We start from the raw sequence: 53,242 nt of genomic DNA on the forward strand, positions 1-53,242 counted from the left end.
TTCCAGTACAGTACCATTTTTTCCTGCATGCAAAACCTGGAACTGACTGCATTGGTGTACTAGGTCCATTTGAATACATGGAAAACGCTGTGCATGCAATTTTGATGAAGAAAAAAGGCTCTGGACAGCATCAGGATATGGAGCAGCCCAAAATCGTAAACGCGGTTACAAGTGTTTGGCGTTTGAAACGCCGGTAAACTCTACTCCTGAATGTGATTTTTGTGCTTTCAAAAAAATGCCTGTAACCTAAACTGCCTGTAAACGACTGTGTACATGGACACATAGGAAAACACATAGCTGCTGTTTTCGTTTTGTTGGCTATTGACGTTTTTTCCTACAGCTAGTAAACCCCCCAGCATGTTATCCTATGTGTCCATGCACACATAGACTGGAATCAATGTTTTTTAGCAGGGATGTTTTTTGGCAGAAAAAAGCCAATGCTGCCACCAATGTCCACGAAAAACAGTTGTTTTTCGTGGATTTTCCAGCATGACCGATAAAAATAAATGAGAATATCCGCAAAAAATGGCTGATGGGCTGGCCCTACTAACAGTATGAATATCAGCTGATTTTTCGTGCGGACGACAATACAGCCGATAAACAACCTGTCTATGGCCAGCATAAGGCTCCATGCAAAACGGGGTGTTTTGCTACGTTTGTGTTTTTAGTGGTTTTTTTACCCCCAAAAATGTTTTGGGGTCAAAAACTGGTTTGCAGCGGTTTACCGTGATTTACCACCTTTTGCCATGTTTTTCAGCATTAGAGCGTTTTTACAGCTAAAAAAACACCTCTAGAACCCCACTAGTCCTGGATTTTTTTTCCAGCCAAAAAAACATCCCTGCCAAAAAACGCTGATTACAGTCTTTGTGCGCATGGACACACAGAATAACATGCTGGGGGGTTTACTAGCTGTAGAAAAAAAAGTCAAAAACAGCAGCTGTAAAAACATCCAGTATGCATGAGGACTAAAAACACTCTAATGCTGAAAACGAGGCAAAATGCCGCAAACTGGAGTTTTTGGACTTTTTTTGACCCCCACAAAAATTTTTTTGTAAAAAAAATGCTAGAAACGCAAACGTGGAAAAAAAACGCTAAACACAGAAAAACACTGCTAAACGCTAATGCACAAATGCTAAAAAAAAGCTGAAAAACTCCCATTTTTAACGTAACTTTACACAGCTAACATTACCAGCGTTATGAAAATGCTCCGTGTGCATGGAGCCTAATGCCCTGTACACACGATGAGAATCTCGGACGAACAATCGGCCATTTTTTTTCGCCTGCTAGTTTCACATCGAAAGTGAAAAGGTTATTAAAGATTCCTAGATTGTAAGCTCCAAGGAGCAGGGCCCTCCTATCCAGGGACGGACTGACCATTTGGAAACTCGGGTACTGCCCAAGGGCCCGGGGTCAGTAGGGGGCCCCATGAGATGCCACTGGTACCTTTTCCATAGGCTTTTTTGAGTTTGGGCAAGGACACAGGGGCCCCATGATCCCCTATTGCCCAGGGGCCCCATGAGTTGTCATTCCGCCCCTGCTCCTATCCCTCTTGTATTGAACTGTATTGTTGCTGTATTGTCTACCTTTATATTGTAAAGCGCTGAGCAAACTGTTGGCGCTATATAAATCCTGTATAATAATAATAATAATAAAAATACGAAAATTCTCCTATGAAAGAAAAGAATTTTGAAAGTGATGTCATGTATTGTGTTGTATTTGTATTGTATTTTCAGACGACTACTGTACTGATTAAACAAAAATCGTACGATCTGGTATCGTACGAGAAACATTTTTGCGCTTGTCCCTTCGGATATTGTCGTATGAATTGTTGTGATCAGCTCTCAAAAGCTGTGTACAGGGGTGGACTGACAACTCATGGGGCCCCCGGGCAATAGGGGATCATGGGGCCCCTGTGTCCTTGCCCAAACTCAAAAAAGCCTATGAAAAAGGTACCAGGGGCATCTCACGGACTGCCCCTACTGAGCCCGGGCCTTGGGCAGTGCCCGAGTTTCCAAATGGTCAGTCCGCCCCTGGCTGTGTACTAACAATCTGATTATCGGACGATTGGTCCTCGTATGAAAATTTTCAGACGATTTTTTTATAGTGTGTACCAGGGGCGGACTGACCATTCGAGCACAAGGGCACTGCCCAAGAGCCCGGGGTCAGTAGGGGGCCCCATGAGATGCCCCTGGTACCTTTCGTTGGCTTTTTTATAGGCTTTTTTGGGTATGGGCAAGGACACGGGGGCCCCATGATCCCCTATTGCCCGGGGGCCCCATGAGTTGTCAGTCCGCCTCTGGTGTGTACAGGGCATACGGGAGAGTTCAGAGGCTGCTGCAAAAAAATGCACAACTGCTCCAGATCTGGAGTTTAGCAGCTGCAGTGTACAATAGAAGCAAGGCAGTGCCATTGGCTGTAGAGGTGCCAGCAGACGCCTATTAGCATTGCATGGGCACTGAGCAGGTTCAGCGGTAAGTTCCTCCGTACAGTAGGTGGCGATCATCCCCAGGTCTGTGAGGGGAGTGGTGGGTAACAGTGGGGGTAGAGGGTGCTTCATCTATTCTGCGATCCTGATTGATATCGCAGTGTTGATAGGGAGCTGTGCTGACAGCGCTGTGATCGGACGATCCCCTTCCAGGTAAGATCCGGGGATGTATCATGGATGGAGGGGAGAGGGCGCTCTGCAGTGCTGCGTGATCCGTCCTCGTGTGTCATACATAGGAAGGGGCTGAGCACACATCTGCTGCTTTGTTGTGGTCGGGTTGTCTTGGATCCGATGATACAGGCCCATCTATAGGGCTCCATCCAGATGTCGTTGTTCCCCTACACCTGGAATATCCATGTATGATCGGGTCTAGGACACAGAAATCATGGAAAGGAGCAGGTCTGCCTGTCATCTCTACTCTGCAGCTTTCATGTTTTCTAAACTGTTACGGTGTAAACATCGTATTATATTCCAAGCACTTTGATAACATCCAAACAAATCATTGGAGGTGGACACCGTCACCCACACACATCACAATTTCTTTCCTCTCACCTCCTTAACCCTTTCGCTGCCAGAGCCGGTTTTTTGCTTTTTTTTTTTTTTTTTGCACACTTTTAAAAAAATAATTTTAGGTCTGAAGATTACACAAAACGTGATCTATTTTCTGAAAGCAGCCGCCCTAGAGAATAAAATTGTGGTAGTTCCAGTTTTTTTTTATAGCACAATATTATTGCAGGGGTCTAGGAAACGCAACATTTCAGTAAAAAAAAGAAACAAGTGGATTTTAGGGCAAATACACAAAATAAATGACTCACATTTTTGACAAGGTTGCTCCGAGTACATAGATGCCCAATATGCCAAACCTTAAATTTGTGTGAGCCTATGAAATGGTGACTGACTTCAGTACTCTATAGTTTCTAAAGGCGACACTTCAAAAGCCCCCTGTAGGTCATCAGTTTCGTGTTATGGAGGAGGTCTGGTGCTAGAATTATTGCTCTCCCTTCGGTGAACACGGCGATATGTGACATGTGTATCGCAATAGACAATTTTACACATAGGCACCCTGATGGGTGTGTTTACATTTGTATATGCAAGTATGTGGGGTGGGGGGGTCTTAACATTTTTTTGGGGAGGTGATATTATGTGTTTGAATGGAACTTTATTTTTTTGCACTTTTTTTACATAACTTTTTTTTCATCACATTGGGGACACAAAGTCCCTTATGTGATTAATTTTAGGTGACAGGTCCTCTTTAATGAAACATACAGGGTCTAAAAGGCTCTGGATGTCTCGCAATGCAGAGCACATTGCAATACATCTCTCCCCAGCTAGAATAGTGACAGCCATGACCCAGAAGTGATGTCATACACTGGCTTCTGTCACTTCTGGGTCACAGAAAGATATACCTGCCGGGTGCTTCCCAGGCCCATAGATGGGCAAACAGAGCCCAGATACTTGGCGGGAGCACTTGCGCCGCGGGGGACACTAGTACCAGGGGCTGTGGAAGCAGGCAGCAGAGCAGCCATCTGACTGCTTCCACCTAACAGGCAGAAGTCTGCCTGTCAGTTTTAAACACAATCCCGGTGGCTGCAGTAAATATGCTTGTTATACTCCCTATGGCTCCTAAGGGGTTAATCCTCTGCATTGTGTTAAAAGGCTGTTTGATCCCATCTTCTCTGATCCTCCCCTTCTTTTGCTGTCCCCAATTTATCTGCTGATTTTACAGAGCCCTAGGAATCATTCTGCACATTCTCCATTTGGTGTGTATTGCTAGAGAGTTTTTTTCTTTGAGCGAGTGCATGTGATCAGCACAAGGTCAATCAGCACTGTACAGGGCATGCAGCCTCATAGGACAGACAGAGCAGAATGAATCTCCTCCTACAAGATAAACCAAATGCATTCAGATGCGTAAAGCACTTAGATGTTTGTTTATTTCATTGGCCAGCATATTAATGTATTCTGGCCATTGAAATGCAAAAAAAGTATGCTTAGGTGTGTTTAGATGTGTTTACACACGTTTAGGTGCGTTTTGGTGTTTTTTCTGCCAAAATGTTCCTCCTTTGAATGCACAAGTGATGGGGAGTTTTTTGCCTCTAAACTGCTGTAGACACCTATGTGTACCTGGACATGGAGGGGCCTTTGAGCTCAGGTGTGCATGAAGTCTTATGGAAAGGAAATACACTGCAAACAGGCATTTAAAACAAATGATTTGGTGCATTACCTGGTGACAGGGTCTCTTTATTATTATCTCTCTCTTTTTTCAGGTAGTGCATTCCTTTTGAAGCTTGTCAGATGAGATAGCCAGTCTCCTTTACTCCAGTAGTCTTTGTATAATAGGTGAATTTTGGTAAACTCCAGATTGCCTTTTCGTTCAATGCCTAACGTAGAGGCTGACAGAGAAGCTAATGGTTCTGGCAGAAACGGGGAGAAGCCTACAGAGAAATCTGAGAAAGACAGTCTGCAAACCAATGTGAAGACCTACAATGTGGGAAACTTGGGACCCGCTAATGACCGTCATCCTTGGGGATGTCCAGTGACTCACACAAGAGAAAAGTTCTATACCATATGTTCAGACTATGCGTTCCTAAACCAAGCAACATCTCTGTGCAAAACATCCAGTTCTGCTAGCAGTACAAGTTCCCAAGAGAAACCCAGCTTTAACAACTCATTGAATTACATAGATCTGCCAGCTAGTGCTTCTGATAGCATATATAATGAGGATACCAGCTTGGACTCTTTATCTAGTGATGTTGGGACATATCCTCTTGCCTGGGAAATTGACACATCTGACTTTAACACAATGACTACAAAGTTAAAACCTAAAACAGGTAAACGGTTTTCCTGTTCTAATAGAAATAATTGCACATTTTCTTTATTTTGTGTAACAAAAAGAATGAAAAGGACATGAACGCACATTACAAATAAAGGGGCGGTCATGGAGGGCCTCCTTGTGCCAGTCTTGCATAGACAAATAAGGGTCTTTGCTGAACAAATGCTTTAGCAGTGCAAAAGTGAATGATCAGTGTAATCATCACTAATATGAAGTCCCTCTCCAAGATTAAGATCATTTTCCCCTCCCTCTAACTGATTGCTGTATGAAAAAAAAAATCTAAATGCCCCTTTTAATTTACCTTAAGGTTCCATGTACACAGGAACCTTTGAAAAACACTTCTGAATGCTGGAAACTGACTGCTGGAAAACGTAGGTTAAAAAATGTCTGTTTAGCCACATTTGCATACCGCAGTTATGTGCATTTGCGTTTAGAAGTGTTTTTTAAAGATAACATCAGGAAAATCTTCAAAATTCCCAGAATGCACTGAAAACCGTAAAAAAAATAACTATTTCAGACATTTTGAGAGGAATAGAGAGAGTAGAAGCAGAGAGAGCAGTATGTGTTGAGATTACCTGTCTTTTCTGGTTGTATTCACTATGGATCCCATCATGAACATAATGCGGCACATTCTACCATTTGTTCCTTCACGCAAAACCTGGAACTGACTGCACTGGTATACCGGGTCCATTTGAATACATGGAAAACGCTTTGCATGCATTTCTGATTATGAAAAAAAGGCTCTGGACAGCATTTGGATATGGAACAGTTAAGAAACACTTATAAACGCGGTTAGCCGCGCTTACAAGCGTTTGAAACGCTGATAAAATCTACTCCTGAACGTAAGTTTGGTGCGTTAAAAAAAACGACTGTAAAATCAGCTGCCTGTAAAGGACTATGTGTACATGGACACATAGGAAAAAATTAGGGAGAGTCCAGGGGCTGCTGAAAAAAACACAGAAAAGCTCCTGAACGTGAGTTTATCAGCTGCAGTGTACATGGAGCCTAAGTGGCAATCATGAGATGCTGCAGCCCCGAGCCTTCTCTTCCATTTACTTCCTGGTTGAGTCCTTCGAGTGTCTACATCATTGCCTGTGTGACTTGAACAACACTTCCCATTGGATGTCCAGCAGTGGGGGTCATTCAGAAAAGGATTGACATCAACAGAAAGAAGTTGAGGAGACTGGCTCTCGGGCGCCATTGCAGTGCTGGATTAGCGGTCCCTTGTAACTGGGACTGCCAGTGGTGAGGGACCTGGACAGGGAACTTAGGTGAGTATTGCTGGCTTCACCAGATGAAAAAAAAAAAACAAACAGGATGGGTTAGAACAGCATTTCTTGACCTCTGCAGTTTCGGCACTCTTTAAAAGTATGCAAAATCCCAAGGCACCCAAGTCTAAAATGTAGAAAACGTAAATGTTACTTATTAATAGGAAACCTGAGCCTGGGTCAATGTACACAACTTCCTGATGAAATGAACTTCAAATCAAAAGTCCCCCATCACATCAGAGGCCCTCCACCCATCATGGTTAGAGTCCTGCCTTTTGCCTCCAGCAGGGTGGCAGAGGGCAGCAGGTGTGAAGGGGCCAGACTTTCATCCTTTCCTAAATGTTGGGGTGGCCCTGCATACTACCTGCCCTGGATCAACACCATGAGTTGCCATGGGCTAGCCACCAGCACCATAGCAGCGTACTGCCCATCTGCACCCAGGCAACTCAAGACACTGATCCAAGGCAAACTGCTCGTGGCACCACTGAGTTAGAGGAGGGAAGTAGAGGTAGTAAAAAGCTAGTTTTTGTCTGTAATGGGGTTTGAGTGATATTTCTGGCTCATATCATAAGTTAGTCACAGCCTTACTTTACTGCAGAAGGATAGAGCTGTGAAGCCATCATGGCTGATACCTATGCAATTTCCAAACTTCAACAGAGGGATACAAGGTAATACGTGTGATTTATTTTTCTAGTGTACTTAATGTTTTTTTTTTTTTTTTCAATTATTTATGTGAGTACTTTTTGTAAGTCTTCACTTCGTCTGTTCCCTTTTGATCTAGGCGTAGCTAAACAAACTCCAAAGAAGAAGCCTGACAGAAAAGTGAAGCCACTGAGGGAATGCACACAACACTTCATAGTGGATGAGATTAAACAACGTAAAGTTCTAGATCTACGAAGATGGTACTGGTCCCTTAACTGTTACAATACTTTACAAATTTTACAATACAAAGTTTGGAATGCTATTTTAAGTGACCCTTAAAAAAACATCATATAATAAGGAAGCTTTAATGAATCCTTGAATCCTCAATAGCCTTCACATATCTATTTTCATCTTCAGGAACACTCCAGAACTTCCATACCCTGGGGTGATCTGAGATGCAATTCTGAATCTTTACTGAGAGAGTCATGGGATAGCCAGTTCCTTCTTGCCTCCCATAGCTCCCTTTTTGATCTTCGGTGTGATGGGCATCCTCAGTGTCCAGTAGGGAGTTGTGGGAGGTGAGAGTGGGCTCACCAAGTCTCAGTTTTCTTAGCAACAGTGGAGATTTGCATATTGGAATGCCCTGAGGTTTGTGGTTTCTGTGGTGTTTGAGTTATCATATTTTCATGTTTGATTTAGTGGATGTTTACATAATAATTTTGTTACTATTAAATTTTATGATAAAGTATTAATTTTTGACATGCCACACACTGGCCCATATGTAACTGTCTTGTGACCATATCTGCAGCTATTTGAGTTTCTTTTTCTGAAGATGAGAAGCATGCCTATGGAGGTGCCCTTTCGTTAAATAAAAGTATCAAATAAAGAGAGGAAAACTCTGATGAGACCAATAGCATTCTAACATGTTAAAAATTTAATACAATTAATTTTGATGTTAGTAGTAAAATTTTGTTGTATCGAGTTAGCTGTTAGGCTGGCCATACATTATACAATTATCTGCAGATTTTTGGTTTAGATTTACCAAAAACCATATAATAGGAGGACAAACCTAAACAACACTTTCAGTTGTATCCAATTAGGCAGGCCCTTGCACTACATAGTTGAAGGTAAATCTAAAGGAAATTGGGCAGAAAATCTGCAGATAATTGTATAATGTATGGCCAGCCTTAGTGTTAAAAGGGAAATGTAGTGTTGAAGTAATACATATTTTTTGACTGAGCATTAAAGTCTGTGTAGCTTTCCGTTCAGATCAAGCGCCTGTTTCATAACATATGGTGTTTGGAAAAGGCTTCATGTATCTTTACAATCTGTATAAATATTCTTACACGGTATGTTATGTCTTTTATACAGAACACATTTGTCTTTCCAGGTATTGCATCAGTCGGCCCCAGTATAAGACGTCCTGTGGTATTTCCTCTCTAGTATCCTGCTGGAACTTTCTGTATAGCACTCTGGGATCAGGAAGGTATATTGTACCAAGACAAGTTATATCTACCAGGAAATTTAGGAAATGCAGAAATCTAATTGAAATCCACAAATATCAGTCATACACTCACCAACCACTTTATTAGGTACACCTAGCTAGTTCTGGGTTGGACCCCCTTTTGCTTTCAGAACTGCTTTAATTCTTTGTGGCATAGATTCAACAAGGTGTTGGATACATTCCTCAGAGATTTTGGTCCATATTGACATGATAGCATTATTATCATGTACCTGGTGATGGAGGCCCATGGAGAGAGGGCTTCCTTTGCGGCTAAGTTCCAGACTCCCCTGAGAGTGGGACAGCTGGAGTCAGGCCCAAAGTTGCACAGGTCACCTGTAGGAGTGCTGGTTGGTGGTTTACTCAGAAGCACAGCTGGTGCACGGAGATAGGTCTGCAGACAGGAGGCACCTGTGCGTGGTATGTAAGCCCTTCCGGAATTTAGATGTTTACCGGGTAGTCGGTTCAAGCCAAGGTCAGGTACCAGGTGGGAATCAGAGCAGACGTAGTTAGATGGGATAGCCGAGGTCATACACAGGGGAGCAAGAGAGAGAGAGAGTATCCATAAGCCAAGCCGAGGTCAGATCAGGGGTAAAGCTGAGTAGACAGGTCTAGGAGCAAGCCGAGTCGGTAACAGGAAATCACAGGTCAAAATCACAGGAGCCAGGAACAGGGCATGGGCTGCTAGAGATCATCCAGCAACTTGAGGAAGTTATGAGCCTCCTTATAAAGGCCGTCTGGCACCAAACTGAGGCTGATGTGTGCTTCTGCAGCCATGCAGAATACTGGCAGAAATGCCAGATCTTCCAGAACTTCTGCCGTGGACAGGACCCTGACAATTATGCAGTTTCTGCAGATTTGTCAGCTGCACATTCATGATGTTAATCTCCCTCTCCACCACATCCCAAAGGTGTTCTATTGGACTGAGATCTGGTGACCATGGAGGACATGGTGCATTATCCTTTAGATAGGTACACTGTAGTCATAAGGGGATGGACATGGTCAGCAACAATACTCAGGTAGGCTTTGGCATTTAAACAATGCTCAATTGGTACTAGGGGACCCAACCACCACCAGCCTGAACCGTTGATACAAGGCAGGATGGCTCCATGCTTTCATGTTGTTTATTTCAAATTCTGACCCTGCTATCTGAATGTCGCAGCTGAAATCGAGACTCATCAGGCCAGGCAACATTTTTCTAATCTTATATTGTCCAGTTTTGGTGAACCTGCGCAAATTGTAGCCTCCGTTTCCTGTTCTTAGCTGACAGGAGTGGCACCCGCTGTGGTCTTTGCTGCTGTAGTCCATCTGCTTGAAGGTTTGATGTTTTGTGCATTCAGAGATGGTATTCTGTATACATTGGTTGTGATACGTGGTTTTTGACTTACTGTTGCCTTTCTATCATCTTGAACCAGTCTGTCCATTTTCCTCTGAGCTCTGACATCAACATGGCATTTTCTTCCACACAACTGCCGATCACTGGATATTTTCTCTTGTTCGGACCATTCTCTGTAAACCATAGAGATAGTTGTGTGTGAAAGTCCCAGTAGATCAGCACATTTTGAAATACAGACCAGCCCATCTGGCACCAATAACCATGCCATGCTCTAGAAAGCAGGGCTTAAAATTTCAAGTGCTGAGCTACTAGCCAGGCCTTAGATTTACTCACCACCAACAAACACACACAAACAGAGACACCTGTACACACACAGACATGTACATACAGAAACATGTGCACACACGCACAGAGACACATGTACACACACATACAGACACATGTATACACACACAGGCACATACAGACACGCATACACACAGATACATGTACATACACAGAAATACACAGACACATGTACATACATACGCAGACACATGTACACACAGACACATGTACGTACATACACACAGACACATGTACACACACACATACATGTACATAAACACAGACACATGTACATACACACAGACACACACAAACACACCAACATACACCCCCCCCCCATAAAAAGTTGCAGTACTTCGGTGTTCACTCACAGATCTGGGTACTGCACTCTAGGGGGAGGCAGAGAGCACAGCACACACTCCTTGCTTTGCTTTCACTTCGCTCAGCTATTGAGCAGTCGTACAGCTCTTAGTGCCAATGACAGGTCTGGCCTGAGCTCCAAGCCTGCTCAGCAAGACAGCCCTGGGGGACACACTCGCCCCCACCATAATTTCCACTCGCCATTGGCGAGCAGGCGAGTGGAAATTTCAAGCCTTGCTCTAGAGTCACTTAAATCTCCTTTCTTCCCCATTCTGATGCTCACTTTGAACTTCACTGCATCTAGATGCCTAAATGCATTGAGTTCCTTCCATATGATTGGCTGATTCGCAATTTGTGTTACCCAGCAATTGAACAGGTGTACCTAATAAAGTGGCCGGTGAGTGTATATTTTCTTTAAATTCAGAGTTCATAATAAGGAAACTTGTAAGTAGAGATTAAAGGCTAACTTCAGGTTTTATTGAAGTTTAAATAGTTTGATTGGACCAAGCTGGTCCAAGTGAACTGTTTGCTTCACAAACTGTTTCACTGTATAAACTGTATGTAGCTAAGTATTCATACAGTATACAGCACTGTGTTTCAGCAGCGTGATGAGAACTTACCATCCTGTTCCCAAAACAAAATTGAGTCAGACTGAGCACTGTTTAGTCATTCACAGTAAGGAAGATTTGTATTCTATGATGGAATAAAAGTCTTCTGATTGGTTGAGGCAGAGATCATGACCTTATCCACTCGCTTTTCAATTCAGCAAATCAGAAGAAACTTTTTATTCTTTCATAGAATACAAAGTTCTCTGTGAATGGATGAGCAGCAATTCAGTTCGACTCGATTTTGTTCTGGAAGTGGGGCAGGAAGTTCCTGTCCCACTACCAAAACACAGCCCTGTATACTGTATGTAGCTGAGACTACATACAGTTTATAAAAAGCACACACCTGCTGCATCTGTTAGTGAAGTAAATAGTTAGTTTGGACCAGTTTTGGTCTAAATGAACTACAGTATTACTAAAACCTTGAGTTAGGCTTTAACCTTCAATGAAAACTGCATGTCAAATGATTAGAAGATCCAGACATATAGGCAGCTTCAAATATTTCCAAAGCTACACTTTTCCTCTAAAGATCTAGCTTTCCCTCCCTGTTACTGATTTCTGAACCTCATTGTTGGTCACTTAATAAGGTGGTCATCCTCAGTGACCAGCAGAGATATCAGGAAGGTGGGATAGGTGTGTCAAGCTCGACTTTTACAGGAAAAGTAAAGATTTGCACATAAATGGAATTGTCTGTACCCATGAAGTATTTTTAACGTGACTGAAGGTGACTTCTGCTGTGTATGCTCGATCTGAATTGCCTAGGTTCCTTAAGCAATTTCTGACCCACATAGGTAACTACTGACACCAATTATCTTTTCAGCTACTGTATCTGTAAGGGATGCATTCTTTTTACTGACCATCAATGTAAGGAGCATCCTTCTCACTGGCTATCAATGTAAGCGACATTCTTTCCACTGAGTACCAATGTAAGAGGCATTCTTTCCACTGACTACCAATGTAAGAGGCATTCTTTCCACTGGCTACCAATTTAAGCGACATTCTTCCCATTGACTACCAATGTAAGAGGCATTCTTTCCACTGGCTACCAGTTCACACTTGACCACTGAGTTTCAATGCAGGTTTTATGGCACCACATTGCACCGCTGCAAATAAAGTGCAGTGCCACATGTTGCGGTAACACACACAAGAATGTGCTTGTTCCCACATCCTAATGTATACATAGAGTTCTGTTTCAATTCAGGACACAAAAGTTATGTCTCCAAAATTAATTGGACTCTTAACAGAGTTGTATGATTTTTTTTTCCCCCACAAAGCCTCCCGCCAATCACTCAAGAAGAAGCTCTGCATATATTGGGTTTCCAGCCACCTTTTGAAGAGATTCGGTTTGGTCCTTTTACTGGAAATACCACTTTGATGAGGTCAGTCCTTCGAATTTCATTGCATTACATACAACTAGTCTCATTTTAAATCACAAGCTAAAAGGTGAAGGCGTTTTACAGATGAACTGTCATGTAATTCCCTTGTGTTTTATGCTAGGCTGCAAGCACAGTAAAACAGTAAAGAACATTCAGTAACCACAACGACAAAACACAAAAGACGCTCCTAAGTTATATGTCTTTTAACTTGTCTGGCTTTTGTCTTTTACTATGTCAGAGTGAACTGTGCAGCATAAAGTTGTGGATAAAAGTGTAAATATAGGCCAATCCTTCTCTTGGCTACCTGACAGGCTCTGTCATTATGGAAATGGCCAGGGAAAAGACACGGGATTTGGACAGAATCTCAAACCCAGTGTCTGGGTGTTTTCAACAACCAGCAGGGTTTGTGCCCAAGTGCACGCAGCTTTTGTTTAATTTGTGTATTTTTTAAATTTGTGTTTGCTGGCTGACGTTGAAACCCCAGTGTTGGAATCCTGGATGGACTTTTGCTTTGTTTTTCCCTTTTTAATAAAAGTGGGCTACCAGGCCCTCAACTATAATGCCTGTGTGATGTGGACTCACTGTACATAAAGAGCATCTACCACTGAGCTATGCATCCCCCATATCACCATATACATTATATATATATTTTTTTTGCTTATGCATGTTTTTTTCTGTTCATTGCTTTGACACCACGCCTGCTTTGGAAAACTGAGTATTCTCGAAAGCTTGCATTATAAGAGGTTTTGCAGTTAGGCAATAAGGGGTATCGCCCATATTTTATTTTTACTGGGCCAAGTGAGAATGTATTATAGCTGTTCTTCTATATCTAAATGTCAGTTGAATCTCTTAATGATTCTTTTTTCTAGATGGTTCAGACAAATAAATGATCATTTTCATGTGAAAGGGTGTTCGTATGTTCTTTACAAACCTCATGGAAAAAACAAGACTGCTGGAGAGTCTGGTGAGTGTATACAGTACAGTGAATGTTTTAGTGTGGGGAACGGGTCTGGGCCTAAGAGCATCCAGGATCCATAACAAAGAGGCTATAGAGGTTGGGTGAAGGTTGAAGACATCCAGGACTGTCCCTAAAAGGGCATCTATGATGGTGCTTTGTTAAATTAGAGGATGATTAAATCTGAAAATGTCTTTTAAAGATTATGTGAAACCACCAGGACCTTTTTTATCTTGCCATTCTTGAGTTTCTTGATGTCTTGTTGGATCTCTAAGGTGGTGAAGCATGAATCAACTAGAAGAAATGTCTCTGAAACAGAAGCAGGGATACATTTAAATGAAAAACTGTGGCCTTGGAATACAAGAGAGGTGGGTGGGGTGGGGGGTGTTGGTGTGTACAGTTTAGTTAGGTGAAATCTGAATTTATGAGAGCGTTACATCTGATGTGATCTGATTTGTGTTTTTGTATTTTATCTGATTTGTGTTTTTTTATTTTATAGATTATTAAAATATAAAAAAATACAAAACATTGTAGTAAAATGTTTTGTATTTTTTTTTTTTTATATATTTTAATCTATAAATGGAAAAAAATCTGTATATATTTTGCATTAAAAATCAATAATTCCTTTAATGTAAACATTGTAGTTATGCAGAGTATGTGCTTCTTGAAAATACACTTTACAACTGTAGCTCCTTTTTAAAGTGTACCCAATCTGAAAACAAAATGTAATGTATTGCAGATTACCAGACCTAGTGTGTCTTCCTTAATTTTCTTTTCTCCTTTTACATCTCCATAACATATTGTGTAGGTGTTCCAAAACAGCTGAGATAAATGCCAACTATAAGGCTGCATTCACACTTGCGAATGTACTCAACAGCGTTTGCATACAATTAGCTGCTGGATGCTGTCAACTCCTAAAGCTAATTGTGGCCACTCGCATGTAATCACTGTGAAGCAGTCTCCTGACCAGTCTATCATCATCCAGGACCAAGTGATTGCTACATATCCATTACATGTGAGCAGCCACAATTAGCTGTGGGAGCTGTCAGCTTTCAGTGAGTCTGTTTCCTGTGACTAATTGGTGGGAGCCCCCACTGGTGTTCTTTCATGTAATAGTTGTCAGGCTGATTTCCCAGGTGTGAATATAAGAATGAGGGGCTATTAGAAATGTGCAGGGGGAAGGTAGAGTCCAGCTTCCACACTACCCAGTCTGTGATCTTTGCCTGTCTGAACAGCCCAAGATTCATCCATAAAAGGTTATTGGAGGCTGCTTCAGTTATGTGCGGACAACTCTATTTACCTGCTTTTTATATCTGTAACATTTTTTTTTTCTTGGGTAAATCTATTTTAAGCATAATTCAATGTGCAAAGACTCTAAAAGGATGTTGACATACTGTTAGTAAATGGAAATAATGAAATATTTACTTAAATAAAACTCAAGACCTTTTTTTATTTTGGATAAAGTAAGGGAGTGTTCTAACACCTGTCAGTTTTACTTTTACCATTTGTACCCCATTGTCAGGGCCGTCTTTAAGGAGGGGCAAAAGGCTCAGCTGTTCTGTGCCCAATCATTGCTTTGGGGCCCAATGCAACTGCCCCATACTTGCCAACTGTCCAGGTGTACTTTCTCTTGTCCCTTGAAGTCTTCGTGCCACATTGTGTCCCAATATCTGTGTGTGAAGTGCTATCACTTATGCTGCCCAGCTCTGCCCTATGGCCAGGTACAGATGACTCATGTGTGCAGACTGTGTCATATGTAAATAACCGGAATTCATATGTAAATAGTGGTGGCAATGTGGCATTCATATGTAAATAATGGCGGAATTCACATGCTCACACAAATGTGAAATTAACCCGCACCTAAAAAAAACCGTTTAAAATCATATGTAATTCAAATAATTAATGCTGCTGTTCATAAGGTAAAAAACCAAACATAAAAACACATTTGGTTTTTTGACACCGTTTCTTTGACTGGAACACTGTATCACAGTTTATTTGGGACAGTGGACTTTTTATTATCTCATCACTGTTGATATAATCACTATTGTTTGTTTGTTTAATTTTTGCGCTGTAATATTATTTTTACATGTTTACACATGCCTGAGATGGTCAGTGTAAATTCCCTTTTCATTGGTGGCCAGTGTAAAAACTCCTATTTTATATTAATAGCCAGTAAAAAATCCTAACTTGCATTTGTGGTCAGTGAAATCCTCCCTTACAAGGGTGGTCCGTGTAGAAGCCCCCATTAAACTGGTGGTCAGTGTAAATTCCACCTTAGATTGGTGGCCAGTGTAGAAATGTATTGGTTGTTGGTGTAAAATCCCCCGTTACATTGGTTGTCAGTGCAGATTCCCCATTACACTGGTGGTCAGTGTAAATCTCCCCTAACATTGGTGGTCAATGTAGAAATGTCACCTCCCACCCCCATCTAGCACTGCCACTGATCCCTTCCACCACAAGCACTGTCACTGATCTCATCCCATCCTCCCCCCCAGCACTGTCACTCCTCCCATCCCCCCCCCAGCACTGCCACTTATCCCATTTCCCAATCAGTGAGCAGTGTGATGTGCAGGACCTCTAGCAACCAATCAGTGAGCGGTAAGGATGTGCAGTAACCTCTAGCAACTAATAGGCAAGCAGAAATCATGTGTTGTAACCTCTAGCAACTAATCAGTGAGCTGTAATGTGTCCTGTAATATCCAACAACCAGTCAGTGAACGGTAATGATATGCTGTAATTTCCGTCAACCAATTGCAATTGCTGCCTGATCTGCTGCAGTAAGATTTTGAGTCTAGCTGCTATGTATTGTATGTCTCAGAGCAGGTGGAGAGCTAAATTGCATGATTGGTCCAGGAAAATGTTTGCCCAGGGTCCAATCAATGTTAAACATGGCCCTGCTCATTGTGTAATTTTTCCCTGCATTTCCTGTCCCATAGCCAAAACAGGAAGTTTGAAGGAAATCCCTTCAACATGAGGGAATCTGGGTTGTCCCCATTAGATTACTCCTGTATTCTTGTTCTAGTGACACAAAATTTGGGATTTTCTTTTACTTTTTGTGATGATGGTAAACAGGACAAACAAAGAGGCCGAATCTCCATAACAGGGACATAGAAGACAATAATCCCTCCCCACTCTATCCAAAATTAAAAAAGACATTTTGACTTTCGCTATATACTAATGCAATTGATTAATGTACTTTGGATTTTTTGCTACAGTAGTGAAATGAACCGGTGCATAAATTATGTACATTAAACAATTTACATATTCTAAGAAATTATTAAAAACACTTTAAAACAAGACTTTATTCATCACAGTAGCTATAAGCATTTTGGAGAAATTAAGTGTCAAAGTTCAGAACAGTACCACTGAAATTTTTGGTCTTTTCATATTCCTGTCAGGAATGGACTCAGCACTGGTGGTGGGACTCACCTGCCATGTGGGCTGCTGTACCAGGGCTGACCAGCGGGTGCTCCCAGCAGCCAGAAGCTCACTCCTGTAGTCAGCCAACACCTGGGGCTGATTGCAGGAGGTGTATTTAAAGAATCTCACAAGTGTAATACTTGCCACACCCTTAATACTTTAAAGCAGCAATTCCACCTCAAAGAAACCAAATAAATTTCGTAGTGCTATAACTTAAATAAAGGAATGCGCTAAAACCACAAACTATTCCTAATTTAGTGTAGAAACATTAGTGCAAAAGATATATATCTATTCTCAATTAATATCAAAAAATATCAAAATTATGTGCAAAACTATTTTTTAGTGCATAAGTAATTTAAATAATTAAATTTGTGAATATAAAAATTGTCCAATTCTGAATTTCTTCAAATGTCCAAACAAATCCTTTTCAAATTCAGGTGCTCTCAAAGAAATTGTGCCAAAATCCACCACCAAAGTAAAGTTGGGTAACTCACCAGAGCTCCATGCTGATCAATCTCTAGATCAGCAAAAAACGCTTTTTGCTCTGGGAGCAGATGCAATAAATCAACTTCTCAGGTGTGATGATCAATACCTACACAATCATCCATAAGGTAGGTATCCACCACTCAATATAATGGTTCCAGGAGCATTATATCACTCTCTCTTTTTATATCTCTCCACCGAGGTCATGTTTGGGAATGAAAGAAAAAATCATGGTGCAGCCAGTTTTTTTTATAAAAAGTATCCAACAATTTAATAAAGATTTACACTCACAAAAAGGGTGTCTTCACCGACACCAGTATAACAGCATAAAACAGCAAATGGTATAACAGTCTCCTGTTCCCCGCACACTCACTACAGCGCTCGTGACTCAATCCTCTCCACAGACGTCAGCATCCAGCAAGCCAAGCCCTACTAGTTTCATCATGAATGACGTCCTCAAGGGGCGGTTTTGGTGTATGTTTCCCATGAGCCCCTGTACCTGGTATCCTGTGTTCCTGCCTCGTTGCTGACCCTGCTTTGATCCTGACCTCTGCTGACCGTCTCCTGTTGAACCCCTGGCTTGCCTGACCATCCTTCTGCCTGATCCTCTGTACCACGCAGCCTGCTACCTGCTGAACCTGGCTTGTGACCCCGACCATTCTCTGCTTGCTCCTCCTGTACCACGCTGCCTGCACGATACCTACCCGGCCTGTCTAACTACGCTTACTTCACCCGACCATCCATCCCGCACGGATCACCTTTAGTAAGTCTGCCTGCCTCTTCCCATCAGACTCCGTTCCTGCACTCCCCTGCCAGTACTCTCTACCACAGCCGGACACACTCAGGGGTCGTGACTTGGTTCCAGTCTGCACCAAGTCCATCCCCACCATCAGGGGCCCTGGTGAATAGCAGGCTGGAACTTAGACCCTACGCCCTGTGGAAATCCGTGCTGTGGGCTGCTAGAGACACTGCCAGGTGGCACCTGACAGTACCTTATGGCCTGCCTGACCATTCCACCTCTCCAGCCTGACTACGCCTGTGTTCCTGAAGCCTGCTACTTCCCTGTGTCAGTCCACACATTTCTGGTCATACCCGGATCCCTAACAATTCCTTTCTGTTGGTGTAGAATTTTGGCAGCCTGCCAGCTTCCTAATGTAAACACACAGCAAATGTCTGTAAGGCTGCATTTACACCTGACGGCGCTATATGTGTTGTGCGTATTAGTATGACAGCCCATTGACTTAAATGGGTTGTCCGTCGTGCAAAAAAATGCTCCAAAGAAGCACATACACCAAATTTACCACTAAACTAATTAAACATTACTTAAGGCTAGGTTCATACTTCTGCGGGTGTGGGACTGAGTGTAAATCCTTTGGACACTAGGGGGTTTATTTACTAAAGTTGGTTCACTAAGAATCTCATTCACTTCTGCATAGAAACCAATCAGCTTCCAGGTTTTATTGCTAAAGCTTAATGGAACAAGCTGAGGTTAGAAGCTGATTGGCTACCATGCACAGGTGCACGAGATTCTGAGTGAACCAGCTTTAGTAAATCAACCCCTAGGTGTAGCAAAGTATAGATTTTTCTAAATATTTCAAACATTTGTATGGTTATCCAAATGTAAAGAAGGGTACCGGCACATAAATACTGTTTTTTAGTAAATTAATGCATGGATTTGGAGTTGAATCTGGATAAAGTATTTTGTGACATCACAGCATTTCTCTATATAACATTTATAAATTAACTTTTCACAAATGCACCAACCTCATTTTCTGGACAAATACATCTTTGTGCTGACCATGTATATTATTCTTAAGATGACCGTTTACATGTCATTGCTTTCATGAGATCTTTTCTGTAAATATTCTAGATTTTACATTTTATTATAAAGCAGAATTTTGGGCAAATTTAAATTTTTTTTATTTTTTGCCTGTGCAGTGGAGCTGTGCCCACATTGCATGGGTCAACTGTTTGTTCTGCTCTAGGGGACAGAAAAGCAGAGATATACACACCTGATCCACCAATCCTCCCTGCACAAGACCAGTCCCTTCGGCTCCTTCCCCCCCCCCCCCCCCCCTTCGGTCCAGCAGTCTTGTAAATGGACTGTTCCTGACATCAGCACACTCAAAGCATGCTCCATAGACCGGCACAGTCCACCGCTGGACTATGGGGGAGCGCTGTTTTCAGGAGGATCGGCGGGTCAGGTGAGTATGAGCTTTGCGCTCACACCTAGAAAAAGCGAGCAGCTGATCCATGCAGTGGGGCTGTGCCCCCACTGCATGGTGAAAAAGATGTTTTGACCGGAGTTCTGGTTTAAGGTTGAATTGCGGTCTTTTGTTTAATTAAAATAGTTCTGAACTCTAAAGGTTTTTTTATCTTAATGCACACGGCTTGCAGAAGAGGTACCCACAGGAACAGTGCCAGTGGGGGACTCCAGAAGAAGAGGTAATGGACTGTTGTGTGCAATACCATTGCACAGAATAGGTAAGTATAACTTCTTTTGTTTTTTTTTTGTTTTTAAAAACCAGAAAAAATTAGTTTACATGTACTTTTAACTGTACATACAAAACACCACCCTTTTTGAAAACAGTGTTACACAATGCTGTCAGCAATCTGAAAGTTTCAGTGAAGCACTGAGGCCTATATACCGTCAACTGTATGATTCTTCTCTATCTGTAGGTTCCAGGTGCCCACCCATTCAAGTTTATCAGGATGCGGGGGCTCTATGGACACAGGCGCTTTTCCTAATGTGACCGATGTTTGGATGTCAATGAGCAGCCCTGAACACACAAAGACTGCGTTCAGGGCCCTTTCACACTCACCAGAATGCCTGTCACAGACACGGTACCCTAATAGACTTGAATGGGCTTCCTGCATGCAGCCGTGTGAAGTAAAGAGTATAGTAATATTATAGAGAGGTAGATTTCAGAGAATTATACTAGCTATGGTTTAATTACACATACTGAATTTCTGAACCCCTTCCCTGACTGTCGTATTTCTTTTTGGTGTGCTTAATAAATGCATTTCTGTTTTGACCTGGTTTCCCGTTTATGCCTTTCAGCTGCTGGAGCTTTATCAAAGTTAACTCAGGGCTTGAAAGATGATTGCATGGCCTATATTTACCACTGCCAGAATCATTACTTTTGCCCTATTGGATTTGAAGCCACTCCAGTAAAGGCTTGTAAAGCATACAGGTGAGTAGACTAAGCTCTCGAAGTACTACATTCACATGATTATCTATAATCACCATATTACAGGTAGTTGCTGTATGTCAATTTGTGAAATAGTAACCAAACACTAAGGGCTGGTTCACACCATATGCAGTGGAATTGCGTTGGGCGGCTATTTCAGCGCAGTCCCACCACATGGACAAGGCAAAATGCCTTGTCCCCTATGTGTCCTGTTCACACCACTGCATTGCGTTGATGTGTGGGCATGGTGTTTTATCAGTGCAATGCAGGGTAATCCACTGCCTCACACCATGTGGTCGGCAGTTGAACTTTGAGAGGTCTGTGTGACATCTCAATAAAGTCCAGTTAAACAAAAAAAAACTGCACGCTGATCTTGGCCCCACAGCAATCAACAATGGCCGCTGTGTTGCATTTCAGCAGCTGGTGTGTACTAGCTCTAAACCTATATTCAAAAAAAATCATTAGAGCAGCATGGAGACTGCTATTCCTGATCTGTACTCAAAATGCCAGGTGCCTGGCTGTTATGTTGACCTAATGGCTTCAATACGTTCTGAACTGTACACTGTGAAAGATAATGTTCTTAATACTGTTTTACTAACAAATATATTTCTGTTCTAGGGGTCAGCTGTTCCAACATGAAGTAGAATACTGGATACTGATAGGAGAGCCGAGCAGAAAACACCCAACAATTCACTGTAAAAAGTATGTTAGCCATTGACTGGCAAATCAAATTGGGTTTTGTATAAGAGACTTTTTTTTTTGTTTGTTTGTTTTACAGAACAACCACTGAGTGAGAAAAGCAGTTTTCACAAATAACATTTAAATTCTATTTTCCCAAACTACAGTAAGACCATAAAAGGAAGTATTCGGTTGCTTGCTGGGGCAACTAGAACTGTTCTTCCATCAGACACTTCCTGTGCAATAATTAACAATAAGGTATAACAAGCTTCAGGTTCACCCGAGCAGGTATATCAAACAAACATATCCAGAATTAACATAAGCACAGTTAAATTTAGCTAACTTCTCGAATCTGGACCGGTTTAAGGGTATTCATAGTTGATCAAGTTCCAATGGACTATTTTTCTTAATGGCGATTATGACCAAACAAGTATGAGAGGAAAACAAAGAGAAAGGAGGTGAGGAGGAAAGAGAGTAGGTAGAAGGAGGGGAGGGGAAAGAGTCTCCATGGACCCAGGACTGTCTCAGTCGTCATGCTTTAAATGGCCTAAACTGGCCGGATGCAAGAAAGGTAAAGAATAATTGATCCAAGGTTTTCATCAAACACTTTGCATGAGGGTCTGTATATTTTAAGACCACCTTACTTTGAAATACAGAACTAGAACATTGTGCAGAAAAAAATGTTTACTATGTGAAATAATGGTAAGATAGCTAGGAGACCACAGTTTTAAAAAAAAGAACTCTGCCCTAAGGCTAAATGCACACCTCTTCATTTTTCCCCCAAATGTGTTTTCCATTGAAATTTTATGAAAACACATCACACCTCGTACACCGTAATCCAGGGGTGTCCAAACTTTTTTCAAAGAGGGCCAGATTGGATGAAGTGAACATGGTGGAGGGCCGAACATTTTTCCGAACATTCTTTGAACCATTACAATTAAATGCAAATAAATTATTTTATGCCAAGTTAATTGCAAACGGCATACTTTTCATTTCATAACCTTAAGATCAACTGACAGCTGAGTTTTCACAATGTATTGAAAATAAATTAAAAAAAAACTTACCTGCACTAATGCGAAGGGTGAAAAAGGTAGCTGGAGCTGAAGTCTCTGCTCGGCAGCCGGGAGGGGAAGAGAAACACACTTCACGCTGGAAGCCTGGCCCTGACGTCACCGCCCTCTGTCGCTCCCAGCGCGGCACAGTCACGCATGCGCACTGCTCTCAAGCAGAAGACTGTCTGCCACACAAGGGAGGGCCGTGCGACAGCCACATTTACACAGACCAGGGAGAATGCGCCGCAGTCAGGCATGCGCACTGCCCTCTGCTTTCAAGCAGAAGACTGTCTGCCATAGAAGGGAGGGCCGTGGGAGGGCGACATTACACAGAGCAGGGAGGGCTGTTGGAGGGCCGTATTAAACCGACCCCCGGGCCGTAAATGGCCCGCGGGCCGGACTTTGGACATGCCTGCCTTAATCCTACATGTCATCGTACCTCAACATATGTTGTTGTTTTGATGTTTCTATTTTAAGGGAGAATACATGAAGCAAAATGTCTGTTACATTACTCTAAATGTGACTGTAGCATGATGGTAAGGCTGTGCACAAAATTATCCTTTTATACTTTTCTGAAAACTAGGTTTACATTTTTTTTTTGGTGGAATTACAAAATAATTTGCCATGCATTTGTATCAAATCGACATAAAAATGTTTTCTATTGAAACCATTTTACAGCTTTATATAAATTATGTTCTATAAACATAGTCTGCAAAACAAAGTTGAAGTTTTTATTTTTATTTTTTTAGTACAATTCATGTAATTTTCACTTTTTTTTTCTGTCTGCTATGAATATTTAGAAAACTTGTAGCCTGTTGTCCTTACATAAAAAAATCTTCAAGTAAACATAAAATGCTTTAAATAAAAAGCCCATTTGCTGCATAAGTGTGTGTGTTTTATTAATTTTCTAGATGGACAGACATTGTTACAGATTTGAACACCCAAAATCCAGAATTCTTTGATATTCGGCACACTGAAAGGGGCCTACAATACAGAAAAACTAAAAAGGTGAGTCCTATTACTCTTTTATACATCTACAATAGAACAAAGTTGTAGTAACTATTGGGGTAGATTTACTAAAAGTGGTGCACACAGAATCTGGTGCAGCTGTGCATAGTAACCAGTAATAGTAATCCGCTTCTGACTTCAGCTTGTTCAGTTGCGCTTTGACAATAAAACCAGGAAGCTAATTAGTTACAATTCACAGCTGTACCTAATTGTGTGTGCATCAGTTTGAGTAAATCAACCCTATTGCCATATATGTAAGGGCCATGCCATTTTCCTGCTGTTGAGAGGTTCACAGCTGTTTCCCGTAGCTTCTTCATTGTGTACGTTTTAAATCACATTATCTCTGCCATTGATATAAAGTGAATGTTGATAAATTAGGGGAACCTGTGTTTTTAGATTGAATCATGGATACGGGAAAAAAATACCAGTGCATACGTTGGTAGTCACATCCCTAATAAAATGAAGATAGTTACAGAGAGGCAGACAGAGGAGAGATTTCTGGTTAATAAGTTTTAAATACTTTCTTGAAGTCCATTGAGGGATATGGGAATTCAGAAACAGTTGGTTTATACTGCAGCCTACAGAAGTTTGGGACACTGGCACACAGAAATGTTGTTAGCCACTCCCGTATAACCCTCCTCTACCCAGCATCACTCAATTTGGTTAGCAAGCAGTACACAGGGCAAGCAAAAGACAGAAGGGCGGGACTTGTGTCCATCAGTGAACTCCAAAAAAGAGATTTTATGGTAAGTACAAAAATCCTATTTTTGTTTCTTATACATTAAGAGAAATAGGAATTCAGAAACAGTTGGGACATCCAAAAGCAGTGCAGCTGAGCTGGGTGGGCAACAGTAACTGACTGACCCAAGAATTGTGGGAACCCTCTGTAACTCAAAACTAATTGAATGCCCAAACTTGGGACAGATGGTAAAGCCCTAGCAAGAAAGGAATTGCCATGGCCAAGTGGAAGCTACAGAGGATCAAACTGGTACTTTAGACCTGGGCACAGCCAAGGGAAATGACACTACATAAAGAATACTTAGCCAGTGAGAGGCTGTGAGAACCAATTAGCAATCCACCCAAAACAGTTGGAGCAACACAAAAACCCAAAAGGAAGGAAAACTCGACCAATAACGAGATGTGGTCAGTGGAAAAAGTCACTAGGAAAATCCCAAGGTAACTGGTCCCCAAGGACCAGTCAATAAAACAAGAACAACTGGTCAACATCAGAAAGCCCAAGCTTTATATTCCTAACCTTTAGGATTCAGGGTAAAGAAGTTGCCTGCTCAGAAGGGATGGCACTGAGGCATGCTTAGAACCTCTGTGGGCAGAGTGCTCCAGTATCTGAGCACAAACTGTCAGGAAGTCCATAGTTGACATGGAGGTCCCTGTAGGCATGGGGGAGGCTTTCACCTTACTCACGAGGTTGTAGTAGACTTCAGTGAGGACAACTCTCTTGTATGTGAGGGAAAGCTTCCCGTACAAACCTAAGCAGCTTGTGTCATTGAAGGTTTCAGACAGCCAGGAGTGACCAAGTCACATAACTATTATCAATAGGATAATACTGCTCTATGCTGGCAGAATGGATGAGAAGCAGACATGGAGCTTCTGGTCCACAGCCCTAAGTTGCTCCTTGTACTTGTTGGTGTAGATTAGGTTAAAAAAGCTGAGTTTTGTGGTGAGTAGTTTGTAATGTACAGTTGCCTTGTACCTTTTTAGAATAGTCATTTTTTTTTTTTCTTTGGAAGTAACAGTCCGAGGTTCACAGTTATAGTTCTTTGACAGTTTCAATACAAATTTGCAGAAGAACTCCGCATGTGAAGCCTATAACCAGCATTTCTTTCTCAGTTTCTCTCCCTCACACAGCATGATCTTGACAGTGGAAAAGAGGCTGGTAAGGTTGGTGGGATTGGGGGATAAGACCTAGGATGCTGTGCAGGTGCCAGAACTGCTCCTTAGCAACCAATGACCTAATCTGTTACTAGGACATTGGCAGACAGGATGTAACAACCTGTGGCTCTTTGTAAAATGAAGTAAGCTTGATCCATCTACTTACCTTCTGTTGGGGCAGTTTTTAGGCATTTTGCCATAGCACCCTTGAAGATTCCAGACAGCACTCCATGGTGCTGCAGCATCCTAGTTGAGAAAGGCTGCTCTAGGCTGAATGATGCAAAAAAGTACAGAGTGCAGGCACATGCAAAACTCCACTTTTCAGATTGTCAGCCTCAGCCTTAACCCTCACCACTGTGATAAATGAAATGGTGCATTTGCTACTTCAGCTTGACTAGCCTGACTCACTAAATGAGCCCTCAAAGATGGGTTCTCACCTGGCACTGTGCCAAAGCTCTGGACCCAGAAAGTGTTTTGTGGTTAAAACAGTACACCAAGTGCATAGCCCAGTGGTGAAATGTCATAATCCAGGCTAGTCCTGCATGTGTCAGTTCAGCGGGATCTAGGTATGGCCTCTAAAGCTACTGCTGAGGAAAGGTCAACTGGATAGCTGCTATGTAGTGACCGGGTCAAAGAATCGTGCAACAAAAAACCCTAATTCAAGACACTGAGAAAAAAATACCACAACATTGGAAGGCTAACAAAAAAAAATATAGACCATTTTTCAGAAGAGCTTTTTCAGAAGAGCTAAAGAAAAGGGCATGTTGGGTAGATGAGGGGTTGGCTTACAGTTTTTGTTTTTTGTTTGGTTTTTTTGCCCCAAACTTCTGTAGGCAGAAGTATAACCCGAGACATACAAAGTGTAACACTGCTCCAAGTTTGTGCTTGGTCAATCCACCAGCTAGTCATCAAGCTGTAGGCTCAGCTTGCCACCATGGGTTCTATACAATATTTCAAGGATAACTGCACACTGGGTAAAGCCAACTCTTTTATTCCATCATTGTAAAAGTGTAGACAGCAACAACATCATGACAGGAGAAACAGATATACTATGATTAAGCGCATAGCATCTGTTTCTCCTGTCATGATGTGGTTGCTGTCTACGCTTTTACAATGATGGAATAAAAGAGTTGGCTGTACCAAGTGTGCGGTTATCCCTGTAATATTGTTGTATAGAACCCATAAGTATAATCCTATTGTTTTTTAATTTCTATGGCCCTTAATGGAAGACGAAAAAAATGCATCTTGTGTGATGTGTGCTCCTTTGCATGACTTAGTGTAGGGAAGATTAGTATCCCTGTCAGCTTTTAGGTGAAAGGGGAAAAAACATTTTTATTCATCTGTTACTGCTTACATTTTTCCCCTTACTTTTTGTCTTGTGAAACCATTGTCATCAGGACAGTTAGTAAGGGAAATTCCCTCCTAACAGAGCCCTAGATAGCAGTAAACACCTGACAAGGGTTCTAATTCTTCCTCATTCTATCAAAACGAAAAAAAAAAAAAGTTTTGGCTGGACATACACCTTAAGTACTGCAATCTTAAATCTTAACACACTGTTGTTTTTAAACTAATATATTTCTATAATGTAACATATTTCAGAGTGGAGGAAATCTCCATTGTATCATGGCTTTTCAAAGACTGAGCTGGCAAAGATTTGGTCCGTGGACCTTGCAGCTTGGCAACCTGAGACCTGACCCCCAACCTCCAGCTCAAACGAGAAGAATTCCTAAATCCGAAAGTGAAGATAACGTGACGAAGAAACCACATGGACGCCTGGGAAGGTCATTCAGTACTGGCTTTCAGCAGGAGCTTGCATGGAAGAGGATATGTAACGTCAATGAGAGACGAGGCAGTGGCTCCCCAGAAAGCGATACAGATGGCGATGGAACAGACTGACCTGTCACCATTGCAAATAATTATACTAGAAATGTGTGCTATTTTATCAGTTCACAGCAATAGTGTTGGAATGATGAACTTGTGTTTTAGAGGTATATGTAGCACACATGTACCTCTTTGTTATTTTTGTTTGTTTTTGTTACATCTTAGGACTACAACACAGTAGTGTAAGCTGCCCATGATGTTGAAATGCTGTAGTTATGACCGTGATACAGTATGTATAACAAAGACTTTGTTGCATACTGAATCATGGCTATGTTGCCGCAAATCCGTGAAGCTGGGAAAACTCACATGGGCTGCCTGTTAGAAAACAAAATCCCTATCTAATCTAGGAAACATATGGCCTAATCTAATAAAAAAAAAACTGTTAAAGTTATCTTTAAAGGCTGACCCCACTTTTCAAGTGTGGTTTCATGGCTGAAAGCATGGTGTGATGGGAGGAAATGGGGCAGGACAGACTTTGCAATGCAGAAGCTATCCATACCTGACACTTTAAACATAATTTTGCCAAGATTTTTCAGTAATGACTCTCAGGTGTCTTTTTATAAAACATTTACTATGTGGATGTCTCAGCATTCACACAAAGCAAGTTATCCCTGTAATGTTTGTATTTTGTGTGAAATGTAACTTTTTATGTATTTCCTATGATCATCAGCTCCATTTACTAGCCCCAATGCCAGTAAATGGCAGTGGTATTTTCCTGAAATACCCCAATCAGGAATATACTGCATTATGGCCACTAGATGGCGCAGACGATCAAAGGAAATGTATAGAAAATTACATTACAGGGATTTTTTTGCAATGTTAGTGTGAATGCGGGACATTCAGACAGCAAATTTTCTATAAATTGACCTTTTCAAGTTAATATTAAAGCCCAATTGAAGTTTAAGATTTAACTGTATATTGAAAGTGTGTAGAAAAATAGTGTTAAATAAATGGGTTACTTTAATTGGCTGGTCTAAATTAGCTCAAGCACTAGTACATATCTGTGTTTTAAGGGCAAAAAGCTACAGTGCTGCACTACTATCTACAGGTGATAATCGAAAAATTAGAATATCGTGCAAAAGTTCATTTATTTCAGTAATGCAACTTAAAAGGTGAAACTAATATATGAGATAGACTCATTACATGCAAAGCAAGATAGTTCAAGCCGTGATTTGTCATAATTGTGATGATTATGGCTTACAGCTCATGAAAACCCCAAATCCACAATCTCAGAAAATTAGAATATTACATGCAATCAATAAAACAAGGATTGTACATAGAACAATATCGGACCTCTGAAAAGTATAAGCATGCATATGTACTCAGTACTTGGTTTGGGCCCCTTTTGCAGCAATTACTGCCTCAGTGCGGCGTGGCATGGAAGCTATCAGCCTGTGGCACTGCTGAGGTATTATGGAAGACCAGGATGCTTCAATAGCGGCTTTCAGCTCTTCTGCATTGTTTGGTCTCATGTCTCTCATCTTTCTCTTGGCAATGCCTCATAGATTCTCTATGAGGTTCAGGTCAGGTGAGTTTGCTGGCCAATCAAGCACAGTAATCCCACGGTCATTGAACCAGGTTTTGGTGCTTTTGGCAGTGTGGGCAGGTGCCAAGTCCTGCTGGAAAATGAAGTCAGCATCCCCATAAAGCTTGTCTGTGGAAGGAAGCATGAAGTGCACCAAAATCTCCTGGTAGACGACTGCGTTGACCCTGGACTTAATGAAGCACAGTGGATCAACACCAGCAGATGACATGGCTCCCCAAATCAACACAGACTGTGGAAACATCACACTGGACTTCAAGCATCTTGCAGTGTGTGCCTCTCCATTCTTCCTCCATACTCTGGGTCCTTGGTTTTCCAAATGAGATGCAAAAGTTGCTCTCATCAGAAAAGAGGACTTTGGACCACTGATCAACAGACCAGGTCTGTTTTTCTTTAGCCCAGATAAGACGCTTCTGGCGTTGTTTGTTGTTCAGGAGAGGCTTGACAAGCGGAATACGATATTTGAAGCCCATGTCCAGGATACTTCTGTGTGTGGTGGCTCTGGATGCACTGACTCCAACCTCAGTCCACTCCTTGTGAAAGTCCCCAACACTTTTGAATGGCCTTTTCCTGACAATCCTCTCCAGGCTGCGGTCATCCCTGTTGCTTGTGCACCTTTTTCTTCCACACCTTTCCCTTCCACATAACTTTCTATTAATGTGCTTTGATACAGCACTTTGGGAGCATCCAACTTCTTTTGCAATTACCTTTTGAGGCTTTCCCTTCTTATGGAGGGTGTCAATGATAGTTTTCTGCACAACTGTCAGGTCAGCAGTCTTTCCCATGATTGTGATTCCTACTGAACCAGACTGAGAGACCATTTAAAGGCTCAGGAACCCTTTGCAGGTGTTATGGCTTAATTAGCTGATTAGAGTGGGACACTTTGAGCCTAGAATATTGCACCTTTTCACAATATTCTAATTTTCTGAGGCTGTGAATTTGGGGTTTTCATGAGCTGTAAGCCATAATCATCACAACTGACAAATCACGGCTTGAACTATCTTGCTTTGCATGTATTGAGTCTATCTCATATATTAGTTTCACCTTTTAAGTTGCATTACTGAAATAAATGAACTTTTGCACGATATTCAAATTTTTCGAGTTTCACCTGTATGTGGAAAGAGCAGTCTCAGTTAGACAAACACCCAACCTAGTCAGATCTAGAGTTCTCCATTCAGCAAAGCATATGCTGATTGATGAGCTCTATTTCTGACTTTGGAAGTGGAGGGGTCTAACTGAGATTGCTGCTTTTGCATAGATGGCAGCAGTTTTCGCTGCAGTCTCCTGCTCTTAAACACAGTTTTTGGGGCTTCAGATAATTTAAGCAAAGAAATTTAAGTCTACGTTTTATTAAAAAAAAAAAAAATCAGAACATGGGACAAGACTTACTATCAATATGATATGTCCCTTTTGCTGCTGGCTCCTCTTTTAGTTGAAATCTTCCTCTTCCGATTCTCCCTAACTCCTCAATCTTCAGGTGCAGTGGGGAGTTAGAGCTAAGGAATTTGTCGCAGGCAAACATCAAGAGTGCCAACTATGCCTGTCCCTTCCCTTCATAGAAGGTGTACTATAGCTTCTATGAATATGAATGTAGGACTTGTGGTTGAATAAAATGTCTGTCCGCTCCATGCACAGATAGCTTTTAATTCATAGAAGCTATAGTACAGCTTCTATGAATAGAGGAGGTGGGCAGAAATAAGGGCTTAGTCGGCTTCCTGATGAGTGCAAATGACAGGTCCCTGTGCTCTATTAACCCCTGCTGCACCAGAAGATTACAGTGGCAGGGGTGGGGAGATCAGAGGAGGATTTCAATTAAACATGGAGCCAGCAGCACAAGGGACACATCAGATGGGAAGTGAGTCATGTCCTTGTTTTGTTTTTTTTGGGGTTTTTTTTGTTTACTAAATGTTTTCTTTAAAGTTACACATGTACATTTTACTTTTGACTGGACTTTAATGTTAGACCCTTATAAACCCAAACTGACAGGGACTTTATTCAATTCCTGTGCTAGTGCACAAGCCCGACTCATCCTTTTTATTTATTTATTTTTTTAAAGGACTAATCCACTTTGTCCTGTGTAGTTTCTGTAAATAATCCTCTGTTACTGAAATTCTGCTTATTCTAGAATATCAAAATTTAGTTCTATTCAAATTTACACATTTTTGTGTTTTAATAAATACTGTGGAAATTGGCCTTTTGAGGAGGTTTCTATATATTTATGAAAGCTTTGCTATTTGTGATCAGTTGATCTATGGTTTATAACTCCTCCAGCTATGATTTCAGGATTGTCATCCACTCATGCACTGTGACCCATTAGATATTTTGCATAAGCACATGTGTAGTAATATAATTTCAGTATTGCATTGACTTTGCCCTTGGAACACAACAGTTAAGGAGTGTAAAGAATATTATCTATATAAAATTGTTAGTAAGCATGGTATTGTATCAAGTATGTTTAATGGAATTGATCTGCATGATTTACTGACAGAGACTAAAGATGTCTCCATTCTTCATCCCCAAATCTTGTGATACCATAGGATAAGATCCTTCTTGAGGATCCTGAGGAATAATTTCTTTTTCATTTACTGATTTGTATGGGGCATTTTGTATATATTTCTGCTAGGAGATAAGATATATTTATTGTTTAACATACCAAACTGTACAGCATGTTATTAATGCTGGAAAATCTTATTTACTCTACTTAGAAAAGGAAAATGATTTTGCTTACTAGTAAAACTTATTTTCTACTTTTTATAGTTGTATTTAATTAATTGCTACTGTATCACTGATTTCTTATCAAATCCATAAAATACAAAACCCCATTCTTATGAGTGTTTTTTTTCTACATTTATTAAGATTCTGAAACATCCAGTAAGTATTTCCTGATGTTGTTTACTATTGTTTATTAATTAGAGGAGTAGATGTGGGCAATTGCTTGTATGGCATAATGCTACTGCCCAATCATATTTTCTTCCAGGGGACCACCTTTATCATCAGGAAATATTTAAAGTCACTTTTATATTCTTTTGCCTTCAATCAATTACATGCTGCCATTTGGTGGCCCAGAGCTTCAGCTGATTTAGCTCCTTCCCACTCGGCCTATTGTAATATGACGGCCAAGCAGGATCCCTATTATCCTGGGAGGACGTCATATGATGTCCTTCCAGGATTGCGCTCCAATGGCCGTGCTCCAATGCAATCTATCACCGGCTGTGTCTACGGGACACGGCCGATGAGAGATCACTACACCGGCCTGCTGCCAGTGCCATGTAATCACTGTAACCAATCACAGCAGATCACATGACAGTTGTAAACAATGAATGGTTTCCTTTCATGCTATTTATTGCTTACAACTGTGCTGCTAGCTGTGATTGGTCACATGTACAGACTGGGCCAATCACAGCACATCTGTAGCATATGATCAGCTGTGACCAATCACAACAAAAACTACTGAATGAATCAGTTTCATTCAGTAAATATGCTTGCTTATACCAATGAAATTCATTGGTATAAGCAATCATAATGTGTAAAAAAAAAGAAAAAATCCTGATCACTTTCCCAGAGTAGTACAATGTTATTATGGTAATGGTATGGCATTTGTTTTTTACATACTGTCCTTGATCACCACCGCACCAGTTATATGATGACGCTGTACTGCATTGGTGGCAGTATGTAAAAACAAAAAGTGAATTTTTTATTTTTATTCATTCACACAATTATGACAAAGGTATTTAGTAAGAGGCATGGTGAGTTTTTTTAAGTTGTCATTTTTTATCGATATATACCATAGTTTATGGACTCTAACTTTCCTACCAACTAAATAATAAACACTGATTTGCGTTATTTTCAGATGTACAAAATGTAGCAAAATACATTTTGGGCTAAAATTTGTGTAGAAAGATTATTTATTTGCAAAATTTTAAAAAAGAAAAACTTTTTTTTTTTCCAAAATTTTAGGTCTTTTTTCATTTATAGCACAAAAAAACAGTGGTGATTAAATACCACAAAATGAAATCTCAATTGGTGTGAAAAAAATGATAAAAATTTTATATGGGTACACTGTTGCATGACCGCCCAATTGTCATTTAAAGTGCAATAGCGCTGAAAGGTGACAATTGGCCTGGGCAGGAAGGTGGAAAAGTGCCTGGTAGGCAAGTGGTTAAAGTGTATGTAAACCCTAATACCATTGAAATATTTTAAGATATCTGTTCAGCACATGCCAAAAATACCTGTTGGTCATGTCAGAAATTCACCGCTGCTCAGGGTTGCGGTACCGCCTTCAGTGATGTCTCACCCTCTGGTGGGATATACGGCCAAGATGCTAGTTGAAATAGATGATGTTTTCGCCAATATCCTTCCCGTCTGACACCAATAATAGGCCATCCTAATTTCACCCCCTGCTTTACTAATCATCCCTTCCATCCCTTAATTGCAACACGCCAAACCCGACTCGAGGCCTTCCTCTCCATGATGGGATATAAACCCCTGCAACAGCTTCAGCACATGACTGATGCCCCCATTCCCTTCTAGAGCGCAGTACACTTTCAAGCTAGTTGAAACCAGTTCTACTTTCCCTGTTAACAAACCTTTCCACAGTTAGACATGACCTCTCTCTGGCCTACTAGTTGCTGACCACTCCTGCCACTTCTCAGGACCCATCTTACATATCCAAATGGGAATAAGACCTAGGGGTTGCCTTTTCGAAACACCATATTATCCACTTCACACACAGCCTCCATCTCCAATGCAATATAAGGAATGGGTTTTAAAATACTGACTCTTTGGTACAAAATTTTTCCTTTGATTTCTCTCCAATGTTGGAGGTGTCTTAACCAGGAGGGCACCTACCCTCCATATCTTCTGAACTTGCCCAATTCTGCGACCATTCTGGACACAGGTGAGTGGTCTAATTTACAAACTGACAGATGTACAACTGGGAGATGGTCCAGTGGCTTACCTACTAAGACTACAACAAGATAAAATTGTTAATACTAAAAAAGCTACAGTATATAGTAACCAAGAGATCATATACAAGAATACAATGACGAGGTAAAAGGGGGGTACTCATATCTAAAGTTCCAGTACTTGCCATATTCAGCCAATTAAACTCACTAATGGTAAAGCAAGGCATGGTAAGTTTATTTAGATTGGTTTACAATTCGCATACCATTCTACTCATAGCTTCCAACATTTGGTAAATTCAGAATGTTTCCCTGCCATAGTTGCCAGCATATGTTAATATATATGATGGGTATGGAGTGTGTGTAATGCTTCATTATTGTTTGGGGCTGAGTACCGTATTTTACGGCGTATAAGGTGACTGGGTGTATAAGACGACCCCCTAATTTTCCAGTTAAAACATAGGTTTTGGGCTATACTCGTCGTATAAGACTACCCCCCTTCCGAGGCAACACCATTTAAAAACAGATTTTTTTAACTGAAATGGTTATGACTTACCGGTACTTAAAATCCTTCAAAATCCTCATGTTCATCCTCTGACATCATAAGTTCATGAATGACATCTTGTGATACATTTGTAAGACAGTCATCATATGGATATACAGCCCGCTGGATGTGCAGTAATGTACATACAGTATACCGCGCTGAGCCAAGCTGGCTCAAAACAAATGTCCCTATGACAGATTAAACTGTCAGCCCGCTGGATGTGCGGTATATACAGTATACTGAGCCAAGCTGTTTCAAAACGTACCAGTATGGTATACGCTGGGCCAATCACAGCAAGCGATGTATTCTACTAATGAATACAAAGCTTGCTCGGATTGGCTGAAATCATCAGCTCACCTCTCTGATTCAGCCAATCCAAGCAGGCTTTGTATTCATTAGTAGAATACATCGCTCGCCGTGATTGCCCCAGTGTATACTGTATGTAGCCACAGCTACCGTACATACACACATCCAGCGGGCTGATTACAGTAGGGACGTACTGGTACGTTTTGAAACCGCTTGGCTCAGTATACTGTATATACCGTACATCCAGCGGGCTGACAGATTAATCTGTCATAGGGACATTTGTTTTGAGCCAGCTTGGCTCAGCACGGTATACTGTATGTAGAGTATTACCACACATCCAGCCAGCTTGACCCAAACAAACTCAAGGTTCACATTTTATACCCCGCGTATAAGACGACCCCCAATTTTTGGGGTATATTTTTAAGTATATAAAGTTGTCTTATACACCAGAAAATACTGTAAGTATCGGCCTCTCCTCTTAGAGATTAGGTGCTATCAAATTTACAACATTATTAAGCCTGCTAAAACCTCCCATTCACTGTAAGCATTAGATTGGTTTCCTGGTGTCTATACTATCACAATCAGCAAAGGGTGGTATTGGGGCTCACTGGGATAAGTGTGTTATAATCTTGTGCATTGAAATGGGTGTTTAAGCGTTACTTTAGGCCTCATGCATATTGGACATAAAAAATACTGCTTATGCAGGCATTTAGCGGGGTTTTTTTTCATTAGTCTATATAAGCAACTCTATGTTAGCCTATGTGTCCATGCACCATTAGGGCATTTAGAGGCATATTTGCAGAGGAGAATTTGAAGGCTGAAAAAAACCCATTACAAGTGCATTTTTGAGAGACGCTTTTGGGAAGAAGAAATGCTTGACGCTCATAATCATGCATAAACGCAGTGTTTAGGAGCATTCAACATTTTCAAGTAGTCTTATACGCTAGAAAATACTGTATAGAGTACTGTATATAGATAGATGTACTGTACATATATTTTTATTTATTAGGTCCAATCCTACCTAGGGGAAAATAAGTAAATATATATATATATATATATATATATATATATATATATATATATATATATATATATATATATATATATATATATATATAAAATATTCCCATAGCCTAGGAGGAAATAAAATAGACAAAAAAAAGTATATATATATATATATATATATATATATAGTACTGTATATAGATTGATAGATAGTATACTCCCCTAGCCAAAGCTAGGAGGAAACAAAATGTTATACTGTAGATAGATATAGCTATATATAAAATATACAATATATGTACTGTATATATTTTTTTATTTATTAGGTCCAATCATCTGATCACTAAGAAGAATGATCCATAGCAACAGGCTGCACCTGAGGTGAGGTCATGTGACCTGAGGTCAGCTCCAACTGTCACAGGTCAGCTCCAACTGTCACTTCACTCTCCCTTCAGAGCTGGATGGTGCTCGCATCGTTGTCTGAAGACAGTAGAGACCCGGATCGCTGAACAGGCTTGCTTAATTTTATCGATTTTCAATTTCTTTTTGATTGTATTTATTTAATAGAATTGATATTTGTTTAAAAGTTTAGATTAGGTGTTTTTGGGGAGTTTGGGGGTGGGGGAGCAGTTGGCTACAGCTGTGAGGGGGGGTTAGGGGACAGTTTGTATCGGGTTTGCCTTTATAGTTCTTTAATTTCTGTTACTTAGTGATAATATATCTATAAATAAAGTTGTTTTAAGATTTAAAGTTGTATTTTGGGGTTGGGGGGTCAGTACTGTAACATACCATCAGGCAGGACATACACCTACATCCCTCGGTTACAAACCCTGTGTATTGTGATTAGGACAGAAGGATGATGAAGAGAAAAGCACAACATCCTTCATCATCTGCAGAGGAGGGGAGACCAGTGAAGAGATGGAAAGAAGGAACCAATAGAGAACACCCGCTCTTGAAATCTCTGTTGGGGTTCCCCGAAACATCTATACAAGACATAGAGGCCTTCTACAAGTTTACAGGTAAGTGTTGACTCTGCCTTTATGCCAGGAAACCTGTAATGAGAGAAATACATAGGCTGCCATTGCTGAATGAATTCTGTAAATGATATTTGACTGTCATGTTGATCCAATGGTTTCTATACTTTCTAAGGCTAGGTTCACATATATGCAGGTTGCAGTTGGTATGTCTTTTTGGCCCATTTTGCAGTGCAATTTGCACTTTTAAACGCGTTTTTGATGCGTTTTTTTTATGTTTGGTATGTTTGTTGGCCAATAGGAAAGTATGACAGTTCTGTTCATGTGCTGTGACTTTGATGCAATTTTAAACTCTCTGGCACTCAAGTAGCATCAAAGTCACATCAAAGTCACACTACATGAACAGAACTGTCATACTTTCCTATTAGCAAAAAAAAAAAAAAAAAAAAGCAAAATGCATAAAAAGCGCAACCCGTGTGTTTTTGGTGTGGGTTCAGTGAAGTCTATTACACGCAAAACGCAATCTACTGCAGGAAAAAAATGTCCCTGACCCTTTAAGAAAAAAAAAAAAAGCACCAGCTCAAAATGCACAGATGTGAACTAGATCCATAGGAAGCCATGTTAAATGGACTGTAGTGTGTTTTTGCAAACTGGATAACGCACTGAAATCTGCATAAGTGTGAGCCTGGGGTAAGTCAATGACCTGCAGCAAGTGTTCAGGTTGAAGATGAGTTTTGCAGCTTAGGCTATTTATTTTTTTACACCTGATGGGGGAACAGGAAAAAAATAACTGGGCTTTACCAATCTCAATTGCTCTCCCCTGAAGTCACATGAAAAGCCACATTCAATCTTCCTGCTGTTCAATTAACTTTTATCACGTGAAATGCATCTTAGCTCATCTATGGGTCCATCTACTAGACAGCAGGGAAAGTGAGTGTAACGTTTTGTTCTACACCCGCCCAGCAAATTTAGCTTTGTTCTGCCCAAAGCCACCGCATGCCAGGTCCTTCACCACCATCTTCATTGGTCACATCATCTTTATTATTATTATACAGGATTTATATAGCGCCAACAGTTTGCGCAGCACTTTACAAAATGAAGGTAGACATTACTTACAATACAATTTGGTACAAGAGGAAACAGAGGGCCCAGCTCGCTAGAGCTTACAATCTGGGAGGAAGGGTTGAGTGATACAAAAGGTAATAGCTGTGGGGGGGGTGAGCTGATGGAGGAAATAAATGGCGGTTTACTAGGTAGAAGCAGGATAGACTTCTTTAAAGAGAAAGGTTTTCAGGGATCATCTAAAGGTGGATAGATTTGGAGACAGCTGGACAGATTGGGGTAGAGAGTTCCATAGGATGGGAGAAACTCAGGAGAAGTTCTGGAGACGAGCATGGGTGAAGGTGACACAGGAACTAGAGAGCAGAAGGTCTTCTGGGAACTGGCTGTATTTTCTAAGTTCAAACCAGCGGGGGACCCCAGGAGAGGAGGACTGGGGCTGCTCTGTGCAAGACCGTTGCACAGGAGCAGGTAAGTATAATATGTTTGTTATTTTTATTTTTTTTAAAAATGAAGGTTTAATGTTACTTCAAGTATTGCATTTATTATACAGGTCTACACATTTGTCCAAAAAGAGGGGCACCTATGGAGGAACGCAGGACAGATGGATTTGGTTCCAAAAGAGGGACTATTGGGAGGTAAAAGAAACAAACAAATCCAGCTGGAATGGCCTGGAAAATGGAAACCATAATCACACATAGGGACAAACACATTTCGATGTATAAGAGAGAGAGAGTGTGTGTGTGTGGTGGGGGGGGGGGGGAGGAATGGGGGGGGGCGGGGTTGGGGCGTGGGTGTCAGAAACAGTGTATCTAAAGCCAAATAATTTTCTGTGTTTCAGATTGGGTAGCAAGCAGCTAGAACCCCTTCCAAGGTTTTACTGCTCTTTGTATCACTGCTAGGGAGACAAAATCACTTTGTTTGTCTTAATGACAAATTTACATTTCCTACTATCCAAAATAAATAAATTACAAATTTAAAAGGTTCATAAAGTATATTACTGACAACTCAGTAAGTCAGTGCGGTCCCTGCAGCAGAAAAAGCACCAAACAAGTTCATGATCAAAGTATCAATACTATGGTCCAAATGGAAGCTGCCTAGAAGGGACCCAAGTGCCATGTCAAAATGTTAAATAATTGAATAAATATGTAGAAAAATCTCATAGGAGACTATGAGAGCAGTGGGAGCCATAGGTCCATGCTGGTATCAGTCAAACTCCTATGAGGAGGGAGCTGGGGGCATGGCTTACCAGCACTCTGTGTGCCTATGGACACACACAGCCTTGTTTGGGAGCGTGCCCACATGGGTAGCCCTTGCTAAGGGGGCGCTCAGAGTTAAAGTGGTAGACAGGGTGAAGATGGAAGCCTCTGCAGTGATGGCAGCACACCGCTGGACGGCTTCATTTTAAGGTCAGTCCTTCATAATGAGCTAGTATGCGATTTATGGGTGTAAAAGCAATCAGTGTAAAAAAAAAAAATCTTCATCACCCCCCCCACAAGTAGTACAGTGTCACTATGGTGACACTGTACTGCTAGGGTGACAGTATGTTAAAAAAAAAACAAAAAAAAAAAAAAACATACATAATATAAAAAAGTAAAAATGTGAAAAAAAAATGTTTTAAATTATAATTTTTAGTTATAACCTAATTTGGGTTATTTTGTTTTACTAAAAACATAGCTGAATACATTTTGGCCAAGATTTGTGAAGAAAGATTATTTATTTGCAAAATTTTATAAGAAAAAAACTAAAGTTTTATCTGTCTCAAAAAAATGCTAAAAATTTCATATGGGTACAGTGTTGCATGACCGAGCAATTGTCATTCAAAGTGTGATAGTCCTGAAAGCTGAAAATTGGCCTGGACAGGAAGGGGGTAAAAGTGTCCGGACTGGAAGTGGTTAATATGTATTTAAAGTTGTTCCAAAGTCAATATAGTTGTGACCTTAGTGCATTCTCTGCATTAAGGTATGAAGCTCCCCACTATTTGTTCTGCCTCTCTGTCCCTAAACACTTAGATGACTTTTGTCACCACTCCAGCAGTGTCCCGTCTGCAGCACCACTCCTTTGACTTCCTAGTCTCACAAGAGACATTGAGAGCAGTGGGAGCCCTGGCCTCCTGCTGCTGTCAATAAAACTCCAGTGAGAAGGAAGCGAGGGCATGGCTTTCCGGTGTGTGTGTCTATAGATGCATACAGTCTGGCTCAGGAGCACACCCACTTGAGTGCCCCTATAGTACACCGCTTGCTAAGGGGGCACTCGAATGAAGGAGTGCACAGCGTCAATATGGGACTGCCAAAGATGAGGCAAAGGGCCGCTCTGTGCAATATTCTTGCACAAAGCAGAGAAATATAACCTCTTTTTTATTTTAATTTTAAAAAAATAGCCTTTAATAGCACTTTAAATTTAAACTGATGACCTGTGGAGGCTTTTAAAATGTCACCTAGGGAAATGTTAGGGAACTGAAGTTTGTTGTTTTGCAATTAATAGGCTTGACATGTTGAGTATTATATTCTGTGCACCAAACTAAACATTATTTCATTTTTCATCTAAAGGCATAAAATCAATCAACCCAGAAATCTCCAAACCATTTCCACCAGAGAAGAAAGAAGAGATCTTCAAGTTAAAGCTGTACGCACAGATGGACAGGATGATGGAGTCTTTCGTTGTCAAATCAGGAAGACCAAGATTTTTTGAAAGAAGAGAAGAAGAACATCAGATTGCAAAGCAGTATGGGTATGTGCCGAGGTGAAGACAGGACTGACATTTCTTCACAGACACACATTGGTCAACACACATTGACTGGCATACACCGACCTACACTAACAGAGGACGTCCACTTGTACATAAACTGACTGCTACATACTTTAGAGAGATGACAACCAAATGAGGAGAGAGTAGATCGCACACACAGATTATAGGATGAGGCCTTCTACAAACATACACCCAACATTAGAAAAACGATGACTAGCATCGAGTAGGGTAGCTTAGTGTAGCTTAGTGTAGGTCCTGCCCTAGGAGAGTCTACCTTGTCGTGGTGGGCAGGCTTGTCATCTGTTGGTCAAAAGTGTGTCAGTGAATGGCAGAGAGGATCGCTAGATCTCCACTTTTGGCCAGTTGATTTCACCAAAGGACTCTCTGTTTAATCAGAGTACATGAAGACAATTTAAAGGTTTATACTTTCATAAACATACAATAAAAAAATTGGTATAGTTCCATTTTCATTGCTTCCTCTTGTTTTTATTTATCCCTTTCATGACCAGAGGTTATCAAAACTTGCACATACCGGCCACATTTAGCAGTTTTAGTTCTAGTATGCATTAGCTAACCTAGTAAATTATGCACGGTTGTGAAAGGCAATTAATGAAGATATCCAAAATTGCTAATAGGCAACCCATAAATTAAAATAACAGCCCTAAAATGTTTCTTCCACTTCTGGTGTGTGTAGGGGCGTGTAATAGGTGTTTAGATCTGTACATATGTCCTAACCATGTATTGATGTATGTATGCACTGACAAGCCCCCGATGTGATAGTAGTGACAAGGTCCTCTTTATGGAGACATCAGGGGACTATTAGCTTCACCCCAAGAACTGGATATAAGTTTGAATCCTGTGATGAACCAATCCCTTCCATACCGGGCATTTTACCCCCTTCCTGCCCAGGCCAATTTTCAGGTTTCAGCGCTCTCACACTTTGAATGACAATTGCGCGGTCAACATTGTACCCAAACTAAAATTTTATCATTTTCTTCACACAACTAGAGCTTTCTTTTGCTGGTATTTAATCACCGCTGGGGTTTTTATTTTCTGCTAAATTAACAAAAACAGACCAACAATTTTGAAAAAAAACACGTTTTTCTTTGTTTCTGTTATAAAAGTTTTCAAATAAATAATTGTTCTTCATAAATTTAGGCCAAGATGTATTCTGCTACATGTCTTTGGTGAAAATAACCCAAATTAGGATGTATTATTTAGTCTGTAGGAAAGTTATAGAGTTCACAAACTATGGGATATATCTGAATATTGATTGATTGATTGATTATATATATATATATATATATATATATATATATATATATATATATATATATATATATAGTTTTTAATGTTTTATTACTTTTTTCTCTTTTTTAAAGATATTTTTTTCATATTTCACTATGACCAAAGTAGTATAATGTTGCCACAGTAACATTGTACTACTTTTGGGAAGTGATCAGTATTTTTTTTTTTTTTTACACAATTTGCTTATAGCAAAAAGTGTAAAGTTCACCCCTTCCTCTTTAGGCTCCACATCTTCCTATTAGAGCTCCACCTACTAACAACAATGATGGGGCACTATTCTTTCCACTGACAAAAACGGTGGGACACTATTCCTCCCACTGACACCAATGATGGGGCACTATTCCTTCCACTGACAACAATGGTGGAGCACGATTCCTCCCACAGTAGGTGGAATAGTGCCCCATCATCGGTGTCAGTGGAAGGAATAGTGCCCCATCATTGGTGTCAGTGGGAGGAATAGTGCCCCATCATTGGTGTCAGGGGGGGAAATAGTACCCCATCATTGGTGTCAGTGGGAGGAATAGTGCCCCATCATTGGTGTCAGTGTGGGAGGAATAGTGCCCATTGTTGATGTCAGTGGAAAGATTAGTGCCCGATCATTTGTGTCAGTGTGGGAGGAATAGTGTCCCATCATTGGTGTCAGTGTGGGAGGAATAGTGCCCCAACATTGGTGTCAGTGTGGGAGGAATAGTGCCCCATCATTGGTGTCAGTGGGAGGAATAGTGCCCCATCATTGGTGTCAGTGGGAGGTATAGTACCCCATCATTGGTGTCAGTGGGAGGAATAGTTCCCCCATTATTGGTGTCAGTAGGGGGAATAGTGCCCCATCACTGGTGTCAGTGGAAAGAATAGTGCCCTATCATTGGTGTCAGTGTGAGAGGAATAGTGCACCAACATTGGTGTCCGTGTGGGAGGAATAGTGCCTCAACATTGGTGTCAGTGTGGGAGGAATAGTGCCCCATCATTGGTGTCAGTGGAAGGAATAGTGCCCCATCATTGGAGTCAGTGTGGGAGGAATAGTGCCCCATCAGTGTCAGTGGGAGGAATAGTGCCCCATCATTGGTGCCAATGGGAGTAATAGTGCCCCATCATTGGTGTCAGTGTGAGAGTAATAGTGCCCCATCATTGGAGTCAGTGGAAGGAATAGTTCCCCCATTATTGGTGTCAGTGGGAGGAATAGTATCCCATCATTGGTGTCAGTGGAAGGAATAGTGCCCCATCATTGGTGTCAGTGGGAGGAATAGTATCCCATCATTGGTGTCAGTGGAAGGAATAGTGCCCCATCATTGGTGTCAGTGTGGAAGAAATAGTGCCCCATCATTGGTGTCAGTGGGAGGAATAGTGCCCCATCATTGGTGTCAGTGGGAGGAATAGTGTCCCATCATTGGTGTCAGTGTGGAAGAAATAGTGCCCCATCATTGGTGTCAGTGGGAGGAATAGTGCCCCATCATCGGTGTCAGTGGGAGGAATAGTGTCCCATCATTGGTGTCAGTGGGAGGAATAGTGTCCCATCATTGGTGTCAGTGTGGGAGGAATAGTGTCCCATCATTAGTGTCAGTGGGAGGAATAGTGCCCCATCATTGGTATCAGTGGGAGGAATAGTGCCCCATCATTGGTGTCAGTGGGAGGAATAGTGCCCCATCATTGGTGTCAGTGGGAGGAATAATGCCCCATCATTGGTATCAGTGGGAGGAATAGTGCCCCATTATTGGTGTCAGTGGGAGGAATAGTGCCCCATCATTGGTGTCAGTGGGAGAAATAGTGCCCCTGTCAATCAGTGAACTGTTAACAAGGACGCAGTCAGAAAGCACATTTAATTAGCCTTTAGGTTCACCTAAACCCAATCACTAAAGATGGATATAAACTTAGGGTTGGCCATACACTATACAATTTTATATACAATTTCTGTCCAATTTCCTTTAGATTTACTTTCAACTACGTAGTGCAAGGGCCTGGCTAATTGTATACAATTGAAAGTGTTGTTCAGGTTTGACCTCCTATTATATGGTTTTTGGTAAATCTAAAGGAAAATTATACAAGATAATTGTAACATGTATGGCCAGCCTTAGCGGGACACTAAAAACAATCCTATTCAAGTATGTAATAATTCAAAAAAGTGCCTTCTATTGGTGAAACTGTGGTAACCCAAATGGAAGAGGAAAAAAAATCTGAAGAATATATTAAATAAAAACATATTTTTAAAAATATATATTTTTTAACCACCTTCCGCCCACCCTATAGTAAAATGACGGGCGCAAGGGGATTATCTCATTCTGGGAGGACATCATATGACGTACTCCCATTGTCACCGCGCATGTGCGGCTCAGGGAGCACGCAGCGCGGTGATCAGTTGTGTGCTGTGTCCCTCGGACACAGCGGATCACCGATCCACAGAAAGAGCCAAAGATGTCGGCTCGGTCATGTGATCAGCTGTGTCCAATCACAGCTGATCACATGTAAACAGGGAAATGCCGGTTATCGGCTTTTATCTCCTCACGAGCGGTCACGCTGACAGAGGAGAGGAGAGCCGGTAATCGGCATTCCACGGAGGGGACATGTACACAGATCATCAGGGCACTGATGATCAGTGTGCCCCGATTATCAGTGTAGCCCCAGCAGTGCCAATTGTCAGTGTCCATCAGTGCCTTGTGTCAGTGCTCATCAGTGTCACGTGCCAGTGCCCATCAGTGCCGCATCAATGTCACATATCAGTGCCCATCTGAACTGCCTTTCAGTGTCACCCATCAGTGCCAGTCAGTGCCACCTATTAATGTCAATCAGTGCCACCTATCAGTGCTGCCAATCAGTGCCACCTAACAGTGCCAGTCAGTGCCACCTAACAGTGCCAGTCAGTGCCACCTAACAGTGCCATATATCAGTGCTGCCTTTCAGTGCCCATCAGTGATGCCTGTCAATGCCCATCAGTTCCACCTACCAGTGCCACCTATCAGTGTCTATCAGTGCAGCCCATCAGTGCCCATCACTGCAGCCTCATTAGCGCACATCAGTGAAGGAGAAAAATCACTTATTTACAAAATTTTATAACAAAAACTAAGAAAAACTTTTTTTTTTCAAAATTTTCAGTGTTTTTTTTGTTTGCTTAAGAAAAAATAAAAATCCCAGAGGTGATTAAATACCACCAAAATAAAGCTCAAAAAAATGATAAAAATATCATATGGGTACAGTATTGCATGACTGCTCAATTGTCATTCAAAGTGTGACAGCGCTGAAAGCTGGAAATTGGCCTGGGCAGGAAGGGGGTATAAGTGTCCTGTAGGCTTGTGGTTAAAATATATTCTTCAGATTTTTTTTAACATATAAAAAAAGTCATTTTAACATATATTTGTAAATGCATTCCAAATATTTGAAATGTATCTTTAAAAATATTTGTCATATATTTTGTAATAAAAATGCATTTCAACATACGGTATATATATATATATATATATATATATATATAAATAAATAAATATATACAGTGGGGCAAAAAAGTAATAACCTTTCCAAAACAGCCAATGTGATTGTCTGGATTTTTTTTCTCATTTTGTCTCTCATAATTGAGGTCTACCTATGATGCCAATTACAGGCCTCTCTCATCTTTTCAAGTGGGAGAACTTGCACAATTGGTGGCTGACCAAATACTTTTTTGCCCCACTGTGTATATATATATATATATATATATATATATATATATATATATATATTTTGAAATGTACTGAATATGGCCAAAAATGTAGCATTTCAAATATATGTAAATATATTTGGGAATAATATAGCTGTAGGTTTTCCAATGGCGCGTTATGGTTGGTTTGGCTGCCAAAAAAAGATAAATTGTGAATGGTCTGAATATAGGAGTTACTGTAAGTCATCCAATGTTTTTAGGAGTAAGGTAAGTATTTTTATAGGAATAGAGATTTGGACTGTTGGAGCAGAGTTTGTTTTAGCAGATACTAGGGAATTCCAGGATTGTAAAGTGGCGTGGATTGGTAGCGATATACAGTCAGGTCCATAAATATTGGGACATCAACACAATTTGTGGCTCTATACACCACCACAATGGATTTGAAATGAAACGAACAAGATGTGTTTTAACTGCAGACTGTCAGCTTTAATTTGAGGTATTTACATCCAAATCAGGTGAACGGTGTAGGAATTACAACAGTTTGCATATGTGCCTCCCTTCTTGTTAAGGGACCAAAAGTAATGGGACAGAATAATAATCATAAATCAAACTTTCACTTTTTAATACTTGGTTGCAAATCCTTTGCAGTCAATTACAGCCTTAAATCTGGAATGCATGGACAACACCAGACGCTGGGTTTCATCCCTGGTGATGTTCTGCCAGGCCTCTACTGCAACTGTCTTCAGTTCCTGCTTCTTCGTGGGGCATTTCCCCTTCAGCTTTGTCTTCAGCAAGTGAAATGCATGCTCAAATCGGCTTCAGGTCAGGTGATTGACTTGGCCATTGCATAACATTCCACTTCTTTCCCTTAAAAAACTCTTTGGTTGCTTTTGCAGTATGCTTTGGGTCATTGTCCATCTGCACTGTGAAGCGGCGTCCAATGAGTTCTGAAGCATGTGGCTGAATATGAGCAGATAATATTGCCCGAAACACTGCAGAATTCATCCTGCTGCTTTTGTCAGCAGTCACATCATCAATAAATACAAGAGAACCAGTTCCATTGGCAGCCTCACATGCCCACGCCATGACACTACTACCACCATGCTTCACTGATGAGGTGGTATGCTTAGGATCATGAGCAGTTCCTTTCCTTCTCCATACTCTCCTCTTCCCATCACTCTGGTACAAGTTGATCTTGCTCTCATCTGTCCATAGGATGTTGTTCCAGAACTGTGAAGGCTTTTTTAGATGTTGTTTGGCAAACTCTAATCTGGCCTTCCGGTTTTTGAGGCTCACCAATGGTTTACATCTTGTGGTGAACCCTCTGTATTCACTCTGGTGAAGTCTTCTCTTGATTGTTGACTTTGACACACATACACCTACCTCCTGGGGAGTGTTCTTGATCTGGCCAACTGTTGTGAAGGGCGTTTTCTTCACCAGGGAAAAAATTCTTCGGTCATCCACCACAGTTGTTTTCCGTGGTCTTCCGGGTCTTTTGGTGTTGCTGAGCTCACCGGTGTGTTCCTTCTTTTTAAGAATGTTCCAAACAGTTGTTTTGGCCATGCCTAATGTTTTTGCTATCTCTCTGATGGGTTTGTTTTGTTTTTTCAGCCTAATGATGGCTTGCTTCACTGATAGTGACAGCTCTTTTGGATCTCATCTTGAGATTTGACAGCAACAGATTCCAAATGGAAATAGCACACTTGAAATGAACTCTGGACCTTTTATCTGCTCATTGTAATTGGGATAATGAGGGAATAACACACACCTGGCCATGGAACAGCGGAGAAGCCAATTTCCCCTTACTTTTGGTCCCTTAACAAGTGGGAGGCACATATGCAAACTGTTGTAATTCCTACACCGTTCACCTGATTTGGATGTAAACACCCTCAAATTAAAGCTGACAGTCTGCAGTTAAAGCACATCTTGTTTGTTTCATTTCAAATCCATTGTGGTGGTGTATAGAGCCAAAAATGGTAGAATTGTGTTGATGTCCCAATATTTATGGACCTGACTGTACGCCCAAATGGGGAAAGGGGTTTAGAGACAGATTCTAGGGATGATACTGGATATGGCATTGAAATAACATCACCCGCAAATAGGCTGATGACATGTTTATGTTCCTGAATTTGAAAGCCAGAGATGTTGGGATTTTGTCAAGCTGAAATGGCTAAGGGTTCCATTAACAAATTAAATATTAATGGAGATAAGAGGCACCCCTGGTGGGTGCCATTGCTTTATGAAAAGGTTTAGAGATCATACAGTACCTGATACAAATACTCAAGCTGAGGGGGAAGTACACAGAGCTAATATTGCAGATAATGCATGCACATGAAATCCGAATCTAGAGCATACTTGGGATAGATACCCCCAATGAACTCTATCAAACACCTTCTCTGTGTCCAAAGCAAGAGAGAAGGCATTCGTTTTGCATGTGCTATATTAAAAAGACATCTAGTGGCATCTGAAGTTTGTCTGCCCACAGTAAATCCTGATTGGTCATGGTGGATTAGACATGGCAAGATATTCATCACTCAGAGTAAGTAACTTAGCATACATTTTTAGGTTATTATTCAGGAATGAGAAAGTTTTGAGGGGTATCCAGTGACTTCCCTGGTTTTGGAAAAACTACCATTAATGCTTCCAACATTTCTGTGGGAAAAGCAGCCAAGGCAGCAGCTCTTTCCAACACCATATGGAGATATGGAGCCAGGAGTTGTTTAAAATACTTCCCTGTGAGGCCGTCAGGGCCTGGAGATTTGTTATTTGAAGTGTGTATTGTTTTAAAGATTTCAGATATAGAGAAAGGAGCATTTAGTTCTAAGAGTTGAGCTGAAGAAAGTTGAGGGATGTGTAAAGATGCTAAGAAGTGTTGTCCTTGTATTTTACGTGCCAATGCTTTACCAGCCTTATTGCTAGTGGAGTAGAAAATTATTGATAATCTCCTAGTTTGTTTTTTCATATGTGTTCAATAAGAGTGTTCTAAGATTAAGTCTTAATTTAGAGCGTTAATGCCCAACTTGAGTGGTTGGGTTTTGTTTATTTTGGGACTCCAATGAGTGAATTTCAGATAATAAGGTATCGATTTGCTGCTGCCTCTGTCTCCTCCCTTTTGCCCCTAGTTGTATAAAGATACCACGTATGTATGCCTTATGGGCATTCCATAGTACAAACGGATCCTCGATAGAGGGAGCATTTATTATAAAGCATTCAGATAAGAGATGCTCCAAAGTTGACCTAATCTCAAAGTTTTGTATATTATATGGGTTGGAACCCCACATTTTTAGCAGTGGTCGGGTGGGCATTGCTTAGTTTAAGAAGGATAGATGCGTTATCAGACCACGTTATGTCATTCATTTTGACTTGAATGTTTTTTTTTGAGCAACCACTTGCCCAGTAAAAACAAATCTATTTTGGTGTAGGTACAGTGACTATCTGAAAAGAAAATAAAGTCTTTCTCGCTTGCATGGCTGCATCTCCAGGCATCATATACAGTTGTGCTCAAAAGTTTACATACCCTGGCAGAAATTGTGAAATTTTGGCATTGATATTGAAAATATGACTGATCATGCCAAAAAATGCTCTTTTATTGAAGGATAATGATCATATGAAGCCATTTATTATCAAATAGTTGTTTGCCTCCTTTTTAAATCATAATGATAACAGAAATCACCCAAATGGCCCGGATCAAAAGTTTACATACCCTGGAATGTTTGGCCTTGGTACACACAAGGTGACACACACAGGTTAAAATGCCATTTAGAGGTTCATGTCCCACATCTGTTGCTTTTTAAATTGCAATTAGTGTCAGTGTATAAATAGTCAATGAGTTTGTTAGCTCTTATGTGGAAGCACTGACTAGGCTAGATACTGAGCCATGGGGATCAGAGAAAAAACTGTCAAAAGTCCTGCGTAACAAGGTAATGGAGCTTTATAAAGATGGAAAAGGACATAAAAAGATGTCCAAAGCCTTGAATATGCCAATCAGTACTGTTAAATCACCTATTAAGAAGTGGAAAGTTTGGGGATCTCTTGATACCAAGCCAAGGTCAGGTAGACCAAGAAAGATTGCAATCACAACTGACAGAATAATTGTTTGGGATACAAAGGGAAACCCATAGGTAACCACAAGAAAAATACAGACTGCTCTGGAACTAAGAGCTAATTGGAGCCAGGAGTGAGCCAACCTTGACTCCAATCAGTGTGATGATATTGGATGTGTTGCTGACAGCTGTCCTGCCTTTAAAAAACACACACCTGTTTTGGGTTTACTGGTTTCAAGAAGCACTGTCTGATGTGAACCATGCCTCGCAGAAAAGAGCTCTCAGAAGACCTACGATCAAGATTTGTTGACTTGCATGAAGCTGGAAAGGGTTACAAAAGTATCTCCAAAGGCCTTGATGTTCATGTGTCCACGGTAAGACAGACTGTCTACAAATGGAGAAAGTTTAGCACTGTTGCTACTCTCCCTAGGCGTGGTCGTCCTGTAAAAATGACTGCAAGAGCACAGCGCAGAATGCTGCATGAGGTAAAGAAGAATCCCAGAGTGTCAGCTAAAGACCTACAGAAATCTCTGGCACATGCTAACATTTTTGTTGACACATCTACAATAAGGAAAACATTAAACAAGAATGGAGTACATGGGAGGACACCACGGAGGAAGCCATTGCTGTCCAAAAAGAATATTGCAGCACGTTTGAAGTTTGCAAAAGAGCACCTGGATGTTCCACAGCACTACTGGCAAAATATACTGTGGACAGATGAAACCAAGATTGAGTTGTTTGGGAAGAACACACAACACTATGTGTGGAGAAAAAAAGGCACAGCACACCAACATCAAAACCTCATCCCCACTGTAAAACATGGCGGAGGGAGCATCATGGTTTGGGGCTGCTTTGCTGCCTCAGGGCCTGGACGGATTGTTGTCATTGATGGGAAAATGAATTCCAGAGTTTATCAAGACATTTTGCAGGAAAATGTACGACCATCTGTCCGCCAACTGAAGCTCCGCAGAGGATGGGTGATGCAACAGGACAATGACCCAAAGAATACAAGTAATTCAACAAAACAATGGCTGCAACAGCACAGAATACGCCTTCTGGAGTGGCCCAGTCAGAGTCCTGACCTCAACCCGATTGAAATGCTGTTGCATGACCTTAAGAGAGCGATTTATACCAGACATCCCAAGAATATTGCTACACTGAAACAGTTTTGTGAAGAGGACTGGTCCAAAATTACTCCAGATCGTTGTGCAGGTCTGATCTGCAACTACAGGAAACATTTGGTTGAGGTTATTGCTGCCAAAAGGAGGGTCAACCAGTTATTAAGTCCAAAGGTTCACATACTTTTTCCTCCCTGCACTGTGAATGTTTACATGTTATGTGCAATTAAACCATGGCAACATCTAATGTTTGTGTAGTATTATGTTCAGCAGACTGTGTTCTTCTATTGTTGTGACTTAGATGACGTTCAGAGCACATTTTATGCCCAATTCATGCAAAACTCCACGTAATCCCAAGGGGTTCACATACTTTTTCTTGCAAGTGTATGTCAATTAGGGGGGGTATGTTGGTGTTCCTGTTGTATAGGTACTTACTGAGATACCATGTGGTAAGAGACCATTGTGGTGTGGGACCCTGTGGATAGCCCTCAGCAGACTATTTTTCCCGGAAAATGTGAGTGGAGGATGCTGGAAACATCAGAGTAGAGGCATGTACTGAAATGTAAGAAAACAAAAGTCCTTTAGAACAAAAGGAGCCAAAAAACAACAGAACTCCAAATTTAAAGAAGGGTACAGAGTACCCAGGTGCAGACTGTCACGGATCCACGGTCCAACATGCGACAATCGCACGACCGCGACTAACAGTAATACGTCACGCCCACGGCGTCAGACCCCAGACCTTCTCACCAAACTCGTGACCGAAGGACCGGCCGATCTAAAACCGCGGTGTGACGCGTGTAACAAGGCCCCACCCAGCTGCACCTTACACAGCGATTGTCCAGCTAATGGGTCACAATCGGTGCCTGCAGCCTGAATGCGCTTGTTACTGGGTCGGGTTAATTACGCAACTAACCCTTCTACTGCCACCACCGCCTTGAAATGTACAGAGAAGACGGACTCTGTCAGAAATACACTATAATGTTTGAAAAGTCACCTGTCCAATATGGTCAATTGGGCAGGGAGTAAACAAACACAGTAGCGTCTCTTCAAAAGGCAGGAATTTGTGAATTGCAGGTAATCGCTTAAAAACAGTTTAACACTTTCAGAAAGAAAGATTTATTACTAAAAGAGTCAAACAGGTACAATAAAATATTTACAAAGAGATGTCACAAAAAAAAAAAAAATATATATATATATATATATATATATATATATATATATATATATATATATATATATATATATATAATATATATATATATATATATATATATATATATATATATATATATTGTTATATAGTAAAGAAATAAGTGAGCGCTTTTTTAAAAAAATTCAAGCAGCTAGGCACACAGGATAACCAACAAAAATCCTCACAAGAAGTTATATATAAAAGTGCAGCGCTAAAAATATATAAAGTTGTCATACATAAGAAACACAATAATTAAATGTGAATAAAAATAGTCCCAGCAAAGGTGACTTGGAGTAAAAGTGCACACTAACCAGATGTGCACATTAAAAGTGCAATGTAGAGATCATAAGGCTCATGGGGTAATCAGAGTAGAATTGGTGTTCCCTTGGTCAGAGAAGATCCCCGGGTGGTGCAGAGCTGGGCAGGAAGAAAACCTCTTGATAACCGGGAACAGAACAAACGTTGATCCACCAGAAGAAACCCGACTCGTCCAATGGGCAAAAAAAAACGTATCTGAACTTCTCACCGGCTGGACCTGTGATCTTGTGTTTCTTATGTATGACAACAATATATATATATATATATATATGTATATGTAAGACACAGCAAAGAGATAATTAGGAAGGAAATTACAGGGTTAAGTTACTTGCCCATATGCCTTGGTTTGCAGATCCAAGTTGCAGAGCAGGATGATTCTTGCTCTTCTCGTTCCGGTGTTAAGCTGAGGAGATCTGTTACAACTCTAACTCTCAGACTTGCTATCCTGTCTCCGTTTAAAATCCCCCCGGCAAGGGGGGGTGGCTCTGCGTCTGCCCAATACAATATGTTGGCCAGGATGTCAGTGGACTCTCAGTTAAAACTAACAGCTTCATAATCCATGATATGAAACATACAGTTGACCCGAGGAATGTTCAATTCTCTTTTAAGTCCGGGAGAGAAGCTATTTGTTTTATGATGGGTGAAAAAGGTTACACTTACACAAACGGCTGATACCAAACTAGGAATGCTTAACCTGGGCTGACCCACACCATCTGTCAGGAGAGAACGTTTGACTCTCAGGACTGGAGGGGGGTAGGGAATGAGGGCTGAGGTATACTTCCACCAAAAGAAAAGGAAAAGGGGAGCTCTGCGTCCAACTCTGATGAGCTAGTTTGCTACACAGATCATTTCTGCTCAGGTGTAAGTGGAGCGGTAATGAGGCTTACACTCCTAAGGCAGGGGAATGGGTTGTGTGCCCAGGCTTCAGGTTTTCTGTATAAAAGGTAATAAATATTGAATGCAATCATTTCCTTGACACCTTCTGCCATTTGGGAGCTATCTTGCTCGGGCTGTTTGTCAGTGTGGAGGATCATGGATCATCAGGTAGAATGTTCCAGGCCTTAAGAAGGTGGTACCCTTTGCTGGGGGATTTAATTACATGCGTGGTATGACCTTTAGTGACAAGTAACTCGGTAGGATATCCCCATTTATAGCCGATGCTGTGGTTACGTAAAGCTTTGGTATTGTTATGCAGATTTTTGTTGTAAGGTGTATCATGACAAGTCCGCATAAAACTGTAAATCTGAATAGTTGATCGAGCTGTGTTCTGCTTTAC

The 53,242-nt window shown here is 41.0% G+C and overlaps 1 protein-coding gene across 1 annotated transcript; it reads left to right on the plus strand.

Moving 5' to 3' along the window:
• Nucleotides 1-2,505: 2,505 nt before the first annotated feature.
• BIVM (basic, immunoglobulin-like variable motif containing) lies at nt 2,506-28,252 on the plus strand. The gene is made up of 10 exons (XM_089684529.1): nt 2,506-2,638; nt 4,750-5,313; nt 7,365-7,485; nt 8,616-8,711; nt 12,629-12,733; nt 13,600-13,694; nt 20,650-20,782; nt 21,398-21,481; nt 23,421-23,517; nt 27,007-28,252. The coding sequence occupies exons 2-10, from the start codon at nt 4,860-4,862 to the stop codon at nt 27,301-27,303; spliced, it is 1,482 nt and encodes a 493-aa protein (XP_089540655.1). The 5' UTR covers nt 2,506-2,638; nt 4,750-4,859; the 3' UTR covers nt 27,304-28,252.
• Nucleotides 28,253-53,242: the final 24,990 nt, after the last annotated feature.

The sequence above is a fragment of the Staurois parvus genome, unplaced genomic scaffold (genome assembly GCF_062004578.1).
Source record: "Staurois parvus isolate SC_StPar_1 unplaced genomic scaffold, SC_StPar_1.0 ptg000349l, whole genome shotgun sequence".
In the NCBI taxonomy this organism is placed as follows: Eukaryota; Metazoa; Chordata; class Amphibia; order Anura; family Ranidae; genus Staurois; species Staurois parvus.

Excerpts from the sequence above, each read along its gene's own strand:
- BIVM (XM_089684529.1), top strand. The coding sequence starts at position 4,860 with ATGCCTAACGTAGAGGCTGACAGAGAAGCTAATGGTTCTGGCAGAAAC. Across the intron at positions 20,783-21,397 it reads AAGGCTTGTAAAGCATACAG|GGGTCAGCTGTTCCAACATG; the intron begins GTGAGTAGACTA and ends TTTCTGTTCTAG. Across the intron at positions 21,482-23,420 it reads CCAACAATTCACTGTAAAAA|ATGGACAGACATTGTTACAG; the intron begins GTATGTTAGCCA and ends TTAATTTTCTAG.